Source organism: Lolium rigidum, chromosome 7, assembly GCF_022539505.1.
Source record: "Lolium rigidum isolate FL_2022 chromosome 7, APGP_CSIRO_Lrig_0.1, whole genome shotgun sequence".
In the NCBI taxonomy this organism is placed as follows: domain Eukaryota; kingdom Viridiplantae; phylum Streptophyta; class Magnoliopsida; order Poales; family Poaceae; genus Lolium; species Lolium rigidum.
Genome location: NC_061514.1, coordinates 44,280,706 through 44,333,329, shown reverse-complemented (window position 1 = coordinate 44,333,329; position 52,624 = coordinate 44,280,706). Strand labels below are relative to the sequence as shown.

At 45.8% G+C, this 52,624-nt stretch overlaps 2 protein-coding genes, 1 long non-coding RNA gene and 2 pseudogenes across 3 annotated transcripts; 3 read left to right on the top strand and 2 right to left on the bottom strand.

The window, feature by feature from the left end:
* The first annotated feature begins 9,664 nt into the window (after window positions 1–9,664).
* LOC124671248 lies at window positions 9,665–10,976 on the top strand (annotated as a pseudogene).
* Window positions 10,977–13,887: 2,911 nt separating this feature from the next.
* Window positions 13,888–20,390, bottom strand: LOC124677511 (serine carboxypeptidase-like 18). Its single transcript, XM_047213495.1, has 13 exons — window positions 20,239–20,390; window positions 19,977–20,122; window positions 19,827–19,903; window positions 19,631–19,753; window positions 15,628–15,730; window positions 15,484–15,521; window positions 15,216–15,317; window positions 15,014–15,097; window positions 14,669–14,857; window positions 14,399–14,592; window positions 14,196–14,309; window positions 14,063–14,108; window positions 13,888–13,971 (listed from the first exon to the last, which is right to left on the bottom strand). Exons 1-13 carry the CDS (start codon window positions 20,388–20,390, stop codon window positions 13,888–13,890), a joined length of 1,452 nt encoding a protein of 483 aa, XP_047069451.1.
* A 3,633-nt stretch (window positions 20,391–24,023) lies between these two features.
* Window positions 24,024–25,331, top strand: LOC124671247 (annotated as a pseudogene).
* A 4,138-nt stretch (window positions 25,332–29,469) lies between these two features.
* Window positions 29,470–30,466, top strand: LOC124678901. Its single transcript, XR_006994684.1, has 2 exons — window positions 29,470–29,735; window positions 30,024–30,466. It is a non-coding gene; the product is annotated as an uncharacterized LOC124678901 (long non-coding RNA).
* A 7,083-nt stretch (window positions 30,467–37,549) lies between these two features.
* On the bottom strand, window positions 37,550–41,135 carry LOC124674729 (cinnamoyl-CoA reductase 1-like). The gene is made up of 6 exons (XM_047210775.1): window positions 40,880–41,135; window positions 40,090–40,259; window positions 39,605–39,790; window positions 38,713–38,875; window positions 38,288–38,477; window positions 37,550–37,926 (listed from the first exon to the last, which is right to left on the bottom strand). The coding sequence occupies exons 1-6, from the start codon at window positions 41,001–41,003 to the stop codon at window positions 37,794–37,796; spliced, it is 966 nt and encodes a 321-aa protein (XP_047066731.1). The 5' UTR covers window positions 41,004–41,135; the 3' UTR covers window positions 37,550–37,793.
* Window positions 41,136–52,624: the final 11,489 nt, after the last annotated feature.

Sequence of the window (52,624 nt, the reverse complement as noted above, 5' to 3'; positions counted from 1 at the left end):
CCCGTTTCGAAAAAATAGGGATAATTTTTGTCAGAAATTTTACTTTTTTATATAGTTCATAATACAACATATTTTCTTCCAAAATTTCTACAATATATTCAGAAGATTTCTTTGTATGTGTAGATTTAAGTTCAGATTTTTTGAAATCCTAGAATTATGTTTTAAAAAAACCGGGAGCACACTGGTGCTCATGTGTCAAAGCCACTTTTCGGGTGTGATGACTATTTCTAGATGGATTTAGACGACAAAAAAGTATTAAGTGTTCACACAAACCAATTTTATATGTAAGAACAGCACATGTAAAAGGGTGAATTGGAGAAATCAAATTTGCATGACCGTCTCATGACACGGAGAAATCAAATCTGCAGAAAAGTGTTCACACAACCAATTTTATGTGTGAGAAACCATATAAGGACATGGCAAGGGGTGAATTGGAGAGATGAAATTTGCATAGCCATCGGATGATATGGCGATATTAGTATTCCCTCTGTTTCATAATTCTTTTCATGGTTTGCATGTATCTATGGAATGGATGTAGTATATCTATTTAAAGCTCGCAGAGCTAAGCTGCGACCTGCGATGGATTTTGGGAAGGAAGGGGCCCCGGCTTAATAATCCAAAGGGTACAAAGGCAACTAATATGGATGCTGGAAGAGGTGTCAAATGAAATAAACATATAGATTTTACAACACTGAGCACAGAGAATATTAAGAGATAAAAAACAAATGAACATTGTTAAAGAAAAAATAGAATGAGGTTGGGGCTTATGTTGATCAGAGGGCATATGAATGGATTACCTAGAAATTTGGTAATCCGATTCCTATTATCCAAAGGGGCTTGGCGGTTTTTTGTGTGCACATCCTCTAAACAGATTGTAATCCGAAGCAGATGTTTACCTGATGTATTCGCGTCTGGCATTTCTGCATCCATGTTCCCTCGTTTATATATGTTTGACTTTTCACTAACCTAGTGTTTTCTTGTCTCCTACAAGTTTGAGACATTTTGAATCTACAAAAAGGCCAAAAAAACAAGGCCCACTTAGGGCATGTTTGGTTGTTTGGGCCTATTTTGGGAAACCCGGACTACATGGTGTAGTACGCAAGTCGTTGACATAACACAAGTGAAACACCATTTCACTCATATTACATCCCTCAGAGTGGTACAACAGAAACATATGTGAGTCCAAGATATGTCTATAGAAGGATACACGAACTGTTTACAGAAGATCAACATAGCCTTCTACTTTACACTGAGGTAAAACTGCAAATAAAGCTCCATAAGAATGACTCGTAGTTTAACTTAGTGCTAACTCTAGCTCTAGAGGTACTTGGCTTGCTAAAGAATTCTAGCTACTTAGGTGCTAGGATTGGGGAAAAAGATTCCCTTCTATTACTAGTCTAGGTTTCCACTATAGGTGATGCAGAAGTTGACTCAATTGACTTCATTGATTGGATTCTCTATATTGATGTATTTGACTCCATTATCTTCGAGTTCCACGGTAGTTTCTCCTTCGGGGCCTCCATAACTAAGCAGGGGATTTAAAGAGGGATGAGTACGAGCGTACTCAACAAGTTCGTTATAGGAAATAGGTGTATCATGCACTATCTACAACCACAGACCAGAAAGTCATAGGCGAATGCAAGTTTTCGTAAAACATTTCTTCAAAAGGTTTATTTTATTCTGAAAACTATGCCCGTCAGTCTTCACAGGTTGACCAGAACTTCATGGAGTTCCTTTCCTGCCGCGTTCGTAGTTCCCTTCCCGGAACAGGGAGTGACAGTCGCAATTCAATACACTCTACAGAGGTGCGTTACATTTCCCATAAGAGAACTTATCCTTGTTGCCAACCAGGTGTCGAATTTCCCGTCCACACTTCCTTGGTGTGAGGCCAAGTGTAAGATCCAAGCCAATCCCTACCTTCTCCGCGACCCTGCATACCCACCCTTTTGTCCATACGTACATCTCCAGTAGACTTCTTCTGATCATACGGCTTTACCCTCGATGTACTATGGACAATCCATCATAGACGGTAGAGCGCTCTCATCCACATGGATGGGGGGTTTAAAAGGATTTCCCAACCTACTGCGGTGTTCTCACAACATCCAACCAGGCTCTATCAAGTCCGTTGATATGCAGAAGGAAAAAGATACATCTGACTTCCCAGAGCCATTATAGATCTCATGGTTAACGCGATATGTACGGTGCTAGAATCACTAGACGGCATTGGTAATTAGTCCTAGATGAGTAGTACCCTTGCAATGGAACCTCCACCAATCAACACATACCATGGTTCCATTGCCCACCACATAGTCATATTCATAATTGTAAAATAATATTTTGCTTTTCAATGCAGGAGTGATAAGTATAGTACTTTGCATATAGTTTGATAAAAATAATCAAATGACGTGAGCAAGCGATGAACTCGCCTTTCTTGACTGCAAGATTATGCAGGCAAAAGTTTCGATACGTGATAACTCCAAATTCTGAAATAACATCATCGTCCGGTAAGGACAATGTTTAAAGAACTGACAAATATGCTATAATGCATAGTATGAGATGCAATCGCCCCGAGCGTAACCTAACCCCGATGTTTTAGGATTGATGAGTTGTAAAGATTTCTTTAGGGTGTGTTGCACTTTTAGGATGGTTCTCAAACAAGGTTCTTATTAGGGTGTGGTTATATTAATATCATAAACAAGTGATATAATGCAACATAACAAGCATGTACGCAAAGGAATTGTAGTTGAATAACATGTAAAGAGTAGTTGTCAGTTTTAAGTTCCATAGTGCATGGTTGATGATTACTTATTATGTTCTTCAAAAGAATAATTCTTGAAGAACAAGTTACATAATGAATAAGAAGTATTTCAAGTAAGAACTATTGGCTTCTATGCTTTGCTTGATATTTACTTCAAAAGAATAACTTTTGAAGAATGTTTAATAAAGAACAAGAATTACTACAAATAGGAGCTACGTGCTTCTAGGGTTTACTATTAGATTCATTTAGTTCACTAATAGGGACTAATTGGTTCTTAAGTAGCATGGGTCCATATGCAGCAAGTATTGGCAGATTTATTACTATGGTTGATCATAGGTATCATATCAAAGGATGGTTATCAAGGTTGTTTCATGGGTTAACCATAAGGGTTGACCATGACTTCTTATTTGCTTTACTAAGTAATCACTAATGAGTTCCTAAACTAGATGGTTTATTATCCTTAAGTAGGTTTTAGTTGAGTAGAAGCATATGATGTGAATTACTACACAAGGTTGGTATTGTGGTTAATCACCATGGTTCTGTTAAGTAATGGTGGTTAAAGTTGAGGAGATGCAATAAACAAGTTAGGGTTTACTATTACTTGATCATATAAGGTATTGGTCAAAATGAGGCATGAAATGATAACTTCATTTGCATTTGAGTTGATAATGTCTTAATAAAATATTAGCATTTTTATTTGCTTGGTTTAGTACTATGACTAAGGTCAATTGGCATATGATCACTTGTTATAAATAACTAGGGTTTTAGAGTTGAAAATAATTTGAGATGATCACACAAAATAATGAGATTAAGTTCCTACTTATATTAGAACTAGGTTTCTAAATTGTGATACAATTCTTAAAATAATAATTGGCAATAGAGTTGAAGTTACTAATCACTTTGAAATAAAATTAATAATAGTCTTAGCATTTTGTTATTTTAAAATATTTAACAATTAAGATAAATACTATTATGGTTTAATTCAGGAATTAGGGTTTTATAATTGTTATTAAATTTTAAAATAATAACTTGTTAACTAAAAAGGTTTAAGTAAATAAAAAACTTTTGAACTACCAAAATAATATTAGCTTTTAATATTTTCATGCTTTGTATTATTTAAAGAAAATGGTAAATAGTAATTTGCAATTTAGGGTTTATACAATACCACTAATATTTAAGTTAATGAAAATATGATAAAGAAAATCAATCTTAATATTTTATTTACTTATTGATTAGATATTATTTATTTTTGAAACTAAACTAATTAACAAGTTTTATTTGAATTCAGGATAAAAGAAAAGGCAAAAATAATAAAGGTTAAAATAAGTGAATTTTTATTTTGACAAACATTTTTATATTATATTTTTACTAAATAGATTTTATTTTTGTGAGTATTTTGATATCTTATTTGTATTTTTCTGAGTTGAAATGAATTTTATATTCTGGATTTTAAATTAAATGACAAATAGATTTTTACTGAATAGATTTTATTCTGGATTTTAAATTAAATGACAAATACTGAACATACCGGGCTAAACCTAACCATGGTCACTGATTAGTGGGGTCTGCTACTCCGGAGAACCCATCTGCGGCGGTGCCGACCGGCCAAATCATGAAATCGACCTAGGGCTAGTCAGAGGATGCGAATGAGAGTGCTATCGCTGCGTATTCATACCCTGGGGATGATGTTGTGGTCGACGACATCGATTGGCGACAGAGGCGTGCTCGATTCGCCATTACCGGCGAAGTACTGAGGAAGGGAACGATGAAATTTGTCCAGCTCCGAGCTCCCCTGGATGATGCTTCCTCCCAGATGATCTACGTGACAAGGCGCTTCTCCTCGACCACGCGCCAGAGGCTGGGGTGGCCTGTACCGCCGTGTTCTTCCTTGATGCTGGTGGCAGACTTTGGACGATGGTGAGAGTCTAGGTGAGTTAGAGAGGGAATGGAGAGGTAGAGAGGAACTACGGTTCCCTGGCGGATGACCCAGTGGTACTTATGGAGCTCGGCGAGGCTTCTATCGTCAATTCACCGGCGGTAGTGGCCCAGATGAACTGACGATGGCGAGGTGTTCTTGGGCGCGAATCTTAGCGTGGAGTGGATGAGACGGACGCGAAGCAAATAGGAAGAAGCTCTGGGATGACTGACGACGTCCGGAGCATCCTTATCGTGAACGAGGACGTGGCCGGAGAGCTCACCGTCGTGTTGTCGACCACATGGAAGAAGACGGCTCCACTTTTCTTCTATTTAACCGAAGGGGTATGGTGAGCTGGACTGGGCCGTTGGGTGGAGATGGTGCTGGGCTGCTCCTGGGTGGCAAGGTGGCTATGGTGTTGGGCTGCTGCGGCCTGATAGGTAAGGTAAGCCTCTTTTTTCTATTTCTATTTATATTTTCTTTTTTGAATTTTGTTTTTGTTACTTGAATTCAAATCTAAATTCCGTTTTGATTTATAGATCTCTGCTATTTGGAATCCTTCTAAAAGTGATCAAGTGATTCCAAATTCCATAGTGAAATATTAGGATAATTTTATATGGGGTTAACATATTGGATTCATGATTTCTATTTGAGTTTTGGGACTTATCATTCAATCAATATGAATTTTAAAATATTGACCTAGGAGTATTCAAATTATTTCCTAGAGGGTTAGCTTTAACCACCAAGGGTGGTTAGGTTTTGGTCTTGTACACATTTGCTGTTAAATTGTTTACAAGTGAATTCTTGTTACTTAGTTCCTTAGTTAAGAGTATAATTCATGTCATGATTTTATGTGCCAATTATTTCTAAGGGCATGGAAATTTATTTAGGTTTATTTTAAAATCCTTGCTATTGGTTGATCACTAATTATGTACTAGGACTTGAGCTTAGGGTATGGTCTTAGGGTTTACTTGTGATTCACAAGTTAGGGTTTAGGCATAGGTTTTATGTGGTTACGATCTAGGGTTTCCCTATACTTATCAATCGAGGCAGCAAGGAAATAGGGAAGTGGTCTAGGGTTTTGGTTATGTTTCACTAATAGAATATGGCTCTCACCTCCAAGATTAAAGGTTGGTTTGATCAAGAAGGATTTAATACTACTCTAGTATTCTCTAGGATAGACATGGCTAGTGTTAGCATCTATAATCTCTCTCACGTCTAAATTTCTTGGAATAGCCTAAGGTCCTACTCAAGAGATGATGATATGATCCTCTAAATATATGGTTTTGCCTAGGAATTCTACCTTGGTATCTTCTGTAGCTTGTTCTTCAGGAAATCTTATACCTGCTTCTTGTGGTATGCCTCCACCTCCTAGCTTCTTAACTTGATCCTAGCTAATGTATGGGTGGTCTCAAGGTTTTGGTTTCCTTGTAACATGGTACTTGATGGTCAAATGGATGAAGGGTTTGGCTCCTTTTATAGGCTTGGGCAAGCCCTAGTATCATGACACATAGGTGGGTGACTCTTGTTTTGGTTTGATGAGTAAGGTGCTTGGTTGTCATGCCCTCATCCATAGCAATCCTTTGAGCATGAGGTGGCAAAACTTGGGATGCAAGTCATGTAGATATTTTCATCTTATGTGGTATGATCATTATCCTCTCATATGATTTATCTTTGGATAGCCAAGTGGCATTTGTTACTAAATATCTTGTGGATGGTTTTATTATTGTGGATGAGGCACTATATCATATTTAATTGGGTTTATATTATAATATTGGTCAAAAGGTCAAGGTTGAAGGTTATTCCTCAATTTTGGATAGTTGGTGTTTGATTTCACCAAGGCATGATCATATGAGTTTCAAAATACTCATAGTTAATTTTATTCAAATAGTTTGAACTATAATTCGTAATGTAAACGAATTTAGTTTTGTGATATTCCATATATTTAATAAGTTATGATTTAAATAAGAATGTGTGACTTTTATGCACTTTAGACCTTGTGGTTTATCTTATTTGATAATAAGTTTAGAAGTGGATTAAATTACACACAAAGGTAGTTGCTAACTTTTAAGTGTTAATAAGTTAGGGTTTGATTCTTAAAGAATGTGTTGTTGTAAGGAATACCATGTTATAATCCTTTATAGGATTTGGTATTTGATCCTCACTTAAAGGGTTGTGATTGTAAAGCTGTTCCTATTTGATCTAACCCTTAGATCAAATCATCTTTACCCAAAATAAGGTTTTAGCAAAAATCACAGTAAAGTTTATAGCGCTTGACTTATGATCTACTTCAATTCCACCAAGTTAAGTGAAACTTCAGTTACTGTGGCAAGTTTTATTTTGAAAGCACGAAAATTCCCCGGATTTTCTATGCATGAATGCAATGCATACTTTGGTGTTCTCTCATTTTGTAGCCTCTAAACCTGGGATATTACAAATACTCTATATGTTCTTAAGCAAAATTAGTTAGTATAACGGCAGTAGCAACTTATATATATTAAAGCGACTACAAACGTGTCGATAAAAAAAGCTTTACAACAGTCTACAATTCCGGGACAATGGCAAAGCTCTATCTTCCCTTTCATAATCTTTCTTAATTTCACTCAGTTCAAGACTTTGAATATCTATAGCATAATATAGCACAATATCAAATCATTAAGCTAATCATCGGAAATCTTCTTGCGCAACTTAGTCTTGACAATCTTCGTGCGCGAGATGGAGCTTTCACTATCGACGTGGGCACGGTAAAAGCTACAATTCACATATTCGTCAAATAATACAATACGGAATAGTATTCTACCAAAATGGAAAATTTCAGAAAATAATGAATCCTAGTTTACCTGATACGGTTCAGTCTGTCGCCCACTGCCTGCCATTCAGCCTGCCGCCCTGACGGAAAAACAATCTAGAGAGGTTCCCGAGATGGCGTTCTACGAGTGTCCGTGACGACAAGATCTCCGTTGTTTTCCAATCCCTCCGACCTAGAGCAACGGTGGTCGCCGCCAGGACGGCGTGAGCAGGAGTTGTTCCTGCCTGACTAGAAGGAGTTGGATAAGGCCCAATCGCCCAAGACCACATGCTCACACGTCCCAACACCCAATATCCAAGTTTTATTACTCTGTTTTCTTCCTTGGGTTATGCCAATTTGATACGTCCGCACGCTTCATACTTATAAAACTGTTTTTGTAGCGAGGTGAGGTAGCGCGAGCACTAGACCTAGCCCTACCGAGAGTCTCGCCGTAGCCTTCCACCGCATGTTATCATAGCACCGCATATGAGGAGTTAGTATATACCACCTCATAACAATATACATGCCATAACAAGTTTTAAGCATCATCATCATCGTCATCATTTTCGTCGTCGTCGTAATCGTCTTCTCAAGCCCATCACCAGCAAGAATGGATGCCCATCCCCGATGAACCCTGGCACTAGTAGTACGTAGTGATTTCTTATGTAGATCCCGAGCCACAAGATCTTGTGTGCCTAAGCCATACAACCAAAGTTGGTAACCTGGGTTGATGTGGATCAACGACGGGTTTTGGCCCCATCTCACGGATTCATGAGTTGGAGGTGAGGAACGTGGGGATTAACACGAAGAACTCGTTGGGGTGGGGGAGTATCCTCTTTGGCCTGAAACACCAAATCGGTAGAGTTCACAGGAAAAAACCTCATGGTGGAATCCCCAATGAAAGGATCGCCAGACCAAAGATATAATTCTATAATAAAGAAGAAATCACAAATAATAGAGTTGCAAAGCAAGAGGCCAAAAGTGATAGAGTTCTCCAACGAGAAAATTTCTTTGATAGGGAGGAGCCTTGGATACAACCAAACAGTTTTGTAGCTAACGGATGTAAGTTTCCCACATGGAAGGAGGCAACAAGCCTAATTTTACTTGAATATCATTCTAGGTTCTAGGGGCAGATGTGGCCATTTATATAGGCTATCCACATGCAGGGGTACAATAGTAATAATTAAGTACGTGGATGTAGTCACCTCGCCGCCTCGCCTCAGAAAGTGGGCTATCATCACTGCCTTACGAGAGCTCAAAGGGGGAGGAGGGTGCTTCGAAATTTGGCGGTGACGGAAGACGGTAGAAAAAGGGAACGGTTTTTTTTTGTGTGGGAGGTGACCGGAATACTCCCGCCCCCTTTTTCTTTGCAGCGTAGGAGCTTGTGCCATCTCCATGGACGCAACAGCTCGTGTGGGCAGTGCCGCATTTTGGCCCTAGGGAGGCAACTGCGATGGTGTCTTTAGGAAATGGCAAATTCAGTCGTTCCCACTAGGCCTAGCCCAATAGATCTTTGACCCACACACTAGCCACAACATCGACTGAGCTCAGTCAACCAGTCACCCAATTTTTGGCTCCCAAGGACTTAGTTGGACTCCATCCAGACAACCTACGAGGGCCCGTTGACTTCCAAGTACAAGGATTTGTAGACAATACAAAAGCTTTGCCTGACTTAGTTTATCAATCCTTTATCAATTCACAAGATGTAATTGGTGATAAATATTCCTTTGAGGATGAGAGCACCACCTCCGCCCGGTCGGGTTAGAGCACAACCTAAGCTGTATGAAAGGAAGGGTTTGGTTATCAGTATCCCGACAGTATCATAGTATCTTACGATTTTAGATACTACCATGACAAATCGTCAGGTATATATTAATATATACATATATCTTATTAGAAATAAAAATCTTATAATATTATGGTGTACTACAATACGATACTGCTGAGAAGAAATGGATATTACCTAGTTCATCCATACTCAAAACCGTCACAAGTGACTACTTTCCCACGACCCAGGTGCCGCTTTGGGTTATGGAGGAGGAACGGCGGTGGTAGCCGACCCATATAGGCCGGCCTCGCACGGTGACGCCGAAGTGAGCCTAATGGTGATTAATGACTTATGACCCAAGTCAACTAGCCCTATTGTCAGGTTGGGTTATATAAACTGCAAGCTTTGACTTGGAGGAGGAGACAAACACAGCGCATGCAAGACAAGATGCAATCTGCGAACGGCATGCAGGCGTTCGCGCTGGGTCTCAACAAGCGCCTCGCCGATGACGCCGGCAGGAGCGGCAACCTCGTCTACTCACCGCTGTCCGTCTACGCGGCGCTATCGCTTGTGGCCGCCGGCGCCCGTGAGCGCACCCTCAACGAGCTGCTCGGCGTCCTCGGTGCACCTTCGCGCGACGTCCTAGCCGAGCACGTCCGCGAGCTCGCCGGTAATGTCCTCGCCGACCAGTCCCACTCCGGCGGGCCTCGCATCAGCTTCGCGTGCGGCGTGTGGCACGACATGACGATGCCCCTCCGCCCCGCCTACCGCGACGCTGCTGCCCAGTCGTACAAGGCCGTCACGCGTGCCGTCAACTTCCGCCAAAAGGTCTGTATACAGTTATTTTCCCGACTTCATAGTTCATACACATGGGTTTCAACGTGTAAGTAAACTGGTAGTACTGTACGTGTGTGGTGCTGCATGCAGCCGGAGGAAGCAGGCAAGCAGATCAACGCATGGGTGGCGGCGTCGACCAACAACCTGATCCCCTCCATCTTCGGCCCGGGCGCGCTGTCGCCTCTCACCGACCTCGTGCTCGCCAACGCCATCTACTTCAAGGGCAGGTGGGACAAGCCCTTCGATAAGGAGCTCACCAAGGAGGACAAGTTCCACCGCGCGCCTCGACGGCACCGACGTCGACGTGCCCTTCATGCGTGACTTTGGCAGGCAGCTCCTCGCCTGCCACGACGGCTTCAAGGTGCTCCAGCTCCGCTATGAACGCGGCCGCCCGTTGCCCGCCCAGCCGGCGCCCATCTACTCCATGTGCGTCTTCCTCCCCGACGCGCGCGACGGGCTGTGGCGGCTCGCCGACAAGATCAACTGCGACCCGGAATTTGTGCGGAAGCACCTGCCGAGGAACGACGTCCTCGTCGGCGACTTCCGGCTGCCCAAGTTCAAGCTCAGCTTCAGCAGGGACATGTCAGGCATTCTCCAGGAACTCGGCCTCAGGGAGGCGTTCGACGAGGGGAAGGCCGATCTGACTGGCATGGCGGAGGACGGCGCAGGAGGAGGGAGGAGGCTCGCGCTACAGAAGGTGATGCACAAGGCTTTCATAGAGGTGAATGAGGAAGGCACCGAAGCCGCGGCTCTCACCGCCAATTTTGTAGTTGGGTGTAGTATGTACTCCCCGCCACCGCCGCCGCGTGTGGATTTCGTCGCCGACCATCCGTTTGCCTTCTTTGTGATCGAGGAGGTGTCCGGTGCCATCCTCTTCGCGGGCCACGTCGTTGACCCCTCCATCATCTGAGGGATTACAGTGCTGGGAGCTTATTTGCGGACTCAAGTGCGAGTTATAATCTTTCAATTAAATGTACTTCGTTATCTTGCTACCATTGCTATGCTAGTTAAATATAAATTTATACATTTACTTACCATGGTTGTATTTTGCGCGAGGATTCCAAGCAGCATCAATCATCCATATTTCTTGGTATAAGAAAGGGGAAAAGTGTGAGAGAGCAGGTGCGCCTGCGCACCCTAACACTTTTTCATTTTCTCTTTTTTATATCTCTCAAATTATGTAATATTTTGATTTGATTTTTTTGCAATTCACTAAAAAATAACAAATGGAATGAGACAAAAACAGCTCGGAATTTTTTCGTGCACTTTCAAATTTCAAATTATTTAAAATTCAAAATAAATTCTCGAAATATATATTTACACAATGAAATAAAAAATCCAAAATATTTTTCCCATGTTCTAATTGTTATGTTTAAGTGATCTGCAAATTTTTTTGTTCAAACAATGTGTGGTGCGAGAGATACAAAAATGAGAAATTGTTTGAGAGGGGAACAAAAAGAATTTGCACGAATCTTGATGCAGTATACACGGTATGGATACGGGTGCTCACCAAGCACCTGCTCCAAAAGTCCACTCTCGACTCAAAGACATCTATTGATTACAAAAAAAAAACAGTGGTAGAATCGTAGGCACTCTCACAAATCATGGAAGAAGTAAATAAGGTGTGACCAATTTTTACTTGAATGAGTTATTAACCTAGTAATTTCTAGTCAAGCAATATCGTCGAATCTTACTTGCAATCTATGTTACAACTCAGGCTACCAAGAATCATGAACCAACCGCGGCCCCCAATTAGACCCGACGTGGTCCAAAAATTGTTCGCGCCCACAGGCCAACCCCGTCCCACAGGGGGCGGCATGGGACGCCAGAGCCAGCCCTGCCACAGAGATGATGGCTGGGCCATCCCAAAATAAAGACACGGTTAGCTTTTAAGACTCGCTGGTTTCCGAGGTAGTGGCAGGCGAGGCGTCTCGTCGCTGTTGCGTCTTTCCCACAAGGCAATGTACGGGGAACCCATACGCCAACGTTAATGCACGCACTGGCCTCCTCGCTTGTAAATAGGCCGCCTCTTCGCTTGCATCGCACACACCATCTCCCGCCGCACAGAAACTACGACCCCCTTGCAAAATCCCCAACGCCCACTGAGAGCAGTAAAGACGAACCAACATGCACTAGTAGGGAAAGGATCATAACTGGCGCACCAAAAAAGTTATTATGTGGCGCATGGGCAGTGCGCCACAGAATCTATGTCACAAAATAAGAATTCTGTGGCGCACGGACCCATGCGCCACAGAAAGTTTTATTTCCGTGGCGTACCAGGCAAGGTGCGCCACAGAAGTTATATATCTATGGCGCACCGGCGGTGGTGCGCCACAGTTTTTTTTTAATTTCAAAAAAAAATGGCGGCCAGATCTAGATCTAGATCTGGGACAGCCGGAATTTCGCCGGATTTTTTTAAAAAATTGCTGGAGGTCGCCGAAGGTGGGTGGGTGGGTGGGGTGGGTTGATGTGGGTGGAGGAGGAGGAGGCCGGCTGGAGGTTGGTGGTGGAGGAGGAGGTCGGCCGGAATGGGTGGGTGGGTGGGATGGGTTGATGTGGGTGGAGGAGGAGGAGGCCGGCCGGAGTGGGTAAGTGGGTGGAGGAGGAGGAGGTCGGCCGGAGTGGGTGGGAGGAGGAGGAGGCCAGCCGGAGGTGGGTGGAGGATGAGGAGGAGGCCGATCGGAGGTGGTGGGTGGGTGGAGGAGGAGGAGGAGGTCGCCGGGTGGAGGAGAGGAGGGAGGAAAAGAAGTGGAGGAGGAGGAGAAGTGGGCTCTCAAACGGATTGCAGTTCGTACTGTATCCAATACTTTGCCGCCTGAGATGGATGTTATTCCTAACGGACTCCAATATACATAGTAGTACTAGGTTTTCCCCTGTTGTAGGTGGCTTTGCCCTTATGGCGTTGTCTTGGAGTAGACCATCGGTTCTTTTGAGCTAGATATGGTGTGCTCCAGCGGAACCTCCTCATCACGTGGTGCTCCATCGGCTAGAACCGGTAGCGGGGAAGGAGGTTGTAATTGGCATGTCCTCAAATAAGGTCCACATGTTTGGTGATGTTCTGCTTCTTCCATGCACCTCGGTGTGCCCCTTTCATCCTTGTCAGCGAGTTGCTGAATGAGGTTGTCGTCATGCAGGATGGTGGGGATGTCCTCATGCTGCAGTTTCTAGGAGTACAATCTCGGTGGCCCATGTTTGGCTTCCAACCATGAAGGCCAGCAGTTGGCCCTTATCGATGCCGACGGCTTTTTTCCAGCGTGTTCAACCTGCATGTGGAGGCCCTTTGTGGGATTTCCTGCGCGCTCTCTCTCCCAAGTGGTGTTGTCCCCGCTGAGAGAGAGGATGGCCAGCGGTGGAACTCCAGATGCATCTGTGGAGAAGAAGGACTGTATGGAGTTTTTGGTTTTCAGTTTAGGCTTCTTCGTGCTTATTGTGAGGGCTTGTTTGTATCTTTTTTTGTTTTTTCCCGGTACTCTATGTAACTTGTACCTCCACAATTTGTGATCAATGCAGCGTCTAGGTTCTTCTCGACCTTTCTGTTGTTAAAAAAACACTACTAGCAGCCCATGCACACGCTGCAAAAGCAACACACCAGTATCCTGCATCGCTTGAAAACCGAAAACAACGAGCATGAATCTTGGCACACAAAGCCAACGATAATTGAGGTGACTGGGATTTAGCTTATTCTCAGGCGACTGAGAATTAGCAAAACTGTTATATTTAACCTCGGTCGTAAACGCAGAATCTTAATGACTGTAGCAAACTATAATCATTATAATTGAAAGATAGTGTGCTTTACCCTGGAAAAAACAATACAGTAGGGGCTAGAGTTGTTGATTCAGTATCCAACGGCTAAACATGGCAAAGCACCTCTCCGGCTCAAACTCAGGCGCCGTGTGTCCAGCTCCCTGCAATCCAATTAGGAGCAGCACCTTAAAACTAGTAATTTGCCGACCAAAAACTCCAGCAATTCAAGCAGAGAGGTGTAAATTTTGGTACCTTAATAGTTGCGAATGTCATGTTGTTCGAGTAAGTTATGGTGAACCTGGAAAATCATGGAAGAGACGTTAGACAAAAGAATCACATCACTAGCAGTAAAGTGAAAAACTAAGCAACGACTAAAAGAACCAACCCGGCAGACTGTCCTTGGAGATGCCATGCCCTCCAGTCGTCAACAATCGGGAAGCCCAGCGACCTCACCCACGCCTGCGTCCCCAGGTGAGGCACCATCGCATCATGGTCGCCGCTGCCATCGGCGACACCAATCAAAAACACATTAGAACCCCTCTCGCTTTGATCCAATCCAAATATCCAATGCAAGTCTCAATTACGGACCTGTATACCAGTGCGCGGTAACCATTGGCCGTGACGTTCCGGTGGTACTTGATGCTGCTCCTGATGTCTGCGGTGTATGGCACGTCGCCGTTGTGGCATCTCACCCACTCCTCCACGGTGCCGTCCTTGATCCCGAGGGCGTCTCGGGTGCCCTGGTCATTTGCCCAGAAATACGACAGGTAGATGCCATAGGTCTAATCGACCGTGGCTTAATTATGATTGGATTAACGGGAGAAAAGGGAACACACTACAGGACTGCTGCGCACTTACCTGACAGTCAAGTGTCGGGCTAGGTGGTGGATTTCTAAGACGTTTCACCGTTTCGGCTCCATCTTTCTCCTCACTTAGAATTTTCCTACCAGCACCAGCTGAATCGTCCATTTCTCTACCCGGTCCAGTAGATGTAAAACCACCACAGTTGTCTAACAATATTTGGCCCCATCTAACTTCAGAGAGGAGCTGCAATTGGAATGGCATGCAGTATATAATTACCCATATAGTTAACCTTCGGTACTCAGTCAGATACTACCATGGATGAAACATATCTTGAAAAAATTGTTTGCAGGATATCTTTCAGCAAATAGAAACAAGATATCTAGGATATCTCCTTCTTACACTTTTGTACGTATCCAAAGCTTGAGCACATAACGCATTGGTGGGATACTTGTAGTCTTCTCCATGGCAATGCCCACCTATGGTCTACAGGACAAGATAATGTGAAAAATAGTATCATGATCACGCTTTCAGTTGCGATAAAAAGATGTACCCTTGCTTGCAGATCTGAGGGCATTGAGAGGATCTCGATAAGTTCAATTACCTCATATAACTGATCTGATATTATGCCAACTCCGTGAGCATATGGAACTGCAGCGCTATAATCAATTATTTCACCTGTTGCCGGATTGCCCACTAGATAGCCCTAGGAGTGAAATAAATAAACTAATAACGGTTTCGTGAAAAACTATACTAGTATTTAACTAAAACAATGATGGCAATGTGACCATATGCAAACTCGTAACGGTATCACAGATGGCCCTTTGGTATTACAATTTTTTTTGCGAGCATTATTAGAGTTATGATGATACCTTGAGATTGAGATGGGGGCTCCTTCCAGCTTCAACACCTGAAGGGGTAAAGTATGAAGACAGTTTAACAAGAGGAATTTTCATTCAGTTTAAAAACTTGTCATTCTTGTATTAGTGGAAATACAATAATACTAGCGCTCTCGCCTTCTGAAATCTTTTGTGCGATAAATGGCACTATTTTCCCAGCGTAGGAGTCTCCCCCGATATAGAGATGATTTCCCAGGAACGCCGGATGATCGGTGAACCACTAGACATGGATTAGACAATAAAGCGGATGCCATTAGCTAGAGATACAAATGAGTCCAGTTTGAGAAAGCCACACTCAGCTTATACATGGACACATGGATTAGCTAGACATATAAACAAATTCACAAAAGAAAAAAAAAACTAGAGATATAAAATGAGTCGAGTTTGAGCGAGCCACACTAAGCTTAGTTCATAAAAACACATTTAATTTGAGTTGAGCAAAGGATAAAAGCTGGGAATGTCAGAGTATCACAACAGAATAACCGTGGTAGAGATCAAAACTGAATTGGCCAAAATTAATAGAGATTAAGCTACAGATCGGTTTAGCTCACACTCGCCGCTTATAATGATTTTGAATCGATGTGAGTGCTTTCAAGATGTGAGTACTTTTTTTTTTTTTGAAACGAGGCAAAAGCTTTGCCTTTCATTGATATAGGAGAAAAGAGTTGGCCCGTTTATGAGAAAAACTGGCCAAAATACCGTTACAACACGACACCACACGCCAGCCCCGAGGCTGCGCTCCACACGGGTCGACGACCAGCCAGGCCGACACCACACCTCAACGCAACAGGCGGAGGCGAAAGACCGGAGCCACCGCTCCAACTACCACGCCGGCCCCGAGGCCGCGCCCCGCCTGGCCGAAGACGAACCCGCCTCCGCCGAAACCACCAGAACACTCCACAAGTCCCATTTGTCCGGTGGACATCTAAAGCGAGGCCTCAAGAGGCAAAGCGACGCAAGAGCGCCGCCCACGCCCGATCCCGCGAGGGATCTAGGGTTTCCCCCGGAGAGCCCGAGCGGAGAACAAGAAACACCCGCTACGATGACGCCTTCAAGAAATATGCGGCGCCCACAGGCGTCACCGTCGTCGGTCCTGGCCGGCCGCCAAGACAGAGCTTTCGCCCAGCGAAGAGTTCCAAGACCCCGCGCCCGCCAACAAGGACCGGCACAAACCACCACTTTCAACCGCATGTATCCGCCAACGCGCAGAGGGCAGAACAGCCTGAAGCCAACGGAGTACTGCCGAAGATCACCGTGGGCGCCGCCGGAACGCCACATAGAGGGGACGCCGACCAACACCGACACAAGGCTCAAGGACGAACGCCGAAGAGAGCCCTGCACACACCCACCAACATGCCGCCGCTGCCCGGGGTCACCGCCCCGGCAACACATCAGAACCCCTCGCCCCAGGAGCACCTCGCCGCGGCCACCGCCGCTGCCCGGGGGCACCGCCCCGGCACACCACCACCCAGCTGCAGAAGCATGCCGCATCACCTCCACGGCCAGGGGGCCCCGCGCCGGCCAACCCGGCCAGATCTGGCCCGGCCGCCCACGACCGCCGGAGCCCCTCGCGCGGCCAGCGGCCAGCAGTGGCCGCGCCCGCCCGCAGCCTGAGACGCTGGAGCCCGGAGATCTCCCGTGCGACGCTCCCCGCGCCCGTCCAGGCCACCAAAACGCCGGCGACGACACGCCTCCACCGCGCCGCCTGGGGCCCAAAGCACCTCCGCTCCCGCTGCACGCTGCCGCACCCCCAGCACGCCGCCGCGCCAGCCGCACGCCGCAGCACCCACCGTCCTTGAGCCGCGCCCGAGCGAACTCCCTCTCGCCATGGATGCGGGACGGGAAGAAACGCCCCGCCGCCACCTTTCTTGGGGAGCGCGCGGCTTTGCCGGCCCCCCTCTGGCAGCGGCGAGGGAAGGGAGGAAGGTGGGGAGCCTGGGGCGGCGGCGGCTAGGGTTTCCCCCAGGTCGCCAGAGGAGGGCGACACAGGGGTCAGGCTGGTGCGTCCGAACTAGATGTGAGTACTTAAGTACATTGAGAATTTAAGCCAGTTTTATGCTGCACCATTTAAAATCTCCGACAGGTTATTACTTCACACCAACCACATGAGGAAACTAAACTATTAAACACAACAACAAAAAATAACCTAGATAGTGTGGTAGTTGCATCCAACATGACAAAGGCTGACAAATTATTCTATTTTTTTATCTATACAAACCGACATGTCTTTTTCTTCGAAAGATCCAGTAAATGCTAGCATTCATCGATAAGCAGAGGGAAACGTACACACATGTCACCCGAACTAACGTACATCCGGAAACGAACAGAGAAGAGAAAGAAATGAAAAAAAAGAGACTATGGAACTAGTACATCGGGAAACGAAGAGAAAAGAGAAAGAAATGAAAAAAAAATAGACTATGGTGACGAACCAGCCACCCTCATGGCACTAATTCGTTACCATGCAATGCAAAACCACGGCCCTGCCTCATAGAGCCATGGTCGCCAAGCTTCTGAGGCCGCCGCCTCGGCTTACAACCACCTTCCGGGGCCGCCGCCTGGCATTCTCCGCCCAGACCACAAAGCCACTCCACGGTCAGCTGCAAGCCCGTCGCACCACAAGGGTTGAGAAGCTCCAAGGCGACGCCTTCAAGAAGATAACGGCGTTTCCATCGCCATCGCCCGCTCCAAAGGAACTTAGGTTTTCACCCGGAGAAACACAAGCCACCCGCATCGGTAGAGGATCGCAACTCCCAAACGACGCATTCAAGAAGGAGAACGACATCCTAGGGCGCCACCGCTGTCGGCACCTAAGTGTCGGCACCTATGTATCTTGATTTAATGAATGGGCATACTGTATATCTCAGGAAATATCTATGGAAAATAAAAATTCCCCTAAAAAATAAGATTTTCATGTGGTTTCTTAGTAATAAAGTGCTTCTTTCTTGGGAATGGTGTTTTGGCACATGGGAGCATATGCTCCCTTTATTTTGAAATGCATCTTACATACATTTTGAAATTTAAAAAATTTGAAACGAAAAATTCGAACGTACATCTTCACGTGCTACGCGCTCACAAAGTTGTTTCATAAAAATCCGATGTGTCGTGTGACATGTGTAAAAAAGACAAAATTCCATGCTGAAAATAAGGCTTTTCAGGAGATAAGTTTTCTCTTTTTTTACACAGACCACAGAACATATTGATTCCTCGCGAAACTTGACGAACGTACGTATATTGTGGAGATGTACATGTAGAATTTTTTTTCAAATTTTTTCGACATTTCGAAATATAATTTTCTGATAGAGGGAGCATATGCACCCGGGAGCCGAATTGAATTTCCGTTCTTACTAAGCACAATTTAGCTAAACGGAAGTGGAATGGGTGTCAAAAATGTTGTTTTTGTGATTCTATTGAGACCGTTAATCATTTGTTCATTGCTTGTCCATTTATAAAATTGATTTGGCGCATCATTTATCTCTCTTATAATATTTCTCCACCATCGAATGTTACTAATATGTTTGGTAATTGGTTGAATGGAGTACCAAAGACTGATAAGCAAAAGATTCGCATTGGTGTTTCTGCGATTTGTTGGTCCATATGGACAAGTCGCAATGATATCATTTTTAACAAGAATACTGGTACTAATTTTTTGCAGGTTATCCGACGGGCTGCTCATTGATTCAACAATGGGTTTTCCTCCTTCCGTTGGAATTGCGGGGGATATGGTTACTGGATGCAACCGGATGCTAGTGGTTGCTCAGGACTGCTTTTTCCAGGCTATTGGATGGCGGCATCTTAATAGAATAGCCAATGGATAGCTTTTCTACAGGCCGTGTTTTCTTTTGGTCGATCTTAGTATCGACTTTACATTTTGATTGATTATAATGATTGATTTTTGTTGAACCCGTACTTATGGTTAATAAAAAAGAAACCGTGTGCATCAATTAATGCAGAGGCTGGGGCGATGCTCTCTTATCGGAAAAAAAAAACGTGAGCTTATCCTCGGGTCATCGATTTTCAAATCAACCTAAAAGAGTTGAACTCGAGCAACTTATGGATTATTATTCAGGAATGAATACTGAATCCATCTCAAAAAGTTTTTTCGAATGGGATTAGTTAGTACCTTGATGAGGAGTTCATGGAGCTGCAGTGAGGCTGATACATCCCCAACATTGTAACCTTCAGGTTTTCTAGAAAAGGAAAATCCCGCCCCAACCGGCGCATCGACAAAAAGAACATTTGCCACCTGCAGATATAGACCTTGTCAAGGCAGGAACGAACCTGAATATTTACGCTGGAGTGTGCAGAACGGGACCAACCTTCGTCCACGCGTACGGGTTGAGTTGCAGGCTCGGTACGGTGCCATTATAAGGCTCTATGACGAATTGGAATGGGCCTGCAGTTGTGGTGCACATGTATGAAATCATATATGAATCTTGGAGAGCATTAGAATACAAACTCAAATGTACCAATCTCCAAGGCAAGGCCGCTGAGTACGGAGCAATGGTCGCCGCCGGTGAGCCACAGAAGAAAAGGAGCATCCTCGCCGCCGGCTTCCGACCCGACGAAGTAGTAGAATAGCTCCGCGCCGTTGACCTCATCCACTTCCACGTAACTTTGAATCAAGTAGCGGTAGTAGCAGCATAAGCCGATTAAATCCAATGGAATCGCTCAAGGGGATCGCACCTCTTGCGTAGAAACACTAACTGAAGAGCTAGAGAAGATGTGTACCCAGTCTCGAGGTGGAAGGGAAGGAGGCCGTCGAATCCAGGGAGGGTAGTCACTACCTTCGAACTAGAGGCAGCCGCAGCGAGGACGAGCTGCTGTGCGGTGAGGCCGATCGAGAAGAAGAAGCAGAGCGGCAGGAGAATCCGTCCGATCATTTTATGAGACAATGGTGGTCAGCTGCTCTCTTTTGCTCTGTTTTGTTGTTCTACTGGCTGGAGATTAAGAGTCTGAGAGAGATGGACGCTATGGCTGGATCTTAAGAGTCCGAGAGAGAGAGAAAAAAATACGGTGAGCATGATCTCAATGGGACTTATTTAATGTTTTTTCCCTCTTCTACAGCAGATCTCAATCCGTACGTCAGGCGTGGCTAGTTGTACATAAAGAAACTATCTGGTCAACCCTCAGCTTCTCTCTCCGTTCGTATTTAGGTTTAATCAAAGTTAAACTTTGTAATATTTAATTAAATATTTTAAAAATACAAGAGTATCTAGAATATATTCTATAGTATTATATTAGGGTTGGTCGTAGGTCGTACAACGCGTTTGGTGAAGAAGATTTGGAGCATCCTGACCGTTTAATCTAATCTGAGGTTGGTGCTTCGTTCGATCCAGTTAGGAAACAATCTCGCACGTAATATCAAACACCAACTATCCAAAATTGAGGAATAACCTTCAACCTTGACCTCTTGACCAATATTATAATATAAATCTAATCATATAGGATATAGTGCCTCATCCACAATAATAAAACCATCCACAAGATATTTAGTAACAAATGTGTAGCACCCTACCTTTAAATAAAGGTAGGATATATGTGTATAGTGCTATTCCCGGGATCACTGATAGCACACACATTTCAATGGGCTCTCACCGCCGATTTTCTAGTTGGGTGTAGTATGTACTCCCCGCCACCGCCGCCGCGTGTGGATTTCGTCGCCGACCATCCGTTTGCCTTCTTTGTGATCGAGGAGGTGTCCGGTGCGATGATCTTCGCGGGACACGTCGTTGACCCCTCGATCAACTGAGGGATTACGGTGCTTGGAGCTTAATTATTCGCGGACTCAAGGGCGAGTTATAATCTTTCAATTAGATGTGCTTCGTTATTTTTGCTACAATTGCTATCCTGGTTAAATATAAATTTACATACATTTACTTGCACCCAAGCAACATTGATCATCCATATTTCTTGGTAAGAAAGAGCTCTATTGATTACATAAAACAGTGGTAGAATCGTGGGCACTCTCACAAATCAGGGAAGAAAGTAAAAAAGGTGTAACCAATTCTTATTTGAATGAGTTATTAATGTAGTTTCCAGTCAAGCAATATAGTCGAATCTTACCTGCAATCTATGTTGCAACTCACACCATAAAGAATCACGAAGCAAATTCAACAATACTAATTGAGGGGGGAGGGGGCTGCCCCAACAGGGGGAGGAGGAGCGGAAAAAACCCAACCGTGGCCCCAAAAGATTTAGATCCGACGCGGTCCAAAAATTGTCGGCGCCCGCAGGCCAACCCCGCCCCACAGCGGGCGGCATGGGGGCGCTAGAGCCGGCATTGTCATAGAGATGATTGCTGGCCATCCTAAAAATGGATCTCGGCCAGGAGATCGGGGGCGCGGCGGCGACCTGTCCCCCCGTTTCAAGTGGCGGTGGAGCAGAGTGGCGGCGACCGGAGTGGGGTGCTCCTATGGGCAATCTTCCTCAGGCCACCTCTGCTTCTCCGAGGATGCCCGGGCTGATACGGGTTTGGTGGTGTTGGCTTCTTTCTTCGCCGGAGGAGGCCGGCTCGATGCTGGGGTGGCGGATCACATGATCTATCTACTCTGGCGATGAATAATTGCTGTATCCTAATTCTAATTTTTGGAGTGGTTACTAGGACACATAAAATAACGCCATGCTGCTCCAAGGGATTTTCTAACTTAGTTTAAATTGACATCCGGCCAAAATTGCCCTACGGAGATGCGGTATGGCCGTACCGGGCGCGCTGGTGCACCCGTTCACCATCGCGCTAAACGGAAAAAATTTAGCACATAAAGTGATGTGTCGTAGACCTAAAAGCATTTTTCGTGGAATTTATTGAGCGACGGAAAGTGTACCCCTAGTTCAAATCCGTTCAGTTTCCAGCGGATTCGGCGGGACACCGCAGGAAGCCGCAGGGATTCCCAGATAGCTAGCGTGCACATATGGTATGTGATATGTGGTGCGGAGGCGGTGTCCTACTACGACGCGGAGGTCTTGCCCCATGTAGTCGCTTCACAAAAAAAACCCGTTTTGGCACCCCGAAAATGAAAAAACCATCGCCCATTGGTCGGATTGGAAATCCTCTTCCGGGGCCTTGCTTCCCATCCCAGGGACCACGCACGTGCCAAATATGGCCTCGTTCCGACAAACTATGCGGTGTCACGGGCCGTTTCCTACTCATTTCCCCTAAAAGCCATAGAATTCCGGACTTGATAGCCCTGTTTGTGAAGGTTTTTCCAAAATGATTGTCGTATCCCAATTCCGTCTTTTGGAGTGGTTACTAGGACACATAAAATGACGTCATGCGGCTCCGCGGGATTTTCTAACTTCGTTTAAATTGCCATCTAGCCAAAACGGGAACCCGAGGACATATAAGAAAGTGTTTGAATTGTTACTATGTTAATATGGTACTGTACATGGTTCAAATATGCATGATTTTGACATAAACAGGTAGATGATGTTTTTCTGAACATTTTGATACCTTATACACATTTTTCTGACATCATATGAATTAGTTATGATTTTTTATAAAATTAGACAAATTTGAAAAATAGCCTACGCCGAGGATGGCCGTCGGCGTAGCTATACGCCTAGGACCAAATATATGCCGAGTGCTATCCTCGGCGTAGACTTCGCTACGCCGACGGTAACAATACGCCGAGGATCAGACGGGCTGGCTGGCCGTGCCGGACCATATGCCGACGGCCCAACATTTGGCCATTACATCACCATTCCTGTAGTGAACAGCTCGTGTGGGCAGTGCCGTATTTTGGCCCTAGGGAGGCAACTGCGACGGTGTCTCTGGGAAATGGCAAATTCAGTCGTTCCCGCTAGGCCTAGCCCAATAGATCTTTGACCCACGCACTAGCCACAACATGGACTGAGCTCAGTCAACCAGTCACCCATTTTTTGGCTCCCAAGGACTTAGTTGGACTCCATCCAGACAACCTACGAGGCCCCGTTGACTTGCAAGTGCAAGGATTTGTAGACAATACAAAAGCTTTGCCTGACTTAGTTTATCAATCCTTTATCAATTCACAAGATGTAATTGGTGATAAATATTCCTTTGAGGATAAGAGCACCACCTCCGCCCGGTCGGGTTAGAGCACAACCTAAGGTGTATGAAAGGAAGGGTTTGGTTATCAGTATCCCGACAGTATTATAGTATCTTACGATTTTAGATACTACCACGACAAATCGTCACGTATATATTAATATATACATATATCTTATTAGAAATAAAAATCTTATAATATTATGGTGTACTACAATACGATACTGCTGACAAGAAATGTATATTACCTAGTTCATCGATCCATACTCAACACCGTCACAAGTGACTACTTTCCCACGACCCAGGTGCCGCTTTGGGTTATGGAGGAGGAACGGCGGTGGTAGCCGACCCATATAGGCCCGGCCTCGCACGGTGACGCCGAAGTGAGCCTAATGGTGATTAATGACTTATGACCCAAGTCAACTAGCCCTATTGTCAGGTTGGGTTATATAAACTGCAAGCTTTGACTTGGAGGAGGAGACAAACACAGCGCATGCAAGACAAGATGCAATCTGCGAACGGCATGCAGGCGTTCGCGCTGGGTCTCAACAAGCGCCTCGCCGACGACGCCGGCAGGAGCGGCAACCTCGTCTACTCACCGCTGTCCGTCTACGCGGCGCTATCGCTTGTGGCCGCCGGCGCCCGTGAGCGCACCCTCAACGAGCTGCTCGGCGTCCTCGGTGCACCTTCGCGCGACGTCCTAGCCGAGCACGTCCGCGGGCTCGCCGGTCATGTCCTCGCCGACCAGTCCCACGCCGGCGGGCCTCGCATCAGCTTCGCGTGCGGCGTGTGGCACGACATGACGATGCCCCTCCGCCCCGCTTACCGCGACGCTGCTGTCCAGTCGTACAAGGCCGTCACGCGTGCCGTGAACTTCCGCCAAAAGGTCCGTATACACTTATTTTTCCTGACTTCATAGTTCATACACATGGATGTCAACGTGTAAGTAAACTAGTAGTACTGTACGTGTGTGGTGCTGCATGCAGCCGGAGGAAGCACGCAAGCAGATCAACGCATGGGTGGCGGCGTCGACCAACAACCTGATCCCCTCCATCTTCGGCCCGGGCGCGCTGTCGCCTCTCACGGACCTCGTCCTCGCCAACGCCATCTACTTCAAGGGCAGGTGGGAGAAGCCCTTCGATAAGGACCTCACCAAGGAAGACAAGTTCCACCGCCTCGACGCACCGACGTCGACGTGCCCTTCATGCGTGACTTTGGCAGGCAGCTCCTCGCCTGCCACGACGGCTTCAAGGTGCTCCAGCTCCGCTATGAACGCGGCCGCCCGTTGCCCGCCCAGCCGGCGCCCATCTACTCTATGTGCGTCTTCCTCCCCGACGCGCGGGACGGGCTGTGGCGGCTCGCCGACAAGATCAACTGTGACCCGGACTTTGTGCGGAAGCACCTGCCCAGGAACGACGTCCTCGTCGGCGACTTCCGGCTGCCCAAGTTCAAGCTCAGCTTCGGCAGGGACATGTCAGGCGCTCTCCGGGAACTCGGCCTCAAAGAGGCGTTCGACGAGGGGAAGGCCGATCTGACGGGCATGGCGGAGGACGGCGCAGGAGGAGGGAGGAGGCTCGCGCTACAGAAGGTGATGCACAAAGCTTTCATAGAGGTGAATGAGGAAGGCACCGAAGCCGCGGCTCTCACCGCCAATTTTGTAGTTGGGTGTAGTATGTACTCCCCGCCACCGCCGCCGCGTGTGGATTTCGTCGCCGACCATCCGTTTGCCTTCTTTGTGATCGAGGAGGTGTCCGGTGCGATCCTCTTCGCGGGCCACGTCGTTGACCCCTCGATCAACTGAGGGATTACACTGCTGGAGCTTATTTGCGGACTCAAGGGCGAGTTATAATCTTTCAATTAAATGTACTTCCTTATTTTGCTACCATTGCTATGCTGGTTAAATATAAATTTACACATTTACTTACCCTGGTTGAATTTTGCGCGAGGATTCCAAGCAGCATCGTTCATCCATATTTCTTGGTAAGAAAAGACCTTTATTGATTACAAAAAAAACAGTGGTAGAATCGTGGGCACTCTCACAAATGGTGGAAGAAGTAAATAGGGTGTGACCAATTCTTACTTGAATGAGTTATTAACCTAGTAATTTCCAGTCAAGCAATAATATCGTCGAATCTTACTTGCAATTCACGCTACCAAGAATCATGAAGCAACCGCGGCCCCCAAAGATTTAGACCCGACGTGGTCCAAAAAATTTCCGCGCCCACAGGCCAACCCCGTCCCACAAGGGGCGGCATGGGATGCCAGAGCCGGCCCTGCCACAGAGATGATGGCTAGGCATCCCGAAATAAAGACACGGTTAGCTTTTAAGACTCGCTGGTTTCTGAGGTAGTGGCAGACGAGGCGTCTCGTCGTTGTTGCGTCTTTCCCACGGGGCAATGTACAGGGAACCCACACGCCAACGTTAATGCACGCACTGGCCTCCTCGCTTGTAAATAGGCTGCCTCCTTGCTTGCATCGCGCACACCATCTCCCGCCGCACAGAAACTACGACCCCCTTGCAAAATCCCCAACGCCCACTGAGAGCAGTAAAGACGAACCAACATGCACTAGTAGGGAAAGGATCATTACTGGCGCACCAAAAAAGTTATTCTGTGGCGCATGGGCAGTGCGCCACAGAATCTATGTCACAGAATAAGAATTCTGTAGCGCACGGACCCATGCGCCACAGAAATTTTTATTTCTGTGGCGCACCAGGGAAGGTGCGCCACAAAAAGTTTTATATTTATGGCGCATCGGCGATGATGCAGCACAGATTTTTTTTTAATTTCAAAAAAAAAATGGCGGCCATATCTAGATCTAGATCTGGGACCGCCGGAATGAGGTTGTGGTCATGCAGGATCTCAGAGGAGTGCTGGATGGCGGGGATGTCCTCCTGCTGCAGTTTCTAGGAGTACAATCTCGGTGACCCATGTTTGGCTTCCAACCATGAAGGCCAGCAGTTGGCCCTTATCGATGCCGACGGCTTTTTTCCAGCGTGTGTTCAACCTGCATGTGGAGGCCCTTTGTGGGATTTCCTGCGCGCTCTCTCTCCCAAGTGGTGTTGTCCCCGGTGAGAGAGAGGATGGCCAACGGTGGAACTCCAGATGCATCTGTGGAGAAGAAGGACTGTATGGAGTTTTTAGTTTTCAGTTTAGGCTTCTTCGTGCTTATTGTGAGGGCTTGTTTGTATTTTTTATTTTTTCCGGGTACTCTATGTAACTTGTACCTCCACAATTTGTGATCAATGCAGCGTCTAGGTTCTTCTCGGCCTTTCTGTTGTTAAAAAAACACTACTAGCAGCCCATGCACACGCTGCAAAAGCAACACACCAGGCATCCCGCATCGCTTGAAAACCGAAAACAATGAGCACGAATCTTGGCACACAAAGCCAACGATAATTGAGGTGATCGAGATTTAGCTTATTCTCAGCGACCGAGAATTAGCAAAACTGATATATTTAACCTCGGTCGTAAACGCAGAATCTAAATGACTCGTAGCAAACTATAATCATTATAACTGAAAGATAGTGTGCTTTACCCAGAAAAAACAATACAGATAGGGGCTAGAGTTGCCGATTCAAGTATCCAACGGCTAAACATGGCAAAGCACCTCTCCGGCTCAAACTCAGGCGCCGTGTGTCCAGCTCCCTGCAACCCAATTAGGAGCAGCACCTTAAAACTAGTAATTTGCCGACCAAAAACTCCAGCAACTCAAACAGAGAGGTGTAAATTTTGGTACCTTAATAGTTGCGAATGTCATGTTGTTCGAGTAAGTTATGGTGAACCTGGAAATCATGGAAGAGACGTTAAACAAAAGAATCACATCACTAGCAGTAAAGTGAAAAACTAAGCAGACGACTAGAAGAACCAACCCGGCAGACTGTCCTTGGAGATGCCATGCCCTCCAGTCGTCAACAATCGGGAAGCCGAGCGACCTCACCCACGCCTGCGTCCCCAGGTGAGGCACCATCGCATCATGGTCGCCGCTGCCATCGGCAACACCAATCAAAAACACATTAGAACCCCTCTCGCTTTGATCCAATCCAAATATCCAATGCAAGTCTCAATTCACGGACCTATATACCAGTGCGCGGTAACCATTGGCCAATGCGCCACAAAATCTATGTCACAAAATAAGAATTATGTGGCGCACGGACCCATGCGCCACAGAAAGTTTTATTTCTGTAGCGCACCAGGCAAGGTGCGCCACAGAAAGTTTTATATTTGTGGCGCACCGATGGTGGTGCGCCACAGTTTTTCTTTTTTGAATTTCAGAAAAAAATGGCGGCCAGATCTAGATCTGAGACCGCCGGAATTTCGCCGGATTTTTTAAAAAAATTTGCTGGAGGTCGCCGGAGGTGGTTGGGTGGGGTGGGGTGGGGTGGGTTGATGTGGGTGGAGGAGGAGGAGGCCGGCTGGAGGTGGGTGGAGGAGGAGGAGGTCGGCCGGAATGGGTGGGTGGGTGGGGTGGGTTGATGTGGGTGGAGGAGGAGGAGGAGGCCGTTCGGAAGTGGGTGGAGGAGGTCGGAGGCCGGCCGGAGTGGGTGGGTGAGTGGAGGAGGAGGAGGTCGGCCGGAGTGGGTGGGTGGAGGAGGAGGCCAGCCGGAGGTGGGTGGAGGAGAGGAGGGAGGAAAAGGTCGCCGGGTGGAGGAGAGGAGGGAGGAAAAGAAGTGGAGGAGGAGGAGAAGTGGGCTCTCAGACGGATTGCAGTTCGTACTGTCTCCAATGCTTTGCCGAGACGGATGTTATTCCTAACGGACTCCAATATACATAGTAGTACTAGGTTTTCCCCTGTTGTAGGTGGCTTTGCCCTTATGGCGTTGTCTTGGAGTACACCATCGGTTCTTTTGAGCTAGATATGGTGTGCTCCAGCGGAACCTCCTCATCATGTGGTGCTCCATCGGCTAGAACCGGTAGCGGGAAAGGAGGTTGTCATTGGCATGTCCTCAAATAAGGTCCACATGTTTGGTGATGTTCTGCTTCTTCCATGCACCTCGGTATGCCCCTTTCATCCTTGTCAGCGAGTTGCCGAATGAGGTTGTGGTCATGCATGATCTCAGAGGAGTGCTAGATGGCGGGGATGTCCTCATGCTGCAGTTTCTAGGAGTACAATCTCGGTGGCCCATGTTTGGCTTCCAACCATGAAGGCCAGCAGTTGGCCATTATCGATGCCGACGGTTTTTTCCAGCGTGTGTTCAACCTGCATGTGGAGGCCCTTTGTGGGATTTCCTGCGCGTCTCTCTCCCAAGTGGTGTTGTCCCCGGTGAGAGAGAGGATGGCCAACGGTGGAACTCCGGATGCATCTCGTGGAGAAGAAGGACCGTATGGAGTTTTTAGTTTTCAGCTTAGGCTTCTTCGTGCTTATTGTGAGGGCTTGTTTGGATTTTTTGTTTTTTCAAGGTACTCTATGTAACTTGTACCTCCACAATTTGTGATCAATGCAGCGTCTAGGTTCTTCTCGGCCTTTCGTTGTTAAAAAAAACACTAGCAGCCCATGCACACGCTGCAAAAGCAACACACCAGTATCTTGCATCGCTTGAAAACCGAAAACAGCGAGCATGAATCTTGGCACACAAAGCCAACGATAATTGAGGTGACTGAGATTTAGCTTATTCTCAGGCGACTGAGAATTAGCAAAACTGTTATATCTAACCTCGGTCGTAAACGCAAAATCTAAATGACTGTAGCAAACCAAAATGACCCATCTTTAGATAGAGGGTTAATCTTTAAGAGAAACGCTTTGAAAATAGCCATTAGCATAGCATTGAAAAAAAAATCACTTTCTAGGCCACTAGCCGAGCCACAACCAGGGATGACATGGTAGATGCACAAGGTGCAGTGCGCAGAAGTAGCGATCCAGAAGAATAGAAAAGTGGCCATTATATTATTTCCATTGAACACAAAAATAGACATGTATAGATAATAAGGGCACTAGAGCATGGGCTGTGAGAAGTTTGCCAGGGGAAGGAGCGGTCTCTGCTCTGCGCATGAAACCTTGATGGCTTCAAAGCAAGAGCCAGAATGCGGGCAGGGCACACGCATGATTGGGTATGGCGCCTTCAGCGGGATCGGCTCTTCCTGGACGGCAGGCAGCAGCATGGACCATGGGATCTCCTCTTCTGTTCCTGGCGCCTCGTCGGATTGTGGCGAGTCGTTGCAAGACATGCCGAGTGGCAGGCTCATACCGCCGCAGCTGCTTGTTCCTGGTTCCCTGAAACCTTTTTTTTTTTTTTTTTTTTTTTGCGGAAAGGGTCGATATGCATTTATCCAAGATTCTTACAGAAAAACCCAGAAACAAAGAAAAATACAAACGAGGTCCTCCTGGGCTTCTGCTTCGTGCCGGCATGGCCGACCGCCACTCCTCCAAGAAGCCTTGGATTGGAAGGAGACCCCAAGCGGTCGGGGGGTCGACGCTCCTCGGCACCAGGGCGCCTCCATCTTGCACCGCAGACGACGAGGCGATCTTGGACAGACACACACGAACCTTCGAGAAGGTTCCCTGAAACCTTCTTCTTCGTTTAACCTGGTGGGTAATGGCCAAGAGGGTGGAGAGGGGATTCGGAGCCAGAACTTCGGGTTGGTCGTGCCGGAGGGAAGGGTGCATGGTGGAGGGCTGATGTCGATGCTCGGAGGAGCTGGCGGCAACAGCATCCATGTTCCGAAATCCTGAAAAGTGCACCTGAATTGCAGCTTGTTTCGTGTGCTTCCACTATGATTCTGCATCTGGCATCTCGATCTGTGGATTCAGATCACCATTGCGGTTTGCTGTCACCGTTATGATGATCCTGAAGGTACGTGGCAGTCAGCTAGGGCCTTGTGTAGCATGTTGTGCGATCAACAACTGAATATAGTGTCAGCATGTAGTCCTTGTGTACATAGCTTTGTGCAGTCTGTACTTTAAAACTGGTGTATACAAAAGTTGTGTTTTTAAAATTCTCTATTCATAATTCGCCACCATCTCGTATCCTAATTAATGCACAACAAACTTGACAGACAAGATAGGTTTCCCGATATATACAGGAAACAAAGTCTGAATCCAACCCCCGTGCGGCCACGATTGGTGGATTCGTGGTCGTGGTGAGCAGCCGGTAGAAGAAGAAGACGGCACTCGTAGCCATGGCGACGGGAGTGTGGGACTTCCCCACGGACGTCCTGGTGGAGATCCTGCTGCGGCTCCCGCCGAGCTCCCTGCGCCGGGCCCGCCTCGTGTGTCGGCTCTGGCGCGACGTGGTCAGCGAATGCACCACGGAGATGCAGAGCCGTGCCAAGGCCCTCCTCTGGAACCCGAACACTTGCGTCGCCTATGTCGTCGACGACCTATCCATGGGGACCTGCAGAGAGCTGTGGAGGCGGCGCGACGGCGGAAACGACGGGGACGTGCAGCTGGTGGGCACGTGCAACGGCCTGCTCTGCCTGTGCGACGACAAGGAGATAGGTGGCGTTATCACCCTGGTCAACCCAGCCACCGGCGAAACGCTGCCCCTCCCACCCTTGCCGTGTGCCGGCCGGTTCATCGGCCTCCACCACCGGAATTTGTGGCACTCGGCGTACAGCTTCGCATGCCACCCGACGTCGGGGCGGTACAAGGTGGTGCACGTCCCGTGCATCTTCGGCCATGTGTGTGAGTTCGTGGGCATGCGTGTTCTCACGCTCGGCCAAATGTCGTGGCGAGAGGTGCCCGTGGGGCGCCACGAGCACGGCGGTGCGAGCTGCAACCTGAGCGCCGGCGTCATTAGCATCGACGGCGCGACGCACTGGGTCACCGTGGGTGCCGCCACTAAGGTGGTGTCGTTCGACCTGGAGGACGAGCGCATCATCTCCGTCGTAGCGCTGCCCGTGGCGCCGGCGGGGCCTCATAATTACCACCTGACGGAGGTGCACGGGAGGCTGGGCATCTTCATCCGTGACTCCTCCGTGATGACTGGCGTGTGGGTTATGGAGGAGGAGGGACGCCGATGGAGCCGTCGGTATAGTCTCCGAGGGCAGTGCGTCCCGCGGCCACACTTCGTGCACGGCGAGTATGTGCTGACGCGGGAGCGGACGTCGGTGTACGGGCACTACAGGCGGAAAGGCTCCTTGTTACCCGGCGATGTCGTACGGGTCAGCCAGCGGGACGAGGGTACGCTCGTTGGCAAGCTACAACCCAACTGCTTCTTGTACAGCCAAAATCTTACCTTCGCCTATGTCAAGACAACAGAACCATTAAGTGTTTACATGGCCAACTAATCAGTTATTTGTTTGCTCCCGATAATAATATGGTGAGGTGTGATGACTATTTCTAGATGGATGATCTAGACGACAAGAAAGTAATAAGTGTTCACACAACTAATTTTATATGTAAGAAAAGCAAATGTAGAAGGGTGAATTGGAGAAATCAAATTTGCATGGCCGTCTGATGACACGGAGAAATCGAATCTGCAGAAAAGTGTTCACACAACCAATTTTGTGTGTGTGAGAAACCATATAAGCACATATGGCAAGGGGTGAATTGGAGAGATGAAATTTGCATAGCCATCTGAATATCTGATGATGTGGCGATATTAGAATTAACTCCCTTTCATAATTCTTGTCCTGGTTTGCATGTATCTATGGAGTGGATGTTTTATATCTCTTTAAAGCTCACAGATCGAGCTGAGCTGCGACCTACTACGATGGAGGTTGGGAAGAAGGGGTCCCGGCTTAATAATCCAAAGGGTACCAAGGCAACCAATGTGGATGCTCGAAGAGGTGTCACAAGAAATAAACATATAGATTTTACAACATTGAGCACAGAGAGTATTAAGAGATAAAATGCAATGAACATTCTTAAAGAAAAAAATAGAATGAGGTTGGGGCTTATGTTCATCAGAGGGCATATGAACGGATTCCCTAGAAATTTGGTAATCCGATTCCTATTATCCAAAGGGGTTTGATAATTTATTTTTTTGGAAATCCTCTAAACATCTTGTAATCCAAAGCAGATGTTTACCTGATGTATTCGCGGCTGGCATTTTTGCACCCATGTTCCCTCGGTTATACTACGTATATGTTTGACTTGTCACTAACCTAGTGCTTTCTTGTCTCCTACAAGTTTGAGACATTTCGAATCTACAAAAAGGCGGAAAAAAGGTGCACTAAGGCGTGCTTGGTTATTTGGGCCTATTTAGGATACCTGGACGCCTGTTCCTTGGGGGAATGGTCACATAGAAACAGGCCAAAGCAACGTTGTTAACTTTGTTTGGTTGCCCACATGGGAGATGTTTGTATTTTTTGGGGCATCTGTGACCCCTTTGACTGGTTCGCTGCACACATGGTTTTATGCAAGGCTAATGCAAGTAGAAGACGTTTGCTTGTCCACATGAGTTCGCATGTGGTTACCTCGTTCAAAACTGGTGAGTTACCATTACAACCAATCAGACACACGGATCATAGAGTGATAATAGAAAAAGAGTTGTTTGACGATCACCACCAGTAGGACAACGATTCTGAAATCTCTTAGCCTGCTCTGTCGGGCCTGATCAGGCATTGCCACAACTTCGACATCCATATATCTTGAACATCAATACCTTGAACAATCATTGCCTCATCAGCCAAGAATTTTTGGTTCTCCTCCTCCACCACCTTTCATGCCCTATATTGTTATTGCGGGAGAAACCATTGGCTTGATCTATGGAGATCCTCCAAGAACTGTAGAATCTCAGGTGCCTCCCTTTGTACATCACACCACTAACATGGAACAAAAAGAACAAGTTAAGTGCAACATTATCACAAGCATCACAAGTTCACACCCAACCATAAATTAAAGGAAAAATGCATGATCATTATCAAAACTAGATCACAAGTTCATATTAGCCACTATGGTGTTAACCTAATGCCCAGTGGCGAAGGACGGAAAAAATTGAGGTTGGGCGAACTCTAAAGCATAAAATAAAGATTGATGATAATATTTTTATCTAAACACATTAATACTTTATATGATCTTAAGAAAATTAGTTAGTATAACGGCAATAGAAACTTTTATAAATTAAAGCCGATAAAAAAGCTTTAGAGCAGTCTAGAAGTCCATGACAATGTCAAAGCTCTATCTTCCCTTTCATAATCTTTCTTAATTTCACTCAGTTCAAGACTTTTGAATATCTCTAGCATGATATAGCACAATATCAAATCATTAAGCTAATCATCGGAAATCTGCAGGTTAGTATTGATAATCTTCGTGTGTGAGATGGAGCTTTCACTATCGACATGGGCACGGTAAAAGTTGCAATTCACATATTGGTCAAATAAGACAAATCGGAATAGTATTCTACCAAAATGCAAAATTTCAGAAAATAATGAATCCTAGTTTACCCAATGCGGTTCACTCTGCCGCCCACTGCCTGCTATTCAGCCTGCTTCCCCGGCGGAGAAAGATTCTGAAGAGGTGCCTGAGACGGTGTTCTGCGAGTGTCCGTGATGACGAGATCTCCATTGTTTTCCACGCCCTTCGACCTAGAGCAACGGTGGTCACCACAAGGACGACGCGAGCGACTAGAATGAGTTGGATAAGGCCCAATCGCCCAAGACCACATGCTCACACGACCCAACACCCAACATCTGAGTGTTGTTACTCTATTTTCTTTCTTGGGTTCTGCCGATCTGATACGTCCGTAAGCTTCATACTTATAGAATTATTTTTGTCGCGATGCGAGGTAGCGCGAGCACTAGACCTAGACCTACCGAGATCCTTGCGACAGCCTACCACCACATGTTATCCTAGCACCGCATATGAGGTGTTAGTATATACCACCTCATAAAAATATACATGTTGTAATAAGTTTTAAGCCGCATCTATCTATCTATCTATCTATATATCTGTCTATCATCATCATCAACAACAACAACATCATCATCGTCGTCGTCACCATCATCTTCATCGTCTTGTCAAGCCCATCATCAGCAAGCATGCATACCCATCCCTGATGAACCCTGGCACTAGTAGTAGTGATTGCCTACGTAGGTCCCAAGCCACATGATCTTGTGTGCCTAAGCCTACAACCAAAGTTATTAACCTGGGCTGATGTGGGTCAACCACGGGGTTTGGTCCCATCTCACAAATTCATGATTTGGAGGTGAGAAACGTGGGGATGAATACAAAGAACTCGTTGGGGTGGGGGGATTATCCTCGTTGACCTAAAACACCAAATCGATAGAATTCGCATAATTCCTAATGAAAAGATCGTCAAACCAAAGATAGAATTGTATAATAAAGAAGAAATCACAAATAATAGAGTTGCAAAGCAAGAGACCAAAAGTGATAGAGTTCAATGAGAAAATTTCTTTGATAGGGAGGAGACTTGGATACAACCAAACGGTTTTGTAGCTATCCGATGTAAGTTTTCCATATGGAAGGTGGCAACAAGCCTAATTTTAGTTCAATCTCATTCTAGGTTCCTAGGGGCAGATGTGGTCATTTATATAGGCTATCCACGTGCAGGGGTACAATAGTAATAATTAAAATACAAGGGCGGGGCCAAAATAGTCCTTGAACATCAAATTTGTGGAATCCGGAATGAGTTCGGAATTTTGGGTGCAATTTCGGGTTGACTCGGAATGGTACGGGTTCCATTGCGGGTAGAGTCCATGTTTCATCATGGCTTCTGTATCTATGAGACATGGTTCTTCTTATATATGTTTTCATCTACTGTGTTTTGTAGGTTAGTATGGACCCTCTGAACTCTGGCGATGAGTAAGAACCAGAGATCCACGACGACCACACTGAACGTGAGTACCTAGGAGAGAAAAAGGAGGAAGGGTCCATGCCAACAACTCCATGAATGGCGATCTAGATCTGGATTCTACCCCGCCCCTCTTTACAACGAGTAAGCCTTTTCTCAATTGATTTAGCACTCGTCCCACTTGTGATTTATTTCATACAAAATAATTTTGGAGCTAATACAGGCTTGGCGCTGCCCCTTCTCACGGAAAACACCAACGATCATTACCAGAAATGTGCAGCCACCAGAGAACTACAGGCGCTCCCAGTAGCTGACACAGAAGAAGCGACTAGCATTAGCGGTGCATCGTAATAAGGAGCTCGGAGTCAACCGCCTCATCCATGGGACATCTACTAAACAAAGGTTACATTGTATCGCTGCTACGAATGCCTAGACGCTGCAGCAGCATGTCCAGTTTATAGTACCCATGCTCTCTGCATTTTGTAGATGTAATTAGAAAATCAAAACCCTCCACACATGTTTAAGCAACCAGCAGCTCCGTAATGTATGCATATGTAATGAATCAATCTCCTAGATGTTGATGTGTTGCCTATTCAAGTCCATAGAGGAAAAATTCCACAATACAATGTGCCTCAAAATAAACCTCAGTAAAATAACAACGAACATGTCTATGCGCTGGAAAAGAATGCTAATATCGGAGGCCGGCGTAGCAGACCGCGCTGGGTCCATCTAGTAGTAACTAATCAAATCAAATCCCTATCATGATTTCTTACCTAATTGCGAAAAATACCCATGAAACCAGCGGTGGATATAACTCAATACTAGTAGTTTTATGGACTAGTAAATTGCACCGTAAAAGACCTCATAGCAGGGGACGGGCGGGTAAAAAATTATCGGAGTTGAGAGAAACACGAGATTCAGTAAGTAATTCAGTGAGCAAACCTAACAACTCTTTTTCTACCAAAAGATCATATCTCGAAGTGGACGGGCCAGACCTACGACCGACTGTTGTTGAGCAGAGGCAGAGGCGAGATCGTGGTCGTGGTTGGAGGAAGGAGGTGAGAAGTAGAGCCGGCGGCGTATTCTCACGGACCAGTCAGAATCGGATCATGATAACAGATAGATGAGAAAGAAGCCATGAAATGGTAAGCAAACCGATGCTAAAAACAAGTCAACATGACATGGCAAGCAAATCGATACTAAAAGCAAGTAAACCCGAACTTCAAGACAAGTTTAGGGTGCAAAGTGGACTTCTCTCATTTTCATATCAACACACTTCCAAGATGCTATCATTACTCGTGAAAATATGAAAAAAAGGAAGTGGCCTGGAGCACCCATCTGTTCCTTTTGCAGGCAAGTTGAAACGAATGACCATCTTTTTTTTACTTGTAACACTTTCAAGAGTAGTCTGGGGTGTGATGGCTTTGGCCATGGAGGCAAGATGTGTCCCTACCTCCTTTTGGCTAGCCATGGCCTGGTTTCATTCGTATGTCCCTGGCTTTGAGAAATTCAATGTTGTTATCATCGCAACAATTTGTTGGGCCATTTGGAACATGAGAATCAAAATCACATTTGAAAGGCATATCCTGAGATCGCCAAGTAAAATTACCTACTTTGCTGATTCTTTGATTGTGTACTGGGCAGGTTGGGTAGGTCCGCAGAAGGTGGATCACAGAAAGAACTTGGTTGGAGGTTCTGAGAAGATGGTGCAAGCTGCTTCGTCCTTCTACACCGTGCGTACAGCTGCTGCTCTGAACCCGACACAGATGCTGATGATCACCGGCGCCTGAAGCGGCAGCTTCGATGCTTAGTTTCAGTTTCCTTTCCCCTGTCTCACGGTTGCCCCTTTAGACTGTTAACCCTGTTTAGTGTTTTGAACCTGTTATGTGGATCTATATTTGGTGATGTTAGGTTTTTGTCCCATAGTGGATGTTCGATGTCGAGTATTCACAGCTCCTACCCCTATCTTTTGTAAAAAAAAAAACTTAAACTTGGTTCTTTCCGCTAAATGCAATGGAAAGGGGTGGAACCCGGCTGGAAACTATCAACACACTTCGCAGTTTAGGAACCTGCGCTAACCCAAAACTCAGAAATGCATGGGTTTCACTGCATCTGCACAACTACATGCCAGCTATATTTTTTAAGTTTTAACTGAACCAGACCCAAACAAACTGAGTCAGTGGAGAAACGTATGCCGTTTCCACATTCATTTTAGTGTTTCTTGGGAAGATGGACAATCTACTCATTCGACCCAACATGTCCAACCCTGATACCATCTTCAACTTTCTGTACCAATATAATCCAGTTGCGAAAAAATGGGTAACATATTCATGCGTCAACATGGTTCATCAGGCCTACTCGTAGAAACGCCAGCACATTGCAGCCTGCAACTACGTTGCTGGAAACACCACGAGAGTACTCAAAAGAAACTCCCACATATTGTTTACTTATTTTTCATGGTAACATGGTTCCACCGGTGAACTTATCACCAACTTATTTTGTTACACTGTCTACATGAACCAGAAAGGGTTTGCAAACCATCAACTGCTAAACTTGTCCAGGCTTGGATGCTCAGTTCAGGATGCCAGAAGCTCTATAGGATTCGACGCTGTCCGCGAGGGTCTTCTCCACAGGCCTGAAGGTCCACCCTAACTTCTGAAGTTTCTCCGAACTGTAAATGATATTGCGTTCCACTTCCGCGAAGCTGCAAAGCAATTTGGAGAAAAGAACAAGTTGCTTCCAAGTTCAGAATGCACAAAACACGACTTTCGGAAAAGAAAAAAAAAAGAATGCAAAAAAACGGAGGAGGACAAACAGTGATATGGGACAGCATCTTTTGTTAAAATTTTGAACCACATACATAAACCTGACAGTCAGCTATGCTTTATTCCATTTGCCAGTCCCAACTCTAGTACTTTCCAAGTAATGTGGATACATGCTTATGTCAGGAAAAGACAAATTTACATTGATATTTATCCTTCGTTTTCAGGAAATGCCATCTAACTAATGATAGAATTGAAGTAGCAGTAAGATAAACAAAGTTGCCTGCTGAGAAAGGTGCTTACTTTTTGGGATAGGAGTACATTGGATATAAGGTCTTCAGTATGTTTATCAGATCAGAGACTTTAATTGATAATGAACTGCAGAGGTAGCGTCCACATGCCTCTGCATTTTCAAAAGCCAAAAGAATAGCATCGGCGACATCACGAACATCCACTAGGTTCCTGAGCTTATTTTCTACAGTCTCATGTTCTCCTGCAAAAGAAAATTATTTTCATTTTTACAGAAACAAAGCTATAAACCTAAACTAGTTTGGTGATTCAAAACAGTGAGCAGAAATGTCTTTTGTGTTTTGGGTTAATAATATGCTTCGACCAACAGAGGTAGACATCATTTCTGATGGTCCAACTTAAACATGCAATGCCAAATAAGTATCACTCTTTTCTATTACTGTATGAAAATTAAGAGAAACTAAGATAAACACACCCACCTTTAAGATAATTAAGGAGGACTTGACTGCTCGCGTTTACTGAAGACTGCAGCAAGGGGCCAATTACCAACGATGGGCAAATAGTTACAATATCCAGTCCAGTTTTTGCTGCATAAGCAAATGCCTCACGCTCTGCGAGCGTTTTGGAAAGGTCATACCAATCCTTGCAGAATGAGAACACGCATAATTTATTTCAAATAGGTGATCCAGACTCCAGAGCAAGGAATTACAAGAGGATACCAAGAATAGCTTGTGTGGTAGCTGTAACTATTGAATGGCTTCACTTTGTAACAAAACAACATGAAACATCGAAACAGAATGCGAAGAAGAGGTGACTTTTGAGTCAAACAAAATTTCAACATGTGAAATTCTGAACCCACCAATAGAGATTTGAGAGTCAAGGCTCAGAGTAAATGAAACTTTGCACTTACTTGCACTAAGAAGGCCTTTCAGAGGGGCATCTATTATATACTATAACAACACGTGGAGATATGTGTGGTTGGAAAGCTTCCAGAAATGCTAGAAATTCTCACAATAAAAAGAATGAAGCCTCTTACTGCCAATGACATTGTGCCCACAGGCTCCAAGAAAAAGAGCATTATGGCATAAATTCTAACAGGGAAAACTATCTCTTAATTTCGTTGATCCTAAATTATAGCTAACCCTCAACCAGTAAATGTTTGTTTGCAACATATTTAAATCACGAGATAAAAGGAGGGTTCAAAAAAGAATACTCATTGAAAACATAAAAGCCAGCCATAAAAGCAAATGTAAGCCAAGCCAAATATAATGTTGTGATTAATTAGGAGTCCTAGTATACCAGACCACCCGGGTTAAACAATATTGTTAGGACATCAAGAATAAGCAAATGTGAAGGCATTGCATTACTTACCTCGCCCTTTCTGCAGACGGCCTCGTCTGACCAGCTATCTTCATCGAAGACTTTACCCTTAGGCCAGTTAGGATTATTGTACACAGCAGAAACTGAAGACACCATGACAACTCGCTTAACTTTTGCCTCGTAGCAAGCCTTCAACACATTGAGTGTGCCTGTTACAGCAGGAGCTATGATTTCTGCCTACAATGCAGTGAATAACAGATTATTATTATCCACACTTGCTTCTAGAAAAAAAAAACAATGTGTAATTATATCGTTATAACTTATAACAGCACTTTATTAAAGAAAGAGGCAACTTTGAGATATATAAGACCGATGCTGCACAAAGCCACAAAGCATAAACTAGGCAATAAATTGTGTTTGTTGTTCTTACAGTATATGTGGATTGCCAATAACTTGCATCATACTAAATCACAAACTTCACCAGCTATGCCAGCCTGTTTCACCAGAAAACTATGAAACACATGTCAAAACATCACCTCAGGGTTGGTTGATCGGCCGAAAGGGACAGGGCTAGCAACATGGAAGACTCCCTCACAACCAGCAACCGCCGATGCAATGCTGTCATAATCCAGCAGGTCGGCCCTGACCAGCTGCAACCTTTCACCAGCACCTTCTAGTGTCTTGAGATGAGCATTCTTACAATCACCTGCGGCACATGAGCACACACAAAGCCCAACGCTATCATCATGTATATAAATTTTTTTGGGTCCATCACACTGAAGTCTACCCAAATTACATTCAAGGTAGCAAAATGTTTGTGCTGCTACAGAAGTGTTTGCATTGTTTGAACCTTGTGCCATCATTGTTCTTAGATTTATGCAGTATACAGAATTATGTAAAATTATACATCAATCTAAAGAATTGATCAAACGCAACCACACATATGTCTGCTACATACGCTGTATGATAATCGCCAGAAATAATAAGAAGTAGGAGTAATCCCTTGAGAGCGAACAGACCGCCACCAACTCAGATCTTTATAAGAGTAATGAAGAAATTCGATAGCTACAAAGTGTAGGAGTTTATAATTCCTGACAATTTGATGCCAACATTAAACATTCCGCTCCAAGAGACTTAAGAATTTGCCGAAGCATAGTAATTTTAGGATCTCAAGAAGATTCTGTTGGGCCTGCTTCGCCTCGTTCCTTTCACCAACTATATTATATTAACCTATCACTGCGTACTACTGCTCTTGCTCGAGAAATAAAAAAAGGGACTTGTGGAGGTGGGAAGGATAGATCGGAGCGAGGAAAGGCCCTCAATTACCAGGATTTCGCACGGTGCCGCGGACCGCGTAGTGGCCCTTGGAGAGGAGTAGCTTGACGAGCCACGAGGCGATGAAGCCTCCTGCGCCGGTCACACACACGCTCTTGCTCGCGGCCGCCTCCATGCTAGTATTTCTTTTCTCCCGGCGCCTCTCTACTAGTCCCCTTCCACTCTCTGCGGAATTTGGTTGCTCCGCTCCGCGTCTGTCCACGCTGCGGTGAGGTGGACGGCAGGCCGAGAGACCAGACTACAGAGCGGTCGAGACTGGCGCTGTCACCCGTTTCCAGAGTATTCTTTGGTCTTTTCTTTTGTGGGACCTGGCTGCAAGGGTATCTCAGCTGCATCATGTGGCGATTTACACAAAAATAACTTTTTTCTGAAAGTATAGCACAGACGAGCCCTTCGATCAAATTATTTCTCCCATCAAACCCTTTTATGTGGCGCCCCTCACATCGGCACTACACCTCACTGTGTGGCGCCCGTGCGTGTGGCACCACTCGTCCATCCGACGTGGCCCGGGTGACGCTAATGTGTGCTTGATTCTGACGACAAGGGCGCCACACATACACTTATGTTTATCCAAAACATACTGTAAGACAGTTCTCCTGGGACTTAGCCGTTTTGGCGAGCCTGTTTGTGTGGCGCCGATGTGAAGGGCGCCACACTTCAGTGTGTGGCGCCAATGTCACCGGCGCCACACAAACAGGCTCGCCAAAACGGCTAAGTCCTAAGCGTCCGGAGCCCCTGGATGTTTTCGACATATAAATTGATATGTGTGGCGCCTACGGCAGCGGCGCCACAGAGTGAAGTGTGGCGCCCATGGCAAGGACGCCACACGTTGATTTGTGCTAAAACCATGAAAATTCCTACCTTATTTCAATAGTTTTCAATACAATATCGCACACAACAGGAATGAGACAACATTATTGTTCAGATAAGACATAAGGTTCGATGACATCAAGGTTAGAATTACAATAAGGTTCGACGACATGAAGGTTCGAGAAGATCAAGGTTCACACAACATCAAGGTTCGACAACATAAAGGTTCGACAACAAGAACATAGCCAAACGGACATCACTGCGTGGCAAAGGCTCCCTCCCCTTCGCCTTCTTCTTCTTAGATTGTTCACCAGCTTCTTCCTTCTCCCTTATGTCACGAGCCAACTGAACCACCGAGTCGAAGAAATGGTGGCGCTCCTCCGTCTTTGAAGCTTCCGCTTGAGCTCTTTCCTCCTTTATGCGCTCAGCCTCCTTAGCCACCTCCTCTAGGTGCATCCTATTGGCCATCTCCCTCGCTATTTGAGCAAGTTGCCAGTTCCTCTGAAATTTTTCCCTCCATAGACGGCCCCATTCGGCCTGGAGCTTCTCATTCCTCTTCTTCTCGTACCATATGTATTCCTCATACTCCCTTTGCATACGGGCACGCTCGGTCATCTTCTTCTCGTGCTCCTCCTTCTCCTTCCTCGCAACTTCTTCCTTCTCCCTCTTCTGCATCGTCCTCAAAGCCTCCTCCCAAACGGACTCCTCCTTCTCATTGTCCTCCCACGCCCCCTTCCCCTTGGTGGGTTGAGTTGCCATACCTGAAAACAAAATTGAAACCCCAAGTTAGTCATGGAATAGGAAAATAGAAAGTACAATGCAATTAATATATTGGAGACACATACGGAAAAGGCCCCGCTAGGTATCCTAGCATACTAGCACCCCGACGTCCACCATGGCGACCTCTACTAAGCCCTACATGAATCCTAGGTTGCCTTGGAGCTTGTCGCCATTGTGATTGATGCCTTGGGGCTTGTTGCCTTGGAGCTTGTTGCCTTGGGGCTTGTTGGCTTGGAGCTTGTTGGCTTGGGGCTTGTTGGCTAGGAGCTTGCCGCCTTGGGTATCCTGTCCGGTTACCTTCTTGAATATCTCGGCTCTTTCGGCTTTCTTAGCCGTCAAGCCATCCTCATCAAGTTCCTCATCGGGTCCATCAGCATCCGAGTCCGACGCATAGCATCGGGAATAAGGAATGGAGTGGTCCATGTCCTCTTGCGTCCAATATTTATCCAAATCACCGACATTGTTGTCATTCATCTCAAAACCATCATCACCATCGTCATGCTTGTCATACTCCTTCTCCAACGGAGGTTCTTGGGCAATGGGAGATTGGACAATGGGAGATTGGGTGGCTTCTTCTTGGCTCATGGGTGGTGGACTCCTATCTTGAACGGGGGAGGAGCGCCGGTTAAGGTCAAGCTCGATACGAGCATCAACCATCTTGGTTGCAAACAACTCCAAAGCCTTGTCTTGTGACTCAGCCACCGTCTCCTTGTAAACGGACCAACGTTGCTCGAAGTTGATACGCATTGTCTTCCAACGGGTGTGCATTTCAAACCTCACATTATGTCTTCCCTCTAGCTCAACACCATCATTTGACTCATTTCAATTCAACTCAACCCTCACTTGTGCTACCACCTCCGCAAAGCTAGGGCTAATTTCAAACACCAAGTCAACCTCTTCCGGGTCCGGCTCTAGGTTTCCCTTCAAGAAAGCATCCTTGTCCACATGATGAACATGAACAATTCTTTCCATCCCCCTAGCATAATGTGAACAACACATACATACATGTCTTCATTAGTTACCATAATCAACATAATCTACCCATACAACCTACCACACTACCATTTGTCCTACTTCAACAACCCTAACATCCAACCAAATCTACCAAATCCACCCTCAAAGCAACCAAATCCACATCTAAGGTTTCACATGTAGATTCAACCAAATACACAAAATCAATGGATGAAAAGAAGGGGAACGGAGGAGATTACCTCAAGGAATGGGTTGGGAACGATCTCCACGGGCAGATCTGATGAAATCCAAGAGATTTGAGTAGGGATTTGAGGGGGGAGAGAGAGAGAGGCGGACGCCTCGGAGCTTGAGGGAAGAAGAAACATAGAAAAGTGTGGCTGGGTCGGGCTGGGGCGGGCTCGCGCGGCCACACATAAGTGGATGTGTGGCGCCTTGCCATCGGCGCCACACTTTCAATGTGTGGCACCGATGGGAGCGGCGCCACAGTCCTGCCACGTTAGAATCGAGCACACATCAGCGTCGCCCGCGCCACGTCGGATGGGCGAGTGGCGCCGCACGCACGGGCGCCACACAGTGAGGTGTGGCGCCGATGTGAGGGGCGCCACACAAAAGGGTTAGATGGGTGAAATAGTTTGGCCGGAGGGTCAGTCTTTGCTATACTTTCAGAAAAGGGTTATTTTTGTGTAAATCGCCGCATCATGTAGGAGTATATCTTTGGTCCAAATTTAGGCTGTAAATACGTAGACACTTATGTGTCACCGAAGCAGGGCGTGTTCGCATACTCCTGCCATGGCCCATGGGTCCACCTAGCGGTGGGTGAGCGGCTTGTATCCCTCTCACGCTTGAGGAAAGTCGCATCCCTACCTCACTGACCGCTATTGATGACGTGCTTTGACTTCAGCGGCCGCACCAGGATTAGCGGGCGGCAGCTCAGCTGCGTTGCCATTAATGACACACGCTTGGAATCCCGAGCACACTAAAAGACCTTTGATCCCCTACCCTTTTAAGGGCATCGGCCGTCCTTGCTATTGTCCCCTACCTTGTATTCATTGCCACATTCGGCTCTTCATGCTTCCCAGTATGTCAACAGCTTCGAGAAGCCACCATGGGCAAGAAGGCATTTCCATGGAGGAAGCCGAAGAAGCCACACAACTGAGTGGCCATCCTTGTTCATGTGGTGCGGGCACTATACGAGAGTACGACCCCATGCGCGGGGCGAGATGATGTCAACCTGCCCGAGGGCTCGCTTCTCAACCACCGGAGGGTGCCCATGCCGTCGATGCCACGACAGGGCCAGGAGCGGTGTCGGGAGATCGCGCGGCGTTGGTCCCTTCTTCCTCCGGACCTCCTGGTCGACCCAACGTACGACGCCAACTCGCGCACGTGGGACAACTACTCCCTCATCATGTTCGACCTGAGGCGCCGCTCGGGCTTCCTCGGCAATGACGAGTTCGTCTACAGCCCTCTGTCGCGATGGACGTGAGCATGGAGGAGACGGAGGAGCCGCCAGAACCTGAGAGAGAGCTCTTATACGGTGAGGACATCCCAGGCGAGGAACCCCGGGATGACACCAACGACTACATGGGCTATCTCGCCTACATGGAGGAGAATGCCAAGGCGGAGGGCACTCTGGACCAGCTTCCCGCCCAGCCAGACGATCTTGACGAAGAAGAACGGCGAGGCTCGCCATATTGATCTCCTAAAATCCGGAGCCACCATGGCCGCAACCTCAGTATGCTGGTGCGCACATGCCGGCATGCGTCTTCGAGGAGGAGGCACACATGTTGGCAGTGTAGGCATCAATCGTACTGCCCCCACCCTCGTCGTGGGATCAGCGGAACGCTCCTCCTCCTCCGACGGTGTACCTGATGCCTTTCTGGGAACCCAACTGGCCCTAGGAACAACAGACACCAGCAGCAATCCCTCCTCCCCTACCACCGGTCCACCACCTGCCCACACCGGCACCCAACTGACTGTGGCCGATGCCAGAGTTCATGGACCTCACGCAGGACAAAGATGACCAATAGAATAAGACTTGGGTCTAGACTGTTATTTTCCAATTAATGTTTTCCTTTTTTTACTATGATCAATAGAATAAGATAGGACTCAAAAATCATGATCAACATTTAATTAATTTGACGATTTATATTAACTCTTTAGTGAAGCATCATTGAAGCACGGATACCATTAAAAAGTATAAGATCTGAAGCTTATACTTTATACTGATATAGTCCATTTCAAGTACATTGTACTTGATATTTGAACTACAAGCATCAGAGATGCCAACGGCCAGAGCCGGTTCAGGTCGTTTCTTCTAGCGTCAGGTCATGTCTCCCATGTTCACATGCTCGTCATTGCGGTCGTACTCGACCGACACCACGTCGTCCGTTAAAGTGGCCTTCTTCCTTCAACAGGGGTGTCGATGCGATGTTGAGTACGACATTTGTATCCAACACTAGTAGAAAAGAGGGCATTAGCACCTGTTTGAAATGGCCATATTTACCGGATGGGCAACCGTTGCAACTCATCGGTGCTAAAGGCCCCCCCTTTAGCACCGGTTCAGTTGCGAACCGGTGCTAAAGGGGCACCACGTGGCCCGCAGAGGAGCGCCCGGGCGGAGGACCTTTAGCACCGATTCGTAACACAAAGGTTTCTGCCGCGGCAGCGTTTTGGGGCCCTTCCCTGCCGCGGCAGGGAATTACACTAAAACGTTGCCGCGGCAGAGAATTTCACCAAAACGCTGCCGCGGCAGAGTCTGCCTCCATTTGAAACACGTTATAATGCGCACACATATATATAGGAAACCATTATATTACATAAAAACATTATGAATATATCGATCGAAGTGACACACGTTCATGCATATATGTCTACATCAACTTTCAAAATAATTTCTATCCAAGCCCTCTGGAGCATATCAGCCATGTCCCCCCACGCCTCAAGGGGTTTACTTTTTGAGTCCATGACTTCTGCTACTCCGGCGTCAGGTTCAATGACTATCAGGATATAGTGAAACCTGCGCACATATGCATAACTCATCAATTACACTTAACACATGGAGTAAACGAAAAAGGTTTAATGTGTTCAAGACAGTAACACTCACGCGAAGTTGTAAGGAAATACTATTTCCCTTTTGTATGAGTGTTTCCTTAAGGCATGTACCAAGTTATCCTCCGTGTCCTTGGGATGGCGTGTGAGAGCATATTCATGCACGGTATATGGAAGTATCGCCATGTTGTCACATGACCGTGTTGTCAGGTTCGTGAGTATGTTGGTTCTCCGAATCACCCCTTCTCCAAGAATCTGTATTGGATATCCTGAATTTGTCGGTTGAGCTTCAACAACAACTTGGAGAGTTGTAAAACAAGAGCTCTATCCGACTTGGTTCTTCTTAAAGGGATGTCTAGTTTTGTTTGTGTTGAAGTAAGGAAGAATATCCTCGATGAATATGCTATCTTCCCAAATCTTTGATTTGAGCTTGGGCTATCATCAAATCAAACTCAGTTCCAAGGACTATCTTGATGGTGTTTATACTCATGGTGTTTCGCTTGAGTACATCTTCATGTCCCTTGGTCTGACCAATACTTTTTCCTCGTTCATGCAACATATGAGACCATCTCATTGGAGTATCTTGATAAGTTTGTTGTTGAGCACATCGATGACATTCTTATTTTCTCCATGTCTAAAGAGGTTCATATTGAACAATTGGCACTAATGTTGAATTTTTTTAAGAACCATCTTTGTGTTTATAGCAAAGTATGTGTTCTGGATGTTAGAAGTCATCTTCTCTGGTTTACGTGCATTTACTGAAAGATGTTGCAGTGGATCCGAGTAGAGTTCCCTTTGTTTTCCCTCGGGAATCATCGCAAGTTAGTCATGCATGTGCAAAGTATTCTTGAGATGGAAGGTTGTTACCTCCATTTGCTTGAAAAGTTCCTTTGTGCACACTAAGCCACTGATTGGTTTGCTCAAGAAAGAGAAGAAGCTTAAGAGCTTCAATATCCTCTTTGATGTCCCCACCAGGACTCAATTGTGATACATTGCAAGAAGTTCATACGCGCGCAATTGCCTCTTGGCAATCGCAACCACATGGATTACGTAATCCAGCTCAATCTTTTGGAGCTTGACATTATAGTCTATGTCTTGAGAATCTAGCTACTTTACCTTGGTGGTAGCCGTTGCAATTTCTATTCGTACATTCTGAGTCTGAAATATCTTTACACCTAGCCTAAGCTGAATCTCAACGGCAATGATGGTTAGTGTTTCTCAAGGATTTTTTACATAGGTCTCTTTGTAAATTCGGCAAGATTGATGTCATGGTTAACACAATTAGTCGGAAGGCCTAGTGTCATAATCTCTTGAAACAACAAGAACAACCACTCTCCGTAAGGATCATGTGCAACTTATTCTAGGAGTTGCCCTTATAATGTCTTTTCAATTCCGAAGTATGACCTTCACTTGATGATCTATTGAAGGCTAGTTAGAAGCCTGATATTGGTGTCTACAACATCAAGGAGAACATTAGAAGCAGCGTTGCTAAATGTCTCTCGATCAATCACTCGAAACCATTTCTCTCGTGACAACAACTCCACCAGGAGAAAATTCACTCCCCGGTGATACTACTACGTCGTTCGACAATGCCTTCCTTTGGATTTTACTCTAAGCTCTCTTAAATTCACACGTTGTGTGAATTCGTCATTCATATGTGACCCCAGTACTTTTGAGTAAGCTATAACAGAATGGTACTCCTCTTGTCATATTCAAAGTTCAATGCCTGGGAGAAGTATATTTTCTTAGGGTGCCAAATATCTGTTGTCTGTTTGTTCGGGTAGTAGGAAGTAATATCAGAAACCTTGGCACTTCACTAGCTAGTGCTCCTCCCCTTCCTATTGTTTGTACTTGAAGTTCTAATCAATTCACCTGTTGTGTGAATTCATCAGTCATCTAGGCCCCCAGCCTTTTGAGTAGACAAAAAAATCATTTCATGTATTCATGCCATAAGAGTGACTATGATTTTGAAGTCCAAAGTTGCTCTCGTTGGATAAATTATCCGTGCTTCTACGAGTCACCCTCTCTAAGAGTGCCTCGTCATGGTATCAAAGGCAGTTTAACTCCTCGCTACTTTGTCCCATCGTATTCTTGTCAAGCGTGGAGCAATTGCCTACCAAAATTTGAAACTTCTTCGTCTCCTCCGTTACCTTGATGTGTTTCATGTTTGTCAGCTCAAGAGTTGTTACTAAGCACTCCTTCCATGAGTTGACCATGAGATGCTCGATCTTCTGCAGATCCACCGTCCAGTGTCATTCCCTATTTCCTCTAGGTGCTTTTGAGCAACAACCTCAAAGGAAGAAAATGAAGCGCTTCATTCGTGGTGTGGTGGATAAACTTCATTCATGACGTCGTGAATCAACCTCCTCAAGAAGGAAGATTGTCGTGGTATCGACAAGATCGTTGAAGACCGGTGTAGTTCTTGTTACTTGATACGTCTCAAACGTATTGATACGTCTCCGACGTATCGATAATTTCTTGTGTTCCATGCCACATTATTGATGTTATCTACATGTTTTATGCACACTTTATGTCATATTCGTGCATTTTCTGGAACTAACCTATTAACAAGATGCCGAAGTGCCGGTTCTGTTGTTTTCTGCTGTTTTTGGTTTCAGAAATCCTAGTAAAGAAATATTCTCGGAATTGGACGAAATAAAAGCCCGGAGGCCTATTTTTACACGAAGCTTCCGGAAGACCGAAGACGAGACGAAGAGGGGCCACGGGGTGGCCAAACCCTAGGGCGGCGCGGCCCCACCCCTGGCCGCGCCGGCCCGTGGTTTGGGCCCCCGTGCCGCCTCTCGACTTGCCCTTCCGCCTACTTAAAGCCTCCGTGACGAAACCCCCGGTCACCGAGAACCACGATACGGAAAACCTTGAGAGACGCCGTCACCGCCGATCCCATCTCGGGGGATCCAGGAGATCGCCTCCGGCACCCTGCCGGAGAGGGGAATCATCTCCCGGAGGACTCTACACCGCCATGGTCGCCTCCGGAGTGATGAGTGAGTAGTCTACCCCTGGACTATGGGTCCATAGCGATAGCTAGATGGTTGTCTTCTCCCCATTGTGCTATCATTGTCGGATCTTGTGAGCTGCCTATCATGATCAAGATCATCTATATGTAATTCTATATGTTGCGTTTGTTGGGATCCGATGAATAGAGAATACTTGTTATGTTGATTATCAAAGTTATGCTTATGTGTTGTTTATGATCTTGCATGCTCTCCGTTACTAGTAGATGCTCCGGCCAAGTAGATGCTTTTAACTCCAAGAGGGAGTACTTATGCTCGATAGTGGGTTCATGCCGCATTGACACACGGGACGATGTGAGAAAGTTCTAAGGTTGTGTTGTGCTTGTTGCCACTAGGGATAAAACATTGATGCTATGTCTAAGGATGTAGTTGTTGATTACATTACGCACCATACTTAATGCAATTGTCTGTTGCTTGCAACTTAATATTGGAGGGGGTTCGGATGATAACCTGAAGGTGGACTTTTTAGGCATAGATGCAGTTGGATGGCGGTCTATGTACTTTGTCGTAATGCCCAATTAAATCTCACTATACTCATCATGATATGTATGTGCATTGTCATGCTCTCTTTATTTGTCAATTGCCCAAGCTGTAATTTGTTCACCCAACATGTTGTTCGTCTTATGGGAGAGACACCTCTAGTGAACTGTGGACCCCGGTCCAATTCTCTTTCTTGAAATACAATCTATTGCAATACTTGTTTTTACTTGTTTTCTCGCAAACAATCATCTTCCACACAATACGGTTAATCCTTTGTTACGGCAAGCCGGTGAGATTGACAACCTCACTGTTTCGTTGGGGCAAAGTAGTTTGGTTGTGTTGTGCGGGTTCCACGTTGGCGCCGGAATCCCTGGTGTTGCGCCGCACTACATCCCGCCGCCATCAACCTTCAACGTGCTTCTTGGCTCCTCCTGGTTCGATAAACCTTGGTTTCTTTCGAGGGAAAACTTGCTTGCTGTGCGCATCATACCTTCCTCTTGGGGTTGCCCAACGAACGTGTGAAATACACGCCATCAAGCACATTTTACGGCGCCGTTGCCGGGGAGATCAAGACACGCTGCAAGGGGAGTCTCCACTTCTCAATCTCTTTACTTTGTTTTTGTCTTGCTTAGTTTTATTTACTACTTTGTTTGCTGCATTATATCAAAATACAAAAAAATTAGTTGCTAGCTTTACTTTATTTGCTGTCTTGTTTGCTATATCGAAAACACAAAAAAATTAGTTTACTTGCATTTACTTTACTTATTTCATCATGTTTCCCTTTAATTTTACCACAAAGAACATACCGGTAGGACGTGGGTCTATAGTTGGGAGAAATAATATAGAAGAATTCTTCAACCATGTTAGTACCATTGAAAATTTTGAAGATAGACACTTGATAGACCTTGCGCCTACTTATGAAATTGCTGCCGCGCATTTAGTCCGCTTGTTGGAAACCAAATTTGTTAATCTCAATCCTATAATCCAACACATGTTTTTCACACTTGGCGATATGGAAGAAGGGGAAAAGAAAGATTTTGTTTTAGAAACCCTTCTTAGAGAATTTGGTGGTCTAGCAAGAGAAGCTAGAAAGGTCTTTGCTAAATTTAATATGCTTGGTTCTCCTACTAATTTTGTTAGTCTCCTTGAAAAGATGGATATGGATAGAATAAGATACACTAATAATATTGATGATGGTGGGGAGATCAAAGCACCAATACCATGCAAGCTCCTAGCTATGAATGATGCACTAGAAAATAATTATGCTTGGCTTGTTCCTGAAAATTTGTTTGATGAGAGTAGCACGCCTAAGACTAATGAAAAGGGAGATGCTAAAACTTATGTATCTAATATAATATGCCTGGTTGAGAAGAGCCCACACCCCGCTGTAGAAGTACCACCCTTTGATAATACTTGATACACACTTTCGCGCCTAGCTGAAAGGCGTTAAGAAAGCGCTTATGGGAGACAACCCATGTTTTTACCTACAGTACTTTGTTTTTATTTTGTGTCTTGGAAGTTGTTTACTACTGTAGCAACCTCTCCTTATCTTAGTTTTGAGTTTTGTTGTGCCAAGTTAAGCCGTTGATAGAAAAGTAAGTACTAGATTTGGATTACTGCGCAGTTCCAGATTTCTTTGCTGTCACGAATCTGGGTCCACCTCCCTGTAGGTAGCTCAGAAAATTAAGCCAATTTACGAGCATGATCCTCAGATATGTACGCAACTTTCATTCAATTTGAGCATTTTCGTTTGAGCAAGTCTGGTGCCATTTTAAAATTCGTCAATACGAACTGTTCTGTTTTGACAGATTCTGCCTTTTATTTCGCATTGCCTCTTTTGCTATGTTGGATGAATTTCTTTGATCCACTAATGTCCAGTAGCATTATGCAATGTCCAGAAGTGTTAAGAATGATTGTGTCACCTCTGAATATGTCAATTTATATTGTGCACTAACCCTCTAATGAGTTGTTTCGAGTTTGGTGTGGAGGAAGTTTTCAAGGGTCAAGAGAGGAGTATGATGCAACATGATCAAGGAGAGTGAAAGCTCTAAGCTTGGGGATGCACCCCGTGGTTCACCCCTGCATATATCAAGAAGACTCAAGCGTCTAAGCTTGGGGATGCCCAAGGCATCCCCTTCTTCATCGACAAATTATCGGGTTCCTCCCCGAAACTACATTTTTATTCGGCCACATCTTATGTGCTTTTTCTTGGAGCGTCGGTTTGTTTTTGTTTTTGTTTTGTTTGAATAAAATGGATCCTAGCATTCACTTTATGGGAGAGATACACACTCCGCTGTAGCATATGGACAAATATGTCCTTGGTTTCTACTCATAGTATTCATGGCGAAGTTTCTCCTTCGTTAAATTGTTATATGGTTGGAATTGGAAAATGATACATGTAGTAATTGCTAAAAATGTCTTGGGTAATGTGATACTTGGCAATTGTTGTGCTCATGTTTAAGCTCTTGCATCATATGCTTTGCACCCATTAATGAAGAAATACATAGAGCATGCTAAAATTTGGTTTGCATATTTGGTTTCTCAAAGGTCTAGATAATTTCTAGTATTGAGTTTGAACAACAAGGAAGACGGTGTAGAGTCTTATAATGTTTTC

Excerpts from the sequence above, each read along its gene's own strand:
- LOC124674729 (XM_047210775.1), bottom strand. The coding sequence starts at position 41,003 with ATGGAGGCGGCCGCGAGCAAGAGCGTGTGTGTGACCGGCGCAGGAGGC. Across the intron at positions 39,791-40,089 it reads GCCGATCAACCAACCCTGAG|GCAGAAATCATAGCTCCTGC; the intron begins GTGATGTTTTGA and ends ACTGCATTGTAG. Across the intron at positions 38,876-39,604 it reads CCGTCTGCAGAAAGGGCGAG|GATTGGTATGACCTTTCCAA; the intron begins GTAAGTAATGCA and ends TCATTCTGCAAG.
- LOC124677511 (XM_047213495.1), bottom strand. The coding sequence starts at position 20,390 with ATGATCGGACGGATTCTCCTGCCGCTCTGCTTCTTCTTCTCGATCGGC. Across the intron at positions 14,593-14,668 it reads GCCCGACACTTGACTGTCAG|ACCTATGGCATCTACCTGTC; the intron begins GTAAGTGCGCAG and ends ACGGTCGATTAG. Across the intron at positions 14,109-14,195 it reads CTCCAAGGACAGTCTGCCGG|GTTCACCATAACTTACTCGA; the intron begins GTTGGTTCTTTT and ends ATGATTTTCCAG.